Consider the following 72,089-nt stretch of genomic DNA (forward strand, 5'->3'; position numbering starts at 1 on the left):
TGGTACCAAATGGGTGTTTCGCAACAAGCAAGATGAAGATGGACAAGTGGTTCGCAACAAAGCACGTCTCGTCGCCCAAGGGTACACACAAGTCGAAGGTATGGACTATGGTGAGACATATGCTCCCGTTGCTAGACTTGAGTCCATTCGCATCTTACTTGCCTATGCTAATCACCATAATATCACCTTGTACCAAATGGACATTAAAAGTGCTTTTCTAAATGGTGAAATAGAGGAGGAAGTTTATGTCAAACAACCTCCCGGCTTTATCAATCCTAAGAAACCAAATCATGTTTACAAACTTCACAAAGCTCTTTATGGTCTTAAACAAGCTCCTAGAGCATGGTATAAATGCTTGACCAAGTTCCTTATTACAAGTGGTTTTGAAATTGGTAAAATTGATTCCACTCTTTTTACTAAAAGGGTTAATGGAGAACTATTTGTATGCCAAATTTATGTCGATGATATCATATTTGGTTCAACTAACCCTCTCTTTAGTGAAAAGTTTGGAAAGCTAATGTCAGAGAAGTTTGAGATGTCTATGATGAGTGAACTCAAATTCTTTCTCGGTTTGTAAATCAAGCAAACTAAGGAAGGTACATTTGTCTCTCAAACGAAGTACACCAAGGACTTATTCAAGAAGTTCAATATGCAAGAATGCAAAGGTATGTCTACACCCATGCCTACTAGTGGACATAATGATTTGACCAAAGATGGTGAACCGGTTGATCAAAAGGTTTATGCTATATGATTGGTTCATTGTTATACCTATGTGCTTCACGTCCCGATATTATGCTAAGTGTGTGCATGTGTGCACGATATCAAGCTGCTCCTAAAGAATGTCATCTTAAGACTGTGAAAAGGATAGTGAGATATTTAATCCATACACCAAATTTTGGCATTTGGTATCCTAAGAGGTCTTCTTTTGATCTTGTTGGCTATTCCGACTCGGATTATGCCGGAGACAAGGTTGATAGAAAGTCCACTTCGGGTACTTGTCAATTTCTTGGTAGATCTCTTGTGTCTTGGTCTTCCAAGAAACAAAACTCGGTATCCTTATCCACCGCCGAAGCAGAATACATTGCCGCTGGTTCATGTTGTGCTCAATTACTTTGGATGACCCAAACTCTTAAATATTATGGGATCTATGTGAAACATGTTCCACTACTTTGTGACAATGAAAGTGCTATCAAAATTGGTCATAATCCTGTACAACATTCTCGAACTAAGCATATTGAAGTTCGTCATCATTTCATTCGAGATCATGTTGCTAAGGATGACATTGATCTTAAGCATGTTCGCACCAATAAGCAATTAGCGGATATATTTACTAAACCTCATGATGAGAAAGTGTTTTGCAGGTTGAGAGGAGAATTGAACATCATTTATGCTTCGAACTTGGAGTAGAAACTCCATTGGATACATGCAAGACATGAGCTTATGACTAATCCATGATATATCTCTTATGATAACTATCTTATGTCTTGGATATATTTGCACCTTGCATGTTGTCTAACCCATGTAGGTGCTTGGTTGAATCTAATTCCATGAGATTGCGACTCACTCACATCTTGAGCAATCTCTACATCACCAAGACTCTACACAATGGTGGTTGAAGACAAGGAAGCACAAAACCATTCAAACATATCCTTTGACAAATTCTATGTTGAGCTTCATGATTGTCATTTTTGGATACACAAGTGCTCTTCCTTGCAAGAACTAACCCATGTAGGTAGATGAACTCAAACTCCAAGTGGTGCTCCCAACTCTTTATGAGCTACATCAACCTTGAGCACCCACACAAGTTCAACTACATGAGCAAGAACCACACCACCACCCAAGGTATGTTATTCCATCTTAGAGAAGCTTTACTCCAAGACATGAGTCAAAGCAACTCAACAAGATGTGAATACATCAAGATGCTTAAACGAAAAATGGTAACCCCATTTTGAGCTTAAACGATGAGTATGACCTATGATCAAGTGTTCTCACTTGACTCCTAAGTCAATATACTCTAACATAGGTGACTATGTCACCGCCCAACTCTAGATGAAGTTCTCTTGTGTTCTTTTCTGTGTTATTGCATTTGTCTCATGCATGTTTATTTTCTTTCTCTTTTTCAAAAAAAACTTCATCTAGATCTTTCAGTTTCTTCTCTTTTCTTTCTATTTATGTTCTGCATTTTCTGCATTTAATTCCTTGCAAATCCTTCAGGTAATTCATTGCAAATCTTCGTGAGATCCTACATGTCTAGTGAGCTGAGGTGACAAGTGTTTTTCTCTGTGTGAACTCGGTTTTACCGACTTGTAATTTTCGGTCCAACCGAATCTTTTCGGTGCCACCAAAACATACCATTCGGTGCCACCAACTTCGCAACAGGAAAAACAGTTTGCCACTTGTCCTATATTTCTTCTGATCCAGCTCTACTCAATGAATCTTGTCCTCTACAAGCATCACAGTTTTATCCATTGCTTTGTGCTGAGTCTCAAGGACCAAACCTATACGACGGATTCCAGAAAGCCCTTCTTGGAAATTGATGTCAAAGGGGGAGAGAGAGATCACATCAAAGCTTGTAGGAGAGAGAGATCACATCAAGGGAGAGAAAAAGTCTCAAGGACCAAACCTACAAGAGAGAAAGTATTAAGGGGGAGAGAGAGACTTCCAGGGGGAGAGAATACTCAAGGATCCCAGATGCTTGATGTTCAAGAGGAGAGATGTCACATGCCTTTTTGGGGGAAAGACATGTATTTGCATTAAGTTCTATCCATTTGTATCTTTCAGCTCTGATTTTCTGTTCCCTATCTTCTCCCAATATCCCATGTAAGATTCAGGGGGAGCAAGACACCTAAGGGAAAGAAATCAGTCAAATTCATTGCATATCTTTACTCTTGAGGACATGTTGAATCCAATGTGGTACCTTGTACTCACTCTCTACATGTCATCCCAGTCTTGGCATTCTTGTGGTTTCTTTTGTGTGCTCTGGCTAGTGGATGTACCTGTGTTATCTAACTTTGTTTGTGCAGGTTCATTCCATCCTAAGCCAACTCAAGACCACAAGGTAAGTATATGCATCAAAATCATGAGTATGAGGAGCTCTTGCTTATGTACATACTGTTTGCAAGAAGGACTCATGAGCATGAAGGTATTTTCCTTGATAATCTTTTGCTCTGATGCATATGGCCAAGATACATGTAACACATTGCCTACTCTGTCATGGTTATGCTCTCACATGCCTCTATATTTCATATTTACATGAGTGCATACATGTAGGGGGAGCCTATGCTTGTTGCATGTCCTTCCAAAGCTTTACTTGCTGTTCTTTATATCCTTATCTAAAGCTTTGATGTATGTTGCCATCAATTACCAAAAAGGGGGAGATTGAAAGCACAAGTGCTCCCTAGGTGGTTTTGATAATTCATGACAACATATCTCTTGTTGGACTAACATTTCTATCTAGCATGTTTCAGATAAGTTCAACAATGGAGTGGCATGGACTAAAGGTTGTGGGAACTCCTTCAAGATGCTAAGGACAAAGGATTGGCTAAAGCTTCAAGCTCAAGACTCTTCATTTTACATTTTAGTGATCCAAGATCACATTGAGTCCATAGGAAAAGCCAATACTATCAAGGAGGGATGAGGTGTTGCTTAATGAGCCTCTTGCTTCATGTGCTTAATGATATGCTCCAAAATCCTCAGCTACTTTCCCACTTCCACATATGACCTAAACCCAAAGCCAAACTCGGACCTACCGATTATTCCTATCCGGCGCCACCGAGTTTCACCTGTCATAGCCACTGCCAGAAACCCTAATCAGTTCGGTCTCACCGATGGGATCTCGGTCTCATCGAGATGGGCTTGCAAACTCTCTGTTACCTATTGCAATATTTTCGGTCCCACCGAGATATGCAATCGGCCCCACCAAGTTTGCTTGGCCAACTCTCTGTTTCACTTATTACCCAAATCGGTCCCACCGAGTTTGAGTAATTGGTCAAACCGAGTTTTGGATTTACCCTAACCCTAGCACATCGGTCCCACCGAGTTGATCCAGTCGGTCCCACCGAAAATCTCTAATGGTCACTAGGTTTACCTTTTCGGTCCGACCGAGTTTGTTGATTCGGTCCCACCGAGATTGGAAAACTATGTGTAACGGTTGGATTTTGTGTGGAGGCTATATATACCCCTCCACCTCCTCTTCATTCGTAGAGAGAGCCATCATACTAAGCCTACACTTCCAGCATCCTATTTCTGAGAGAGAACTACCTACTCATGTGTTGAGGCCAAGATATTCCATTCCTACCATATGAATCTTGATCTCTAGCTTTCCCCAAGTTGCTTTCCACTCAAACCTTCTTTCCACCAGATCCAAATCCTATGAGAGAGAGTTGAGTGTTGGGGAGACTATCATTTGAAGCACAAGAGCAAGGAGTTCATTACCTACACACCATTTGTTACTTCTTGGAGAGTGGTGTCTCCTAGATTGGCTAGGTGTCACTTGGGAGCCTCCGACAAGATTGTGGAGTTGAACCAAGGAGTTTGTAAGGGCAAGGAGATCGCCTACTTCGTGAAGATCTACCGCTAGTGAGGCAAGTCCTTCGTGGGCGATGGCCATGGTGGGATAGACAAGGTTGCTACTTCGTGGACCCTTCATGGGTGGTTGCTACTTCGTGGACCCATCGTGGGTGGTTGCTTCTTCGTGGACCCTTCGTGGGTGGAGCCCTCCGTGGACTCGCGCAACCGTTACCCTTCGTGGGTTGAAGTCTCCATCAACGTGGATGTAGGATAGCACCACCTATCCGAACCACGGGAAAAACATCCGTGTCTCCAATTGCGTTTGAATTCTCCAAACCCTTCCCTTTACATTCTTGCAAGTTGCATGCTTTATTTTCCACTGCCTATACACTCTTTGCATGCTTGCTTGATATGTATTGTGAATGTTGAAATTATGCCTAAACTCCACTTAAATCGAAAAAGCTTAAAAATTGCAACTTTAGCATTAAGTGTCTAATCACCCCCCCTCTAGACACATCTACTTCTAGATACTACAAGTGGTATCAGAGCTTTGGTCTCCATTGCCTTGGTTTAATCACCATTGGAGGAAGATGGATGTGTCTACCTTAGGGAGTCTTAGACATAGAGTGCCTATTCTTGATGGAGAGTATTTTCATGAGTGAAAAAATGAGATGCTTGTAATTTTCAATCAATATCATTTGAACAAGTATATTGCTAGCCCTTGTGCACCTCATATTGATCCTTTGCATCCTATCCTAGATGAAGATATTGACATGATTCGCAATCTTAGAACTATTGAGCTCATCATTAGAGGATTGCCCAAAAATTTGATTGCTAGTTTGCCAAATCTTAATTGTGCCTATACTATGGAAATTTCTTGAGGAACGATTTCCCGATAATTCCTTGAAAACTTTGGATGAAATTCTCCATAAATCTATTGCCTTGAGTAAGATGAACTCTAGTGATCCTTGTTTTGGTAATTGTCTATTTGAACTTACCAATCTTAAGCATGCTAAAGGAGATGTTGGAATCATTAGTGATATCATATTCGAAGCTATAAGAATTCATAAAAGTGACCACTTTGATGATCATTTATCTAATGGATTACCCTCTCTAGGAAATGATGAGTCACAAGATCATGATGAACATGGATACTATGATGATGATGATAGTGACTTCGATATTGATGATGCAATGAGACATTTTGGTCTTATGGCAAATCTTCGGGGATATGAATCAGGAGGAAAGGAATGGGTTCTTGATAGTGGATGTACTGATCATATGACCGGAGATGAAGAGATGTTTCGTGAGCTTGCTGAAAATGACAGCCCTCGAAAATATGTCACCTTTGGTGATAATTCAAAGGGTAAAGTGGTTGGCCTTGGTAAGGTGGCCATCTCACATGATAGTTCCATTCAAAATGTCATGCTCGTTGAATCTCTCGGCTACAACTTACTTTCAGTATCTAGACTTGTTGATTTCGGTTTGAATGTCCTATTTACTGAGGTAGATTGCCAAGTATTTCGTCGAGACAATCATAAAATGGTCTTTACCGGTATGCGTAGAGCTGATCTTTACATTGTCGATTTCTCTAAAAAGGCACAACCTAAAACTTGCTTTGTTGCTAAATCCTCAAAAGGTTGGTTGTGGCATAGACGACTAGGTCACGTTGGCATGAGAAACCTTGACAAGCTTATTAAAGGAAATCATATCCTTGGAGTTAACGATGTCATATTTGATAAGGATAGACTTTGCAGTGCTTGTCAAGCAGGTAAACAGGTTGGAGGAAGGCATCCCATGAAGAACATCATGACCACAAGAAGGCCACTCGAGCTACTTCATATGGATCTTTTTGGTCCCAACGCCTACAAGAGTCTCGGTGGAAATTCTTTTGGTCTAGTTATAGTTGATGATTTTTCAAGATTTACGTGGGTGTTCTTTCTTAATGACAAGTCGCAGGTCCAGAAGATCTTCAGAAACTTCGCTAGGAAGGCCCAAAATCAGTTTGACGTGAAGATCAAGAAGGTTCGGAGTGACAACGGAACGGAGTTCAAGAACGCAAATGTGGACACCTTTCTTGACGAAGAAGGGATTTCACACGAGTTCTCGGCTACGTACACACCTCAACAAAATGGAGTTGTTGAGAGGAAGAACCGGACGCTCATCGAAATGGCAAGAACGATGCTTGATGAATACAAGATGCCGAAGCACTTTTGGGCAGAAGCGGTTGAGACAGCTTGTCACGCAACAAATCGCTTATATCTTCACAAGCTACTCGGCAAGACGGCATACGAGCTTCTCACCGGTAACAAACCCCAAGTTGGATACTTTTGAGTATTCGGCTCAAAGTGCTACATTCTTGATAAGCATCGTCGTTCAAAGTTTGCTCCTAAATCTCATGAAGGTTTTCTACTTGGTTATGGCTCAAACTCTCACACTTACCGTGTCTACAACAATTTCACCCGAAAGGTTGAAGAGACGGTAGATGTGAAGTTTGATGAATCTAATGGCTCGCAAGTAGAGCAATTGCCAATTGATGTAGGAGACAAAGACCCTTCAGAAGCAATCCAAGACTTGTCCATTGGCAAAATTCGTCCAGCGGAGGTGAAGGAGAGTACTTCATCCGTCCAAGTGGAAGCTTCTACTTCACGACAAGGTGAACCAAGAATCGACACAGAAGCATCCACAAGTGGGACACACCAAGATGAAGAAGACAAGGAAATGCATCAAGACGAACATCAACAACCTCTTTCTCCACCACGACAAGAGAACGACGACGTCAACAATGAAGAAGGCCAAGAAGAAGAACAAGATGAAGAAGATGTTCAACAAAGACCCAAGCAAAAGCTCTCACGAGTTCGAGCAAGAATTGCCAAAGATCATCCCGTCGAGCAAATCCTCAATGATATACAAACCGGGAGAATCACTCGCTCAAAAACTCGTTTAGCTAACTTTTGTGAAAACTATTCATTCATCTCTAGCATTGAACCTATGAAGGTTGAAGAAGCATTGGAAGATCTGGATTGGATAAACGCTATGCATGAAGAGCTACACAATTTTGAGAGAAACCAAGTTTGGACATTGGTTGAGAAGCCCGACAATAACCACAACATCATTGGTATCAAATGGGTGTTTCGCAACAAGCAAGATGAAGATGGACAAGTGGTTCGCAACAAAGCACGTCTCGTCGCCCAAGGGTACACACAAGTCGAAGGTATGGACTATGGTGAGACATATGCTCCCGCTGCTAGACTTGAGTCCATTCGCATCTTACTTGCCTATGCTAATCACCATAATATCACCTTGTACCAAATGGACATTAAAAGTGCTAGGTATTAGAGAGGAAGGTATATGGTGGGTGGTATGATACCGGCGAAAGGTGCGCGGTATTAGAGAGGCTAGCAATGGTGGAAGGGTGAGAGTGCGTATAATCCATGGACTCAACATTAGTCATAAAGAACTCACATACTTATTGCAAAAATCTATTAGTTATCGAAACAAAGTACTACGCGCATGCTCCTAGGGGGATAGATTGGTAGGAAAAGACCATCGCTCGTCCCCGACCGCTACTCATAATGAAGACAATCAATAAATAAATCATGCTCCGACTTCATCACATAACGATTCACCATACGTGCATGCTACGGAATCACAAACTTTAGAACAAGTATTTCTCAAATTCACAACTACTCAACTAGCATGACTCTAATATCACCATCTTCATATCTCAAAACAATCATCAAGTATCAAACTTCTCATAGTATTCAATGCCCTTTTTATGATAGTTTTTATTGTACCCATCTTGGATGCCTATCATATTAGGACTAATTTTATAACCAAAGCAAATAACCATACTATTCTAAAAGACTCTCAAAATAATATAATTGAAGCATGCGAGATCAATAATTTATATAAAATAAAACCACCACCGTGCTCTTAAAAAGGTATAAGTGAAGCAGTAGAGCAAAATTATCTAGCTCAAAAGATATAAGTGAAGCACATAGAGTATTCTAATAAATTCCGATTCATGTGTGTCTCTCTAAAAGGCGTGTACAGCAAAAAGATGATTTTGGTAAACTAAAAAGCAAATACTCAAATCATACAAGACGCTCCAAGCAAAACACATATCATGTGGTGAATAAAAATATAGCCTCAAGTAAAGTTACCGATGGACGAAGACGAAAGAGGGGATGCCTTCTGGGGTATCCCCAAGCTTAGGCTTTTGGTTGTCCTTGAATTTTACCTTGGGGTGCCTTGTGCATCCCCAAGCTTAGGATCTTGCCACTCCTTATTCCAAAATTCATCAAATCTTTACCCAAAACTTGAAAACTTCACAACACAAAACTCAACAGAAAATCTCATGAGCTCCGTTAGTATAAGAAAACAAACCACCACTTCAAGGTACTGTAATGAACTCATTCTTTATTTATATAGGTGTTAAACCTACTGTATTCCAACTTCTATATGGTTCATACCCCCGATACTAGCCATAGATTCATCAGAATAAGCAAACAACACACGAAAAACAAAATCTGTCAAAAACAGAACAGTCTGTAGTAATCTGTAGGTTTCGAATACTTCTGTAACCCCCAAAATTCTGAAATAAATTGGTGGACGTGAGGAATTTGTCTATTAATCATCTGCAAAAATAATCAACCTAATCTCACTCTCCAGTAAAAAATGGCAGCAAATCTCGTGAGCGCTAAAGTTTCTGTTTTTTACAGCAAGATCGCAAAGACATCCCCCAAGTCTTCCCAAAGGTTCTACTTGGCACAAACACTAATTAAAAAGATAAAAACACATCTAAAAAGAAGCTAGATGAATTATTTATTACTAAACAGAAACAAAAAGCAAGAAACAAAAATAAAATTGGGTTGCCTCCCAACAAGCGCTATCGTTTAACGCCCCTAGCTAGGCAATGATAATTTCAATGATGCTCACATGAAAGACAAGAATTGAAGCATAAAAGAGAGCATCATAAAACACGTGACAAACACATATAAGTCTAACATACTTCCTATGCATAGGCATCTTATAGGCAAACAAATTATCATAGCAAGCAAAAACTAGCATATGCAAGGAAGCGGAAAGAAACAATAGCAATCTCAACATAACGAGAGGTAATTTAGTAACATGAAAATTTCTACAATCATATTTTCCTATATCATAATAACTACATGTGGGATCATAAGCAAACTCAACAAAATAGCTATCACATAAAATATTTTCAACACGATCCACATGCATGCAAACTTGACACTCTTCCAAAATTGTGGGATTAACATTAACTAAAGTCATGACCTCTCCAAACCCACTTAATTTTTTTCATAAGATTGAACATTCTCCAAATATGTGGGATCTAAAGTTGACACTCTTCCGAACCCACTTTCAACAATATTGCAAACACTATTATCAATCTCATATTCATCATGGGGCTTAAATAAATTTTCAAGATCAAAAGAAGAATCACCCCAATCATGATCATTGCAACAAGTAGTAGACATAGCAAAACTAGCATCCCCAAGCTTAGGGTTTTGCATATTATTAGCACAATTGACATCAATAGAATTTATAGTAAAATCATTGCAATCATGCTTTTGATTCAAGGAACTATCAAGTATGGGTGCAATAGCAATAATCTCGTGTTTAACATAAGGAACTATAGCAAATTCATCTTCGTAAATATTGGCATCATGGCTATAAGAATAGCAAGCATCATGTTCATCAAGGGATATTTCAATCAAGTCATCGGAATTATAATTATCTACAGATTCATCCATATCATTATTTTTTTCCAAAGCAACGGTTATTCTCTCAATAAATTCCTTAACATAGGCATTGTGAGCATAGTTTTCATAGCAATATTTAAGTATGTCGGAATTTTCAGATTTGTAGAGAGTAATATCATACTTTTCAATCAAAGAAGCAACTTCATGAGCACCCTTAAAAACGACAAATTCTTCAATTTGTTCGATATCATAGTAACTATAAACACCCTTTCCATAAGAAGATAAGATTTCATTATCATTAAACTCACATAGGCAGGGAAGGTGTTTTTTAGGGTTCTTAGAGCAAGAAGTAAAGTCATAAATTTCACAAAGATTACAAGCATAGCATAGCAAACTATTTATTTGATACCATAAGAGCTTCCCCTTTTCAGACAAACGATGACGCACAAAATGAGCATGCTCATCTAAAGATTTCCCATCAACTAGGCTAGTTGGGGTTTCAACACGAGCGCATAAGGATCAAAGATGATCCAAGTATAACACTTTAAGTGGATCCATATCAATAGATTTTTAGCAAGCAAAGATGCAAGAAAATAGAAGGCACATGGAAACACAAACAAAAAGACATACGGGAAGAAGGTGAAGAAAAGGCAAAGGTGAAGTGGGGGAGAGGAAAACGAGAGGCAAATGACAAATAATATAATGCGAGAGATAAGAGTTTGTGATGGGTACTTGGTATGTCTTGACTTGTGCGTAGATGTCCCTGGCAACGGCGCCAGAAATCCTTCTTGCTACTTCTTGAGCATGTGTTGGTTTTCCCATGAAGAGGAAAGGGTGACGCAGCAAAGTAGCATAAGTATTTCCCTTAGTTTTGAGAACCAAGGTATCAATCCAGTAGGAGATTACACGCAAGTCCCTCGTACCTGCACAAACAAACAAGAACCTCGCAACCAACGTGATAAAGGGGTTGTCAATCCCTTCACGATCACTTACGAAAGTGAGATCTGATAGAGATAATAAGATAAATATTTTGGTATTTTTGTTGTATAGATTGGAAAATAAAGATTGCAAAATAAATGGTGACAGAAATGCCTAGTTGACGAGAGATTAATATGATGGAGAATAGACCCGGGGCCATAGGTTTCACTAGTGGCTTCTCTCAAGATAGCAAATTCTACGATGGGTGAACAAATTACTGTCGAGAAATTGATAGAAAAGCGCATGGAGAATATCTAGGCATGATCATGTATATAGGCATCAGGTCCGTGACAAGTAGACCGAAACGATTCTGCATCTACTACTATTACTCCACATTTCGACCGCTATCCAGCATACATCTAGAGTATTAAGTTCACAAGAACAGAGTAACGTATTAGGCAAGATGACATGATGTAGAGGGATAAACTCAAGCAATATGATATAAACCCCATCTTTTTATCCTCGATGGCAACAATACAATACGTGCCTTGCTGCCCCTGCTGTCACTGGGAAAGGACACCGCAAGATTGAACCCAAAGCTAAGCACTTCTCCCATTGCAAGAAAGATCAATCTAGTAGGCCAAACCAAACTGATAATTCGAAGAGACTTGCAAAGATATTAAATCATGCATAAAAGAATTCAGAGAAGAATCAAATATTGTTCATAGATAATCTTGATCATAAACCCACAATTCATCGGATCTCGACAAACACACCGCAAAAAGAATTACGTCGAATAGATATCCAAGAGAATCGAGGAGAACTTTGTATTGAGATCCAAAGAGAGAGAAGAAGCCATCTAGCTAATAACTATGGACCCGAAGGTCTATGGTAAACTACTCATACATCATCGGAGAGGCTATGGTGTTGATGTAGAAGTCCTCCGTGATCGATTCCCCCTCCGGCGGAGCACTGGAATAGGCCCCAAGATGGGATCTCACGGGTACAGAAGGTTGCGGTGGTGGAAATAGGGTTCCGTGGTGCTCTCGGATGTTTTTGGGGTATATGAGTATATATAGGCGAAAGAAGTAGGCCATCAGAGCCACGACGGGCCCACGAGGGTGGGGGGCGCACCTACCCCCTGGGCGCGCCCTCCTGCCTTGTGGCCGCCTCGTTGCTTTCTTGACGTCCACCCCAAGTCTCCTGGATTGCGTTTGTTCCAAAAATAACTCTCCCGAAGGTTTCATTCCGTTTGGATTCCGTTTGATATTCCTTTTCTGCGACATACTGAAATAGGCAAAAAAAACAACAATTTGCACTGGGCCTTTGGTTAGTAGGTTAGTCCCCAAAATAATATAAAAAGGTATATTAAAGCCCATTAAACATTCAAAACCGATAATATAATAGCATGGAACAATCAAAAATTATAGATACGTTGGAGACGTATCAGTACAACACATGACATGAATGCAAGGAGGCATAAGCATGGTGAAGGACACAACTAAACCACCAAAACTAAAACTAGAGGAGCATACCAAATCAACACGAAGTCTAACATCTTTAAATCCAACACCGGGACACCACTAGCTAGCAATATAGAGCCTTCATGAAGGAGAACGATGCCATGCCGCCGCTGCCATCCGATCCGAAGAACCGGACCTAGGGTTTTCCCTAATGCTCGAAGAGGGGCACAAATAAAGGCCATGGCAGCACCTCCAGGAAGGGAAACGATACCCGCGAGTGTCGTTGTTGCCAGCATCGGCAAGCCAAGCATGGATTTCGCCTGACCTGAGTTTGAGCAACCCCGATGTTCAATAACTTCAACTTCAAATACTTAGATAGTTAAATAGCTTCATATGATATCCAACTAGATATTGGCGTGCCATACATTGGACCAACATGAAGTTGTCGTGAAGGGGTCGACCTCGCACAAGCGCGCTTTGGTGTACTCCCACCAAGCGAGGTAGCTCAACTGCCAGCCAACATGATAGAATATCTTGTCAAAAAATTTAACCGCGTCATGGACAAGAATGACGGGCCTAAAGTCCTTGATGTCCATGGCCCCTTCCAACTTATATTAGGTAGCAGAGAGACAAGGGCCTTATTGATCACAGGCAAACACACATGTTGCCTCGGTAAAACGCATCCAGGGCTCTCATGAAGTCGAATGCAATGACGTGCCAACAAAAAGCGTATAAACGCCCGGTGAACCCATCCGGTCCCAACACCTTATGTGGCGGCATGGCCTTAACCACCTTTAGAACCTCCTCCTTGGCGAACGGCTCGTCGAGGTGCAACAGATCAAAACTTGGTAGATCAAGTGCCTCCAAGTTCAGAGAGTGGACGTGGCATGAGGAGGAGCCGAACGGATTGGTGTAGTACTCGTCCACTCCTTTGACAATGCTCTCTTGCCCGGTTAGGATTTCTACTCGACTTTGATATGAGCCAAATGGTTGTCCTCCACAACAACAATCTCACTCCACAAACGACAAAGACATCCCGGCCATAGTGTTGTTCGTGGATGACTACGAGCTCCCTGGCACACTCGAGCTTTCGACCATGTGGGAGGAGACGGAGAAGAGAAAGAAAAGGGCAAAGAAGGAAACAAAAAGAGAGAAGATGAACTGAGGGCAATTAACTAAGCTATTATATACGTTAGGGGGAAAAGAGCAACCATTTTCGGCAGGAATCCTTCCGCCAAAACTGTGTCAACCTACATGGCATGGGTAGTCAACCGACCACCTGGCATGGCCAGACCAGCTTAGGACCCGCCATGGTTGTCTTAATCACATAATGGACCTAGATGGGTGTTTTTAAACTTATAGGACCTACCAGAAGCACCCAACAAACTTTTAAGGTCGCTCATGTGCCAACTTTGTCAATCTCAAGATCTGTTGTCTCACTCTCTCAAACGTGCTCATAGAGATAGGGAGTGCGTGGGTGTGTCCATAAAGTTAAGTGTGCATGATATATATATATATATATATATATATATATATATATATATATATATAGTGTTACTATTCATCACCCAGGGTGCAACATAAGTTATTCTTCACCCGAGGTAATCTTACGATCATTTCATAATTAAATTACGTTTGGAATTCAAATAGTTACATTCCTATTGATTCACTAGGTCAAATTTGACATAAGAAAATAAAAATATAGGTCATAAAACAAGAAAATTTGAAGTTTATGTATACTATAGACTATGTTTTTACGTTTGTAATTTTACATAACATAAAATATTTTTTACGGCGATTATATATTTTCTTACGATTCCTTTTTGCGTCGGAAGTAAGACAAAACTTACGGAACGTAAAATTACGGTGCATTGATAGTAAAATAGAGGGGGGGGTGAAGAATAACTATTCCTCATCCAGGGTGACGAATAGCGCGACCCTATATATATATATATATATATATATATATATATATATATATATATATATATATATATATAAACGCCTGCATTGGTACTGTGTTCCTCACAAAAAAAAGTTAAGGAAACATTTTATTCTTTAATGAAATTATCACTAGCACGGAGCATGTTACAAGGCATAATATTGGTCCCTCTACAAAGATATTATAGTTATTTTGGGGTGCAAAGATATTATAGTTCTAGGGTAGTTATCCACAGTGAACTTTTATTGTTGTCACGGTGCATTGCTCAAAAGGCTCAAATTAGATATGCCCCTCGTTTGATGCGAAAATTAGGGTGCCCTTTAATAAAGTGTATGCCTACATTAGGGAAACGTCTCTAATCCTTGACTGCTCTTAATTTGGTAAATTAATTTGGTCCAACTTCTCATTAATTTTGCATTTAGTATAGCATAAGTAATATCTCCAGACAAGATAAGCAAGAACATCCTACATAAAGCCGGCATAGCCAGCCATCTAGTTAGCACACACCGACAGGGCCGTACATGAGCATGTGCAACAGGAGCGATCGAATAGGGCCCCCAGCACTAGAGGGGCCTCATTTTTTGATTAATCACGGTGTTAAACTGAAGCATTAGGTACTAGAATAAACTGTTCACCAAACCAGCCTACGCATATCTCTCAGTCTCATAGCTCTTCCAAAATATCATGGTAACTAAAAAAAACAGATTATGTATGTGCTATGGAACCTTGTGCTTTCAATTGGTGTGTATGTAAAAAACTACACAGGCTGACAAAAATATGATGGTTTTTCTTTGTCACATAGGGCCTAATTTTGATTTGCCCAGGGCCTCCAATTTCCCCGGTACGGCCCTGCACACCGACATCTGATCATCTTCAGGAGCCATTAGCGCCATGATCACTACTGCAGAGGTACAAGAGGGACCACCCATTTTCCCAGCTATCTGGTTCCGACAACATCATCGCCTTCACCACTTCGAGGTACAAGGAGCAGCCGCTGATCGTGCGAGGGCCGGGTGCAGGCGCGGAGGTGACTGCCGGAGGCGTCTTCTGCGACATCCTGCGGCTGGCGTCCTACCTCGGCGCCCCCTCATAGACATCTGTGCCGAATATTGGTAGATTTTCTGGGGTAGATGGACGGCAACTTGTACTCTTCTTGCACAATATTGGACTTGGTAGCATTTTGTTCTGAATGCTTGCGAGGAAAGCAAATAAGGTGTTTTGTTTTGTTTGCCAGTGTGCTGTTCCTTGTTAGGGGGTGTAGGGATCAGGTGTTTTGTTTTGTTTTGTTTGCCACCCAGGCCATGCCACAACTGTTACTAAATTATCAATGCAATAATAAAGAAGGGAATGCCTCTTTCTACAACTGCCGGCCTTGGTGCTTTTGCTATTGTTGGCTTGGTATATATTTCAACTTATTGCAAGCCAGTGCTAGCTCTGAGACATCGAACTTGCACAAGTGTGCTTTGGTGTACTCCCACCAAGCGAGGTAGTTCAACTGCCAGCCAACATGATAGAATATCTTTTTGAAATTTTAACCGCGTCATGGACAAGACTGACGGGCCTAAAGTCCTTGATGTCCATGGCCCCTTCAGCTTATATTAGGTAGCAGAGAGACAAGGGTCATATTGATCACAGGCAAACCACACATGTCACCTCGGTAAGACGCATCCATGGGGCTCATGAAGTCGAATGCAATAACGTGCCAACAAGAAGCGTAGAAACGCTCGATGAACCCATCCGGTCCCAACACCTTATGTGGCAGCATGGCCTTAACCACCTTCAGAACCTCCTCCTTGGCGAATGGCTCGCCGAGGTGCAATAGATCAAAACTTGGCAGATCAAGTGCCTCCAAGTTTAGAGAGTGGACATGGCATGAGGAGCTGAACATAGTGGTGTAGTACTCGTTCACTCCTTTGGCAATGTTCTCCTGCCCGGTTAGGATCTTTACTCGACTTTGATATCAGCCAAATGGTTGTCCTTCACAACAGTATTCTCACTCCACGAACGACAAAAACATTCCGGCCATAGTGTTGCTCGTGGATGACTACAAGCTCCTTGGCACACTTGAGCTTTCGACCATTTGGGAGGAGACGGAGAAGAGAAAGAAAAGGGCAAAGAAGGAAACAAAAGGAGAGAAGATGAATTGAGGGCAATTAACTAAGCTATTATATACATTAGGGGGAAAAGTGCAACATTTTCGACAGGAATCCTCCCGCCAAAACTGTGTCAACCGACCACCTGGCATGGTCAGACCAGCTTAAGACCCGCCATGGTTGTCTTACTCACATAATGGACCTAGATGGGTGTTTTTAAATTTTTAGGACCTACCAGAAGCATCGAACAAACTTTTAAGATTGCTCATGTGCCAACTTTGTCAATCTCAAGATCTATTGTCCCACTCTTTTAAAGGTGCTCACAAAGATAGGGAGTGCATGGGTGTGTCCATAAAGATAAGTGTGCATGATATAAGCGTGTGTATTACTGTGTTCCTCACAAAAAAGTTAAGGAAACGTTTTACTCTTTAATGAAATCATCACTAGCACGGAGCATGTTACAAGGGCATAATATTGGTCCCTCTACAAAGATATTATATCTTTTTTTAGGGGTGCAAAGATATTACAGTTCTAGGGCAGTTATGCACAGTGAACTTTTATTGTTGTCACGGTACAGTGCTCAAAAGCCTCAAATTAGATATGCCCCTCGTTCGATGCGAAAATTAAAGTGTATGCCTACATTTCGGAAACGTCTCTAATCCTTGACTGCTCTTAATTTGGTAAATTAATTTGGTCCAACTTCTCATTAATTTTGCATTTAGTATAGCATAAGTAATATCTCCAGACAAGATAAGCAAGAACATCCTACATAAACCCGGCATAGCCAGCCATCTAGTTACCACACACCGACATCTGATCATCTTCACGAGCCATTAGTGCCGTGATCACTAGCCAAAATTTCTAACAAATCTAAGATGAGGACTCGCTGCTTGTTCTTCCTGGTCCTTGCCCTTGCGGTTCTATCTTTAGGCACGTACATTCCTCCTCCAAGCAAATTCTTTTCCATGTAGGAGTAATTCTTGTGCCTCCTCTATCTATACGATAAAATCGTGGCAAAGTTAACCTCGCAGCAGATCTTCTGATATTGATTTTCTCTTCGTTGTTTGCTCTGGGATTGATCCACAGGCGTGGCCATGAAGGTGACGGCGGAGGACTGCGAAACATTCCGGTACAAAGGGAATTGTAATTTGGAGGTGTGCCAATACCGTTGCAACAAAATATGGGGAGGCAATGCTGTTGCTAGCTGTGAGCATGACTTCGCGTGTATTTGCACGGTCTGTCCTCCCCCTCCAAAGATTTGAACCATCCGTGCTGTGAATGGTTTTCAAGTGATAAGTAACATAGGAATAATGTATTGGTCTACCTGGCTTTGAGCAGCCGTTTTTAAAGGAAAAATGATACTTATGGATGCGCTGTTGTTTTGCTTCCTGGGTTATTCTGAGAAGTATAATTTCTCAGTTTTGTAAAGCCGGTGCTAGGCTCACCTGTCGTGCTCCCACGTATCCCAGGACCCCCTCATTGCACGTCTCTCCCGTAGCGCCGGTTGCGCCCTCGCAACACCGGAGGTCCCCGCTCATAGCAACGACTCGCAACACGGCGCCCTTGTATTGCACATGTATATAAAAAGAATAATCTCTTGTCAGTAGATAGAGATCAGTTAAACGTCGAAAGAACGGTCCGTGCTTTGGATCATCGTCATTGTCTAGGTCAACGGCCCGTGCTTTGGATCATCGTCATTGTCATCTACTGGCAATGGCCGACGACTTCCCGGCTAGAGTTACAACAGTTATGGGCTCAAGGGGTGCGGAGTAGGTGCGGCAACGAGCTAGGCTTAGGGATTCAAAGGATTTTTATAAGAATTTTGGAGGATTAAATCCTTAGAAATTTTTTCTATGTTGGTTGTTTGATTTTCTATGATGGTTGTTTGATTCATACGATTGAATCCTATAGGAATTTTTCTCAAGGATTTTTTATACTATTTTCCATAGGATTTCTAGAATCCACTCAAACATTTTTGAAAAAATCTTTATTTTATTCTATGATGCATCAAACAACCCAAAATTCTGAAGTATTAAGATGAACATGATATTTCAATCATATGTTTTTCTATTGCATATTTTTTAGAATCTTGCGAATCAGAGAGGCCCTGAGGATGCACTACGATCGTGTGCGAGGCCATAAACCTTACTGATAAAACTTACCAAAAAGCATAAAATGGAGCTCGGAGCTCGGAGAATTGTTTAATACTATATGGCTTTTGACCTTTGAAAAGGAAGAAAACTTGTGACCAATCAGTGGTACAGAGGTAGTTGAGCTCGTTGTTTTTGCTAGTTATTTTTGAATGATTTGAATATTGCTCATCACACCTGCCGCGCCGTGGTGCTAGTTAATTTTTTTATACTTTTGCAATAGAGTGGTAGTGTTAATGTACACATGATCCGGCCGAGAAGGTTACATGCTTCATGGATGAATCATGCATGTCACGGTTTGTAAACGACCTATCAAAAAAGTAGCCCCATCCCCACGTGGCTCCCTCCCCAGGGGCGACATGGACGGCGACCCCACCGACCAAGCGCCCGGCCACCCCACGCCCTCCTTCCCTCGACGTTTCCGGTGCCTCCCACGGGGGTGGAGCTGGCGGCGGCGAGGCCGATTCTTTCTCTCCCACGGCAGCGTCCTTCATGAGTTGGAGAGTTCATGGCGGCGCCCAGCGCCCCGTCGGCCGTCGCCTCTCTTGCCTTAGCGTTATGGTGAGGTGGGCGATCTGGGATGTGTGAGCGTCTCGGCAGCTACAACGGTTGCCTGGGAGCAGGTTCGAAAACCCAGATCAGGGCGAAGATCTGTTCACTCCAACTATGGGGTTGGTTGTCGGAGCCTGCGATAGGTCAGCCGGCACAATGAGCTTCGAGTTGTCGTGCAGTTAGATTCATCGATGGCCCTATCGATCTTCAGAGATGATTCACTTGTTCGCTCTTCGTATGGTCATCTAACTTTGGAGATCAAGTCCATGAGAGGGAACTAGACGCTTATCTTTACCTAATAATAAAGCAAATTGGATTTCTTTCATCCGTCATGGCATTTTTTAGAAAAGTCCCTCTATTTCAGAGAATTCAACCCGCAGTTCTGTTTTAAGTTAAAACGAATCGTTATTTTCGTATTTTACACAAAAGTCCCTGTCTTTTCTTGAAATCAACCCGCCGTCCGGATTTAAGTCACACCCGAACCGTTATTTTACATTTTTCAAACCCCCCCTCCCCCGATGTTTTAGGTAATTCATCCGCGGATCATATTTAAGTCAAACAAATGCTTTTTAAAATCATCCATATTTTTTAAACCGTAACTCCGATTTCAACATGTTATATATGAAATTTGATTAGAAAAATATGTAGAATATGAATATGAGATTATTTTTACCTGTTAAGTATTTTTAAATATTATTTTGGAATATATTTGAGTCAAACCAAATGATTTTCTAAATTATCTGTATCTTTTAAACCGTAACTTCGATTTTAACATATTATATATAAAATTTTATTAGAAAAATGTGTGGAATCTAAATATAATGTTAATTTTACCTGTTAAATATTTTTAAAATATTGTTATGAAAGCAAACTTATAATTTATAGCGCAAGATTCATTTTTTTTTCATACCGGCGGCGATCCGGATTGCAAATAAACACCCCACTATAATCATATACGAAAAAGAAAACATCGATAACTACACATGCATACCTCTGAAAAATGTCGCAGAGGAAAACAACAGATTTCTCATCGCGAGAGTGAGAGAAAGCGAGCGAGAGAGAGAGGGAGAGAAGAGAGGGAGAGGGAGGAGAGAGGAAGAGAGAGACGCCTTAGGATTAACCATATTCAACACACGTTTTTTGTTGTTTTGTGTGAACACCGAGACCATCGCCGGCGAGAGTGAGAAGGAGGATAAGCGGCAACACAAATATGATGTCTCGCAAAAATAAAGGAGATGGACCTTTTTTTGCAGGAAAAACTTTCAATCTATTCATCTTCAATTATGGTAGTACAACGAACACTAGAAATAATAAAAATTACATCTAGATCCGTAGACCACTTAGCGACGACTACAAGCACTGAAGCGAGCCGAAGGCGCGCCGCTGTCATCACCCTTCCCTCGCCGGAGCCGGGCAAACGTTGTTGTAGTAGACAGTCGGAAAGTCGTCGTGCTAAGGCCCCATAGAACCAACGCACTAGAACAAGAACCGCCGCAGATGAAGAGTGTAGATCAAAAGGATCCAACCTGAAGACACACGAACGAACACGAACGACGAACAGATCCGAGCAAATCCACCAAAGACAGAGCCGCCGGAGACACACCTCCACACGCCCACCGATGATGCTAGACACATCACCGGAACGGGGGCTAGGCGGGGAGACCTTTATTCCATCTTCAGGGAGCCGCCGCCGTCTCGCCTTCCTGAGCAGGATACAAACCCTAACAAAGCTTGAAAAAAGATCTAAAAACGGAGCCCTCCCGCCGGCAAGGGCCGAGATCCACTCCGTCTCCATGGTCCTAAGGCCACCGGAGATGGGACGGACCGACGCCGGCGCCGGCGGGAGGCAGAAAACCTTAGTTTGGAGGCGGCGGCTGCCTAGGTCAAAGGTCTAGTTCTCATCTTTTTTACTGAACCTCTATAAGTCGACTTCTTGCTTTAAGGAGATGGATCTATTGTGGTCTTGAGTGATGGTTGTTGAGTTAAGAGTGTGTGTTATGTTTTCTCTCCCGTTGGAACGCACGGGCTCTTTTGCTAGTTCCACAAAAGCTTCATTGTAGTTAGAATAGAGTAGCAAATTGTTTGGCGAGATACAGCCGTACTGAGCGTAGCACAACTATGTAGCTATATAGGCGGCCTTCATGAACCGAGGATTTTTTGCCTTGTAACTCTATAATCCTCGGATAAAACACTTTTATCCTTGCAAAACAAACAAAAAAGAAAGCGAAGCCTTAATTATACTTTAGCTTATGCTAAGAACACGTGTAAGAGGACTCATCGTGCCGTACAGGTACAGCAAAAAGTTGTAGAGCCACGTTGCTGCATGGGCGCCGCTACAAGCACAAGCCCGGCCGGTTCGATCCTACGCGCGCGTCCGTAACGGCGCAATATTCGGATTGTCGAGCTCGAGCAGCTTGTCTCGGCATCCGATTCTCTTCCGTGCTCACCAGCTACGAAGGTGAAGAAAGAATCTCCCCTTTGCGGGCGGCTTTACATCACCCTACCGATCAGTGGATAATAATGCACAGATCTGAATATGTTCCTTTTTTACATGATAGGAATCGATCGATAGTCAAAAAGGTTTGCTGATCAAAAGCATAGATATCGGTAGGTGCTCGCGCGCTTGCTTCTCAAGATTGGCCCAGCTAGCCAAACACAGAATAAAAGAGAGAAATTCTGGAGAGCACCACGATCACATAGGATAGACCTTTAGACTTTCCGTCCAGAGAGTGTAGGAGAGTCTACTTTGCACTTGGAGCGTGTGCAATCGACGCCGGCTGATCGACAGAGCGGAGATGGGGAGGCCGTCTTCGACGGCGAAGCTGGTGTGCGTGGCCCTGGCGGCGCTGGCCGTGCTGTCGCCGCTGTACATGGACCGGGACCTCGAGGCGGAGGAGGAGGAGGAGGAGGAGGGCTGGGGCCTACTGCTGCCGTCGGCGCTGTGGCTGCCGGCGCTGCTGGTGGTGCTCATCCTGGCCATCAACGTGGCGTGCTTCGTGGACCGGAGGGTCGTCAGGTTCGACCCCTACTGGATCCACCGCGTCGGGGGCTCCTCCTGCGGCCTCATGGCCACGCTGCTGCTGCTCGGCTTCGTCCTCAAGTGCAAGGGCTAGGCTCCCCGAGCGAGCCACCCGGCCTGCTGTGGCTGTGGGTCGTCTCCGTCTCTCCATTTTCTTTCATCTCAGATGAGGAATCGATCTCATAGCAGCTCCTCTGATTGGCCAGTTCTCTCTCTGCTCCTTTATCTTGACTGAATCGTGTTCTTGAGCGCACCGCTATGCAGTGTATAGTGTTTCTGGTGCTAGCAAAAGGAATTCCGTAATGTCCATGGTTACAAAGAGGTCTGAGCTCTCTCTGACTGTCCATTTGTGCTGGATTTGTATATATTTTTCTCTCTCTCGGCAATACAGGCTTGTGCAGGCTTTGCCATGCTGCCTTCTACTACATGCTTATAGATAGTAGCTTTGATTTGGAACACATCATTAATTCCTCGCTAAAACACATCGCAACTCGGTTTATTTATATCATCAATATAAAAAGACCCAAATGGGTAGATCCAAACCATCTCGACCGTGAAACCATATTATCTAGCGGTTCAAATCGCTTCAATGTTGAGCACCAAACACGTTTAACGCTCTGATTACCCACCACTGCCATTGATTATAAACACGTTTTGACTCAACGCTATCCCTTGAAATCTGCCATGTAATTAATATCCTACTATTCCCACGAAAAAGTAATTGATATCTTACCAAATACCAACGTGCAACAGATATATCTTACCTAATATAACGTGCAATTAATATTCTACCTAATATAAACGTACATTGCATGTACATTATTACTAGTAGAAAAGAAAAAATAAACAGCTCGAGTCAAGATAATATTTGGTCACCTAAAAATTGAATTAGTTCTTGAAGTGTTTACGGTCTAGTTCAAACATTTCTCGGTAACCCCCTGATTTGAGCCCTTTTTGGTCATGCTGGCTTTATTTAGTTATTACTTAGTTTTGAGAAGAGGATTGTGTTGGATTTGTTAGTTCTACAGCTTGATTTCTCGAATAAACTTCTAACTGTTTTATTGCTTTGATTTTGGATATATTTTTCATCACTAATTCACCACACAAAAACTTTCCAGCCAAAAAGAATATCCCCTTTTGATCTTGTGTAAAAAAGTACTTTTTTCCCAGAGAGGCAAAAGAAAAGAACTGGTTGGTTATATTAACAACTAAGAATCCACAAAACAATGTCACGCCGGAATCTCTCTGGACACAATTAATCGGCTTACCAACTTGGTGGCACATGAGATTGCGAAGTTTAGCTTCAACGGTAGGTCCGATGGTGTTCTTCTAAATAGTTTTCCACCTACGTGGCGTATTTCGTAGCGAATGATTGTAATAACCTTTTAATTAATTAATATATGGGGTGTGTTTCAAAAAAAATCTCTTTGAACATTGACACTCAGTTGTGGAGCCAGCCACGAGTTACAATCTATCAATCGTCCATAGCCTGTTCTAAAGCACAAGATTAGCACCATTTATCTGTGTGTCGTGTTTTCTTATCGGACAATGGGGGTGATCGCCCACCTAAACAAACTTTTAACGATGCTCATGCGAGTGGGAAATTTGCAGGGGCGCCAACTTGGTTGGCCACACGATTGCTTTGTAATTCGGAAACTCGTATATGCGATTAGTCTTTAATTTGTGTTTGTGGGGTGCATGCATGCCAGCTTTTCGCAGCTCTGCCCATCCCACCTCTCATGCATTTCTTTTCACTTTGAACTTTAGATCTATTCTATCTTATGAACCAAAATTCCAGTGTATATATCGTTTGCATATTCGTGTTCCTTGCGATGAAGATTTTCAAACAACGCCACTCTTGATTAGAATTTTGCAAAATTTAAACTTTTACCAAGTTTCAAACAATAAAATTTGATAGTAGTAATATTAAGTTTTTTACCAACTTTCATCAACTTTTACTAAGATCCAATTGCTTTTAGGTTTTAGGGATTTGAGCTTTGATTTTAGGGTGCAGGGTTAAAGTTTTAGTATTTGAAACTTGCTGAATTTATCCTTCTTTTTATCCGGTTTTAATAGTCGAAACTTGGCAGGCTTAGGTTTTAGGGCTTAGGGCTTAGCGTGCAGGGTTCAATTTTTTGTATTCAAATTTGTTGAATTTATCCTTCGTCCTTGTCAAGTTTTAATAGATGAAACTTTGTGACTTTTTAGAACTTGTCATAACTTATTGAAGAGTGGTCTTGTTTCACCTTCTCGCAAGGAACACGATTATGCAAACAAAAAGGAATTAGACTTTCGATTCAAAAGATATAATAGATTCAAATTAAAAAGTCAAAAGGTAAGTCATGAGAGGTGGGATGGGTGGGGCAGCAAAAAGCTGTGCACATGGACCCCACCTAAGATAATTAAGAGCTAAAGCACATGCAAAAAGCAAACCAATTTCCGAATCGGAAGCCAATCGTGTGGCTAGAAAACTGCATGATCCTACACCTGCATGACACAATCCTCTCCCTCGTGTGAGTGCACAGTTTAGGAGATATACTGGGGCAAAGGGGCGATGCATCACTGCACAAAAGGTTGCAATCAACAGGATACAAGGCTCTCACAGAATACAAGCACAAGTTGCGACACTAGCTAGGATCGAGGCAAGTGATGTAAAAGCTATATGTGCATACATGTGGACAAACTATAGGTAAACACACACATGTGTGTGAGACTAATCCAAACTTTTGTTATGGCGCTTGACATCACAAACAACACACGGTGTCGCCACTGACAAACATAAATGGTCATTCATCATAAGGTACACCTCTGAATCATAAGACTGAGCACCATCGAAGACTATTCAATTTCGAGTTTTCCAGATGACCCATTGGAGAAAGAACAATGATGTGCTTCACAGAGTTGGCCCTGGGGAGGGGAGTGGGAGGACAAAGCACTCCATATATCCTCAAGAGAGAAATCAACTGATAAACTATGGCGTCGGACCACAAGCCGAAGGACGAAGTAGTCGAAGAAGAGAGTTATATTTTTTTCTAGGCCCCTAGGACAGAACAGATGGTTAACCTAATCAAGGAACCCAATTTGAGCAAGGAGGGCACATTCCTTTTCTTACTATGGCGTGATACTCCAAAGAACATCTTACCTTAAACAACATGGAACCAACCAATAGGCTCATTGCCTTGTGTGGAATTTGGCGCTAAACGGCCTTTACTCAAATCCTATGCCGCAATTACATGCACTAGACAAGCCTTCCGCCCATAGGAAATTACCGACACGATCATCCAAATGAACAAGGCTACCAGCCCTGGACCTGGTGGATTTGGGACGGGCTTCTATTGCACCTTTTGGCCCATCGCCAAACCATCTTTTCAAAGATTGTTCACCCACTTCTATGACCTCCAAATTGACACCACTTCACTAAAACACGCACTAATTGTCCTACTACCAAAAAAAGATACGACACAAACACCAGATGCCTCCCGCCCTATATCGCTGCAAAATTGCCCAATTGAAACAACCAACAAGGTTCTGAGGAACAGATTAAAGCCACTCATCCCTTTGTTGTCTACGACGATCAAACCGGATATCTCTCTTAGAGAATTTTCTCTATGACGCTAATCTACTCAACTGCTGCCATCATTCCAAAGCCCCACCACTTGTCATTAAATTAGACTTTCGCAAAGCTTGTGATTTCATGATTACCATCCTTGCAAAAAAAAGTTTTTGTGGAAAACGGTTCAACTAGATTAAAAACTTGTTGCATACAACCACGGTCCTGCTAAATGGATGCCCTGGCCCCATTGATTAACTATAAACAAGATCTGTGTCAGGGAGATCCTCTCTGTCCTATCTATTTATCGTTGTCTCTGGCATCCTTAAAAGGATTATTGATTAGGCATGATAAACTATATCACCCCCATTAAACAAGGAATGCCACCACTAGTTCTGCAGTATGCAGATGACACGCTCATCTTTCTAAAAGCCACTCCCACTGCGGCAACAAAGCTCAAAACAATATTGGATGATTTCGTTGCCACCATTAGCCTAGCTACATATTAATTCCCACCTTCCTAGCGCTTAATGTTGACCCAAAAACTACAGCTTCATTGGTTGTTCATCTATAGAAAACTTTGTCTTACTTTCCACAAACATACCTAGGTTGCCTCTTTCACCAACTAAAGTGTCGTCCACGGCGTTTCAGCCCTTAAATAGACACTTTTGATCATTGTCTATCCAGATGGATTGCACTTCTACTCACCAAAGGTGGTCGCCTAGTCCTACTCTTTGCAGTCCTTGACTCACTCCCCACATATTTCATGGGCTCCTTATTACTACACAAACTCCCCATTGAGCACCTAGACAAAAATGGAAGGTGTTTTTTCTAGTCTGGCAAAGAGACTTGTTCAGGATCACAATGCTTGGTAGCATGGGACAAGGTCTGCATACCCGAGATCACTATCCAATCAAAAACCAGACTTCCAAGATCCATCTCACTCAGTGCCGAGTAAATAGTAAGACTTCAAATCGCTATGGTCTATTTTCTTACTTGACTATCCCGCCTGACCTGACAAATAAAAAGAGAACCCCATTTTGCCCGGAATGGGAATTGTTTGTTTTTTGTAGGTGGTTTAGGTATTAAAACATTCAGACACAATTTTTTGTCTTATGATGAAATTTCCTTTCAAGTTCTAGAAGCCTACCATGGAAGGAGTGGATCATGCATGACTCACCATTCTCATTCTCACTTGGTGAAAAAAGCTTCCTACTTAGCTAAGTTAGTCCACAAAAACCTAGATGGCTTAAGAGACATCACCCAATGTTCTGTGCAAGATGGAAATCCACCTTCTTTTGGTTGGTGCTGAGCCGGATGAGGTCGCGGAGGTGTCCTCCCTTGCTCCATGATCGTAGACCGCTGCTCTAAGACGCGGCCACTCGCCACGGCCGCTTCATCTATCTTTGCTTAGGCTGTACCTGCCCTTATGACAATGTTTTATTTCCATCATCGCCTTCCTTCAGTTCTTGGTCCCAGTGGTGTTTCGGTGTCAGCTCCGTCGAACCTTTTGTAAGGCATCCACTATTTAAGCTATTATCAAATTTCCCTATCAACTACCCTAGGCGTTATTTTGTGCTCTATGACCAAGCTTAAGTTCAATTTTGGTTGTTGGAATGTGCATGGCCTTGGGCAGCCACAAAAGTGTGCCATGGCCACTACCAGTGCCCCTAGCCACTTCTTTTCGTGCCATCTACTCCCACCACCGAAACCAAAATGTAATCATTCATACTATCATGGATGATGAGATTGGATCTACCTTGCATAATAGAGTAACTGTTGGAAATATGCCCTAGAGGCAATAATAAATTGGTTATTATTATATTTCCTTGTTCATGATAATCGTTTATTATCCATGCTAGAATTGTATTAATAGGAAACTCAGATACATGTGTGGATACATAGACAACACCATGTCCCTAGTAAGCCTCTAGTTGACTAGCTCGTTGATCAATAGATGGTTACGGTTTCCTGACCATGGACATTGGATGTCGTTGATAACGGGATCACATCATTAGGAGAATGATGTGATGAACAAGACCCAATCCTAAGCCTAGCACAAGATCGTGTAGTTCGTATGCTAAAGCTTTTCTAATGTCAAGTATCACTTCCTTAGACCATGAGATTGTGCAACTCCCGGATACCGTAGGAGTGCTTTGGGTGTGCCAAACGTCACAACGTAAGTGTGTGGCTATAAAGGTACACTACAGGTATCTCCGAAAGTGTCTGTTGGGTTGGCACGAATCGAGACTGGGATTTGTCACTCCGTGTAAACGGAGAGGTATCTCTGGGCCCACTCGGTAGGACATCATCATAATGTGCACAATGTGATCAAGGAGTTGATCACGGGATGATGTGTTACGGAACGAGTAAAGAGACTTGCCGGTAACGAGATTGAACAAGGTATCGGGATACCGACGATCGAATCTCGGGCAAGTATCGTACCGCTAGACAAAGGGAATTGTATACGGGATTGATTAAGTCCTTGACATCGTGGTTCATCCGATGAGATCATCGTGGAACATGTGGGAGCCAACATGGGTATCCAGATCCCGTTGTTGGTTATTGACCGGAGAGTTATCTCGGTCATGTCTGCATGGTTCCCGAACCCGTAGGGTCTACACACTTAAGGTTCGATGACGCTAGGGTTATAAGGAATAGATATACGTGGTTACCGAATGTTGTTCGGAGTCCCGGATGAGATCCTGGACGTCACGTGGAGTTCCGGAATGGTCCGGAGGTAAAGATTTGTATATGGGAAGTCCTGTTTTGGTCACCGGAAAAGTTTCGGGTTTTATGGTAACGTACCGGGACCACCGGGAGGGTCCCGGGGGTCCACCAAGTGGGGCCACAAGCCCCGGAGGGCTGCATGGGCCAAGTGTGGGAGGGGACCAGCCCCAGGTGGGCTGGTGTGCCCCCCCACAAGGGCCCAAGGCGCCTAAGGGGAGGAAAGGGGGCAAACCCTAAGGGCAGATGGGCCTTAGGGCCCATGCCTGGTGCGCCTCCCTCTCCCCCTCCACCTGGCCGCCACCCAGATGGGATCTGGGGGCTGCCGCCACCCCTAGGGAGGGAACCCTAGGTGGGGGCGCAGCCCCTCCCCTCCTCCTATATATACTTGAGGTTTGGGCTGCCCAAGACACACGAGTTCCTCTCCTTCTTGGCGCAGCCCTACCCCGCTCCCTCCTCGTCTCTTGCGGTGCTTGGCGAAGCCCTGCTGGAGTACCACGCTCCTCCACCACCACCACGCCGTTGTGCTGCTGCTGGATGGAGTCTTGCTCAACCTCTCCCTCTCTCCTTGCTGGATCAAGGCATGTGAGACGTCACCGGGCTGTATGTGTGTTGAACGCGGAGGTGCCGTCCGTTCGGCACTAGGATCTCCGGTGATTTGGATCACGACGAGTACGACTCCTTCAATCCCGTTCTCTTGAACGCTTCCGCTTAGCGATCTACAAGGGTATGTAGATGCACTCTCCTTCCCCTCGTTGCTAGTTTCTCCATAGATAGATCTTGGTGACACGTAGGAAAATTTTAAATTTCTGCTACGTTCCCCAACAGTGGGATCAGAGCCAGGTCTATGCGTAGTTTCTATGCACGAGTAGAACACAAAGTAGTTGTGGGCGTTGATTTTGTTCAATATGCTTACCGTTACTAGTCCAATCTTGATTCGGCGGCATTGTGGGATGAAGCGGCCTGGACTGACTTTACACGTACTCTTACGTGAGACTGGTTCCACCGACTGACATGCACTAGTTGCATAAGGTGGCTAGCGGGTGTCTGTCTCTCCCACTTTAGTCGGATCGGATTCGATGAAAAGGGTCCTTATGAAGGGTAAATAGCAATTGCCATATCACGTTGTGGTTTTTGCGTAGGTAAGAAACGTTCTTGCTAGAAACCCATAGCAGCCACGTAAAACATGCAAACAACAATTAGAGGACGTCTAACTTGTTTTTGCAGGGTATGCTATGTGATGTGATATGGCCAAAAAGAATGTGATGTATGAGATTGATCATGTTCTTGTAATAGGAATCACGACTTGCATGTCGATGAGTATGACAACCGGCAGGAGCCATAGGAGTTGTCTTTATTTATTGTATGACCTGTGTGTCATTGAACAACGCCATGTAATTACTTTACTTTATTGCTAACCCGTAGCCATAGTAGTAGAAGTAATGGTTGGCGAGCAACTTCATGGAGACACGATGATGGAGATCATGATGATGGAGATCATGGTGTCATGCCGGTGACAAGATGATCATGGAGCCCCAAGATGGAGATCAAAGGAGCTATATGATATTGGCCATAACATGTCACTATTATTTGATTGCATGTGATGTTTATCATGTTTTGCATCTTGTTTACTTAGAACGACGGTAGTAAATAAGATGATCCCTCATAATAATTTCAAGAAAGTGTTCCCCCTAACTGTGCACCGTTGCGACAGTTCATTGTTTCGAAGCACCACGTGATGATCGGGTGTGATAGATTCTAACGTTCACATACAACGGGTGTAAGACAGATTTACACACGCGAAACACTTAGGTTCACTTGACGAGCCTAGCATGTACAGACATGACCTCGGAACACAAGAGACCGAAAGGTCGAGCATGAGTCATATGGTAGATACGATCAACATGAAGATGTTCACCGATGATGACTAGTCCGTCTCACATGATGATCGGACACGGCCTAGTTGACTCGGATCATGTAATCACTTAGATGACTAGAGGGATGTCTATCTGAGTGGGAGTTCAAAAGATGAACTTAATTATCCTGAACATAGTCAAAAGGTCTTCGAAAATTATGTCGTGGCTCGCGCTTCAGTTCTACTGTTTAGATATGTTCCTGGAGAAAATTTAGTTGAAAGTTGATAGTAGCAATTATGCGGACTAGGTCCGTAAACTGAGGATTGTCCTCATTGCTTCATAGAAGGCTTGTGTCCTTAATGCACCGCTCAGTGTGCTGAACCTCGAACGTCGTCTGTGGATGTTGCGAACATCTGACATACACATTTTGATAACTACGTGATAGTTCAGTTAAACGGTTTAGAATTGAGGCACCGAAGACATTTTGAAACGTCGCGAAACATATGAGATGTTTCGAGGGCTGAAATTGGGATTTCAGGCTCGTGCCCACGTCAAGAGGTATAAGACCTCCGACGATTTTCTTAGCCTGCAAACTAAGGGAGAAAAGCTCAATTGTTGAGCTTGTGCTCAGATTGTCTGAGTACAACAATCATTTGAATCGAGTGGGAGTTGATCTTCCAGATGAGATAGTGATGTTTCTCTGAACTCATTACCACCAAGCTGCTAGAGCTTCGTGATGAACTATAATATATCAGGGACATATATGATGATCCTTGAGATATTCGCGATGTTTGACACCACAAAAGTAGAAATCAAGAAGGAGCATCAATTGTTGATGGTTGGTGAAACCACTAGTTTCAAGTGTTGGGGAACGTAGTAATTTCAAAAAAATTCCTACGCACACGCAAGATCATGGTGATGCATAGCAACGAGGGAGAGTGTGATCTACGTACCCGGTAGATCGACAACGGAAGCGTTTGGTTGATGTAGTCGTACGTCTTCACGGCCCGACCGATCAAGCACCGAAACTACGGCACCTCCGAGTTTTAGCACACGTTCAGCTCGATGACGATCCCCGGACTCCGATCCAGCAAAGTGTCGGGGAAGAGTTCCGTCAGCATGACGGCGTGGTGACGATCTTGATGTACTACTGCTGCAGGGCTTCGCCTAAGCACCGCTACAATATTATCGAGGTCTATGGTGGCTGGGGGCGCCGCACACGGCTAAGAATAAGATCACGTGGATCAACTTGTGTTTCTCTGGGGTGCCCCTGCCTCCATATATAAAGGACTAAAGGGGGGGAGGCCGGCCGGCCACATAGCGCGCGCCAGGAGAGTCCTACTCCCTCTGGGAGTAGGATTCCCCCCCCCCCCCAATCCTAGTTGGAATAGGACTCGCGGAGGGGGGAAAAGAGAGAGAGGGGCCGGCCCCCTCTCCTTGTCCAATTCGGACCAAGGGAGGGGAGGGGCGCGCGGCCCACTATGGGCTGCCTCTTCTCTTTTCCACTAAGGCCCATTAAGGCCCATCTAGCTCCCCGGGGGGTTCCAGTAACCTCCCGGTACTCCGGTAAAATCTCGATTTTACCCGGAACACTTCCGATATCCAAACATAGGCTTCCAATATATCAATCTTTATGTCTCGACCATTTCGAGACTCCTCGTCATGTCCGTGATCACATCCGGGACTCCGAACAACCTTCGGTACATCAAAATGCATAAACTTATAATATAACTGTCATCGTAACCTTAAGCGTGCGGACCCTACGGGTTCGAGAACAATGTAGACATGACCGAGACACGTCTCCGGTCAATAACCAATAGCGGGACCTGGATGCCCATATTGGCTCCTACATATTCTACGAAGATCTTTATCGGTCAGACCGCATAACAGCATACGTTGTTCCCTTTGTCATCGGTATGTTACTTGCCCAAGATTCGATCGTCGGTATCCCATACCTAGTTCAATCTCGTTACTTGCAAGTCTCTTTACTCGTTTTGTAATACATCATCCCGCAACTAACTCATTAGTCGCAATGCTTGCAAGGCTTAAGTGATGTGCATTACCGAGAGGGCCCAGAGATACCTCTCCGACAATCAGAGTGACAAAACCTAATCTCGAAATACGCCAACCCAACATGTACCTTTGGAGACACCTGTAGTACTCCTTTATAATCACCCAGTTACGTTGTGACGTTTGGTAGCACCCAAAGTGTTCCTCCGATAAACGGGAGTTGCATAATCTCATAGTTACAGGAACATGTATAAGTCATGAAGAAAGCAATAGCAACATACTAAACGGTCAAGTGCTAAGCTAACGGAATGGGTCATGTCAATCAGATCATTCACTTAATGATGTGATCCCGTTAATCAAATAACAACTCCTTGTTCATGGTTAGGAAACATAACCATCTTTGATTAACGAGCTAGTCAAGTAGAGGCATACTAGTGACACTCTGTTTGTCTATGTATTCACACATGTATTATGTTTCCGGTTAATACAATTCTAGCATGAATAATAAACATTTATCATGATATAAGGAAATAAATAATAACTTTATTATTGCCTCTAGGGCATATTTCCTTCAGTCTCCCACTTGCACTAGAGTCAATAATCTAGATTACACAGTTGTGATTCTCACACCCATGGAGCTTTGGTGTTGATTATGTTTTGCTCATGGAAGAGCCTTAGTCAACGGGTCTGCAACATTCAGATCCGTATGTATCTTGCAAATCTCTATGTCTCCCACCTGGACAAGATCCCGGATGGAATTGAAGCATCTCTTGATGTTCTTGGTTCTCTTGTGAAATCTGGATTCCTTTGCCAAGGCAATTGCACCAGTATTATCACAAAAGATTTTCATTGGACCCGATGCACTAGGTATGACACCTAGATCGGATATGAACTCCTTCATCCAGACTCCTTCATTTGCTGCTTCCGGAGCAGCTATGTACTCCGCTTCACATGTAGATCCCGCTACAATGCTTTGTTTAGAACTGCACCAACTGACAGCTCCACCGTTTAATGTAAACACGTATCCGGTTTGCGATTTAGAATCGTCCAGATCAGTGTCAAAGCTTGCATCAATGTAACCGTTTACGATTAGCTCTTTGTCACCTCCATATACGAGAAACATATCCTTAGTCCTTTTCAGGTAGTTCAGGATGTTCTTGACCGTTGTCCAGTGATCCACTCCTGGATTACTTTGGTACCTCCCTGCTAGACTTATAGCAAGGCACACATCAGGTCTGGTACACAGCATTGCATACATGATAGAGCCTATGGCTGAAGCATAGGGAACATCTTTCATATTCTCTCTATCTTCTGCAGTGGTCGGGCATTGAGTCTTACTCAACTTCACACCTTGTAACACAGGCAAGAACCCTTTCTTTGCTTGATCCATTTTGAACTTCTTCAAAACTTTATCAAGGTATGTGCTTTGTGAAAGTCCAATTAAGCGTCTTGATCTATCTCTATAGATCTTAATGCCTAATATGTAAGCAGCTTCACCGAGGTCTTTCATTGAAAAACTCTTATTCAAGTATCCCTTGATGCTATCTAGAAATTCTATATCATTTCCAATTAGTAATATGTCATCTACATATAATATCAGAAATGCTATAGAGCTCCCACTCACTTTCTTGTAAATACAGGCTTCTCCAAAAGTCTGTATAAAACCAAATGCTTTGATCACACTATCAAAATGTTTATTCCAACTCCGAGAGGCTTGCACCAGTCCATAAATGGATCGCTGGAGCTTGCACACTTTGTTAGCTCCCTTTGGATCGAAAAAACCTTCTGGTTGCATCATATACAACTCTTCTTCCAGAAATCCATCCAGGAATGCAGTTTTGACATCCATCTGCCAAATTTAAAATGCGGCAATTGCTAACATGATTCGGACAGACTTAAGCATCGCTACAGGTGAGAAGGTCTCATCGTAGTCAATCCCTTGAACTTGTCGAAAACCTTTTGCGACAAGTCGAGCTTTGTAGATAGTAATATTACCGTCAGCGTCAGTCTTCTTCTTGAAGATCCATTTATTCTTAATTGCTTGCCGATCATCGGGCAAGTCAACCAAAGTCCATACTTTGTTCTCATACATGGATCCCATCTCAGATTTCATGGCTTCAAGCCACTTTGCGGAATCTGGGCTCACCATCGCTTCTTCATAGTTCGTAGGTTCATCATGATCTAGTATCATGACTTCCAGAACGGGACTACCGTACCACTCTGGGGCGGATCTTACTCTGGTTGATCTACGAGGTTCAGTAGTATCTTGTTCTGAAGTTTCATGATCATCATCATTAGCTTCCTCACTAACTGGTGTAGGTGTCACAGAAATAGTTTTCTATGATGTACTACTTTCCAATAGGGGAGCAGGTACAGTTACCTCGTCAAGTTCTACTTTCCTCCCACTCACTTCTTTCGAGAAAAACTCCTTCTCTAGAAAGTTTCCAAATTTAGCAACAAAAGTCTTGCCTTCGAATCTGTGATAGAAGGTGTATCCAATAGTCTCCTTTGGATATCCTATAAAGACACATTTCTCCGATTTGGGTTCGAGCTTATCAGGTTGAAGCTTTTTCACATAAGCATCGCAGCCCCAAACTTTCAGAAACGACAACTTTGGTTTCTTGCCAAACCACAGTTCATAAGGCGTCGTCTCAACGGATTTTGATGGTGCCCTATTTAACGTGAATGCGGCCGTCTCTAGAGCGTATCCCTAAAACGATAGCGGTAAATCAGTAAGAGACATCATAGATCGCACCATATCTAGTAAAGTACGATTACGACGTTCGGACACACCATTACGCTGTGGTGTTCCGGGTGGCGTGAGTTGCGAAACTATTCCACAATTTTTCAAATGTACACCAAACTCGTAACTCAAATATTCTCCTCCACGATCAGATCGTAGAAACTTTATTTTCTTGTTACGATGATTTTCAACTTCACTCTGAAATTCTTTGAACTTTTCAAACGTTTCAGACTTATGTTTCATTAAGTAGATATACCCATATCTGCTTATGTCATCTGTGAAGGTGAGAAAATAACGATATCCGCCACGAGCCTCAATATTCATCGGACCACATACATCTGTATGTATGATTTCCAACAAATCTTTTGCTCTCTCCATAGCACCGGAGAACGGTGTTTTGGTCATCTTGCCCATGAGGCACGATTCGCAAGTACCAAGTGATTCATAATCAAGTGGTTCCAAAAGTCCATCAGTATGGAGTTTCTTCATGCGCTTTACACCGATATGACCTAAACGGCAGTGCCACAAATATGTTGCACTATCATTATCAACTCTGCATCTTTTGGCTTCAACATTATGAATATGTGTGTTACTACTATCGAGATTTAATAAGAATAGACCACTCTTCAAGGGTGCATGACCATAAAAGATATTACTCATATAAATAGAACAACCATTATTCTCATATTTAAATGAATAACCGTCTCGCATCAAACAAGATCCAGATATAATGTTCATGCTTAACGCTGGCACCAAACAACAATTATTTAGGTCTAATATTAATCCCGAAGGTAGATGTAGAGGTAGCGTGCCGACTGCGATCACATCGACTTTGGAACCGTTTCCCACGCGCATCGTCACCTCGTCCTTAGCCAATCTTCGCTTAATCCGTAGTCCCTGTTTCGAGTTGCAAATATTAGCAACAGAACCAGTATCAAATACCCAGGTGCTACTGCGAGCATTAGTAAGGTACACATCAATAACATGTATATCACATATACCTTTGTTCACCTTGCCATCCTTCTTATCCGCCAAATACTTGGGGCAGTTCCGCTTTCAGTGACCAGTCTGCTTGTAGTAGAAGCACTCAGTTTCAGGCTTAGGTCCAGGTTTGGGTTTCTTCTCTTGAGTAGCAACTTGCTTGCTGTTCTTTTTGAAGTTTCCCTTCTTCTTCCCTTTGCCCCTTTTCTTGAAACTAGTGGTCTTGTTGACCATCAACACTTGGTTCTCCTTCTTGATTTCTACCTCCGCAGCTTTCAGCATTGCGAAGAGCTCGGGAATAGTCTTATTCATCCCTTGCATATTATAGTTCATCACGAAGCTCTTGTAGCTTGGTGGCAGTGATTGGAGAATTCTGTCAATGACGCAATCATCTGGAAGATTAACTCCCAATTGAATCAAGTGATTATTATACCCAGACATTTTGAGTATATGCTCAGTAACAGAACTGTTCTCCTCCATCTTACATCTATAGAACTTATTGGAGACTTCATATCTCTCAATCCGGGCATTTGCTTGAAATATTAACTTCAACTCCTGGAACATCTCATATGCTCCATGACGTTCAAAACGTCGTTGAAGTCCCGATTCTAAGCCGTAAAGCATGGCACACTGAACTATTGAGTAGTCATCAGCTTTGCTCTGCCAGACGTTCATAACATCTGGCGTTGCTCCACCAGCAGGCCTGGCACCCAGCAGTGCTTCCAGGACGTAATTCTTCTGTGCAACAATGAGGATAATCCTCAAGTTACGGACCCAGTCCGTGTAATTGCTACCATCATCTTTCAACTTTGCTTTCTCAAGGAACGCATTAAAATTCAACGGAACAACAGCACGAGCCATCTATCTACAATCAAGCATAAACAAGCAAGATACTTATCAGGTACTAAGTTTCATGATAAATTTAAGCTCGGTTAATTTACTTAAAGAACTCCCACTTAGATAGACATCCCTCTAATCCTCTAAGTGATTACGTGATCCAAATCAACTAAACCATGTCCGATCATCACGTGAGATGGAGTAGTTTCATTGGTGAACATCATTATGTTGATCATATCTACTATATGATTCACGCTCGACCTTTCGGTCTCCGTGTTCCGAGGCCATATCTGTATATGCTTGGCTCGTCAAGTATAACCTGAGTATTCCGCGTGTGCAACTGTTTTGCACCCGTTGTATTTGAACGTAGAGCCTATCACACCCGATCATCACGTGGTGTCTCAGCACGAAGAACTTTCGCAACGGTGCATACTCAGGGAGAACACTTCTTGATAATTAGTGAGAGATCATCTTATAATGCTACCGTCAATCAAAGCAAGATAAGATGCATAAAAGATAAACACCACATGCAATCAATATAAGTGATATGATATGGCCATCATCATCTTGTGCTTGTGATCTCCATCTCCGAAGCACCGTCGTGATCGCCATCGTCACCGGCGCGACACCTTGATCTCCATCGTAGCATCGTTGTCGTCTCGCCAAGCTTGTGCTTCCACGACTATCGCTACCGCTTAGTGATAAAGTAAAGCATTACATCGCGATTGCATTGCATACAATAAAGCGACAACCATATGGCTCCTGGCAGTTGCCGATAACTCGGTTACAAAACATGATCATCTCATACAATAAAATTCAGCATCATGTCTTGACCATATCACATCACAACATGCCCTGCAAAAACAAGTTAGACGTCCTCTACTTTGTTGTTGCAAGTTTTACGTGGCTGCTACGGGCTTAAGCAAGAACTAATCTTACCTACGCATCAAGACCACAACGATAGTTTGTCAAGTTGGTGCTGTTTTAACCTTCGCAAGGACCGGGCGTAGCCACACTTGGTTCAACTAAAATTGGAGAAACTGTCACCCGCAAGCCACCTCTGTGCAAAGCACGTCGGGAGAACCGGTCTCGCGTAAGCGTACGCATAATGTCGGTCTGGGCCGCTTCATCCAACAATACCACCGAACCAAAGTATGACATGCTGGTAAGCAGTATGACTTATATCGCCCACAACTCACTTGTGTTCTACTCGTGCATATAACATCAACATATAAAACCTAGGCTCGGATGCCACTGTTGAGGAACGTAGTAATTTCAAAAAATTTCCTACGCACACGCAAGATCATGGTGATGCATAACAACGAGGGGAGAGTGTGATCTACGTACCGGGTAGATCGACAACGGAAGCGTTTGGTTGATGTAGTCGTACGTCTTCACGGCCCGACCGATCAAGCACCGAAACTACGGCACCTCCGAGTTTTAGCACACGTTCAGCTCGATGACGATCCCCGGACTCCGATCCAGCAAAGTGTCGGGGAAGAGTTCCGTCAGCACGACGGCGTGGTGACGATCTTGATGTACTACTGCTGCAGGGCTTCGCCTAAGCACCGCTACAATATTATCAAGGTCTATGGTGGCTGGGGGCGCCGCACACGGATAAGAATAAGATCACGTGGATCAACTTGTGTTTCTCTGGGGTGCCCCTGCCTCCATATATAAAGGACTGAAGGGGGGAGGCCGGCCGGCCACATAGGGCGCGCCAGGAGAGTCCTACTCCCTCTGGGAGTAGGATTCCCCCCCCCCCCAATCCTAGTTGGAATAGGACTCGCGGAGGGGGGAAAAGAGAGAGAGGGGCCGGCCCCCTCTCCTTGTCCAATTCGGACCAAGGGAGGGGAGGGCCGCGCGGCCCACTATGGGCTGCCTCTTCTCTTTTCCACTAAGGCCCATTAAGGCCCATCTAGCTCCCCGGGGGGTTCCGGTAACCTCCCGGTACTCCGGTAAAATCCTTCCGATATCCAAAAATAGGCTTCCAATATATCAATCTTTATGTCTCGACCATTTCGAGACTCCTCGTCATGTCCGTGATCACATCCGGGACTCCGAACAACCTTCGGTACATCAAAATGCATAAACTTATAATATAACTGTCATCGTAACCTTAAGCGTGCGGACCCTACGGGTTCGAGAACAATGTAGACATGACCGAGACACGTCTCCGGTCAATAACCAATAGCGGGACCTGGATGCCCATATTGGCTCCTACATATTCTACGAAGATCTTTATCGGTCAGACCGCATAACAACATACGTTGTTCCATTTGTCATCGGTATGTTACTTGCCCGAGATTCGATCGTCGGTATCCCATACCTAGTTCAATCTCGTCACTTGCAAGTCTCTTTACTCGTTTTGTAATACATCATCCCGCAACTAACTCATTAGTCGCAATGCTTGCAAGGCTTAAGTGATGTGCATTACCGAGAGGGCCCAGAGATACCTCTCCGGCAATCGGAGTGACAAAACCTAATCTCGAAATACGCCAACCCAACATGTACCTTTGGAGACACCTGTAGTACTCCTTTATAATCACCTAGTTACATTGTGACGTTTGGTAGCACCCAAAGTGTTCCTCCGGTAAACGGGAGTTGCATAATCTCATAGTTACAGGAACATGTATAAGTCATGAAGAAAGCAATAGCAACATACTAAACGATCAAGTGCTAAGCTAACGGAATGGGTCATATCAATCAGATCATTCACTTAATGATGTGATCCCGTTAATCAAATAACAACTCCTTGTTCATGGTTAGGAAACATAACCATCTTTGATTAACGAGCTAGTCAAGTAGAGGCATACTAGTGACACTCTGTTTGTCTATGTATTCACACATGTATTATGTTTCCGGTTAATACAATTCTAGCATGAATAATAAACATTTATCATGATATAAGGAAATAAATAATAACTTTATTATTGCCTCTAGGGCATATTTCCTTCATCAAGAAGGACAAGGGCAAAAAGGGATACTTCATGAAACGGCAAATCAGCTGCTGCTCTAGTGAAGAAACCCAAGGTTGAACCCAAACCCGAGACTAAGTGCTTCTGTAATAAGGGGAACAGCCACTGGAGCAGAATTACCCTAGATACTTGGTAGATGAGAAGGCTGGCAAGGTCGATAGAAGTATATTGGATATACATTGTGTTAATGTGTACTTTACTAGTACTCCTAGTAGCACCATGGTATTAGATACCGGTTCGGTTGCTAAATGTTAGTAAACTCGAAATAAAAGGCTGCGGAGTAAACGGAGACTAGCTAAAGGTGAGCTGGCAATATGTGTTGGAAGTTTTTCCAAGCTTGATGTGATCAAGCATCGCACGCTCCCTCTACCATCGAGATTGGTGTTTGCGTTGAGCATAGACATGATTGGATTATGTCTATCGCAATACGGTTATTCATTTAAGGAGAATAATGGTTACTCTGTTTATTTGAATAATACCTGCAATGGTCTTGCACCTAAAATGAATGGTTTATTGAATCTTGATCGTAGTGATACACATGTTCATGCCAAAAGATATAAGATAGTAATGATAGTACCACCTACTTATGGCACTGCCACGTAAGTCATATCGGTATAAAACGCATGAAGAAGCTCCATGTTGATGGATCTTTGGGCTCACTCGTTTTGAAAAGTTTGAGACATGCGAACCATGTCTATTGGTGTATATGCATGAAGAAACTCCATGCAAATGGACCGTTTGGACTCACTTGATTTTGAATCACTTGAGACATGCAACATGGGCAAGATGACTGAAAGCCTCGTTTTCAGTGAAATGAAACTAGAAAGCAACTTGTTGGAAGTAATACATTTTGATGTGTGCAGTCCAATGAGTGCTGAGGCGTGTAGTGGATATCGTTATGTTCTTACTTCACAGATGATTTGAGTAGATGTTGAGTATATTTACTTGATGAATCACGAGTCTGAATTATTGAAAGGTTCAAGTAATTTCAGGGTGAAGTTGAAAGATCGTCGTGACAACAGGATAAAATATCTATGATATGATCATAGAGATGAATATCTGAATTACAAGTTTGGCACAGAATTAAGACATTGTGGAAATTGTTTCACAACTAATATAGCCTGAAACACCATAGTGTGATGGTGTGTCCGAACATCATAACTGCACCCTATAGGATATGATGCATACCATGATGTCTCTTATCGAATTACCACCATAGTTTATGGGTTAGGCATTAGAGACAACCGCATTCACTTTAAATAGGGCACCACGTAATTTCGATGAAATGACACCGTATGAACTATGGTTTAGAGAAACCTAAGCTATCATTTCTTAAAAGTTTGGGGCTGCGACGCTTATGTGAAAAAGTTTCAGGCTGATAAGCTCGAACCCAAAGCGGATAAATGCATCTTCATAGGACACCTAAAACAGTTGGGTATACCTCCTGTCTCAGATCCGAAAGCAATAAGGGATTGTTTCTAGAATCGGGTCCTTTCTCGAGGAAAAGTTTCTCTCGAAAGAATTGAGTGGGAGGATGGTGGAGACTTGATGAGGTTATTGAACCGTCTCTTCAACTAGTGTGTGGCAGGGCACAGGGAGTTGTTCCTGTGGCACCTACACCAATTGAAGTGGAAGCTTATGATAGTGATCATGAAACTTCAGATCAAATCACTACCAAACCTCGTGGGATGACAAGGATGCATACTACTTCAGAGTGGTACGTAATCCTGTCTTGGAAGTCATGTTGCTAGACAACAATGAACCTACGAGCTATGGAGAAGCGATGGTGGGCCTAGATTCCAAAATGGCTCGAGGCCATATAATCCGAGAGAGGATCCATATATGAAAACAAAGTGTAGACTTTGGAAGAACTACTTGATGGTCGTAAGGCTGTTAGGTACATATGGATTTTAGAAGGAAGACGAACAATGATGGTAAGTATCACCATTAAGAAAGCTCGACTTGTCGTTAAGATGTTTTCCGACAAGTTCAAGGAGTTGATTACGATGAGACTTTCTCACTCGTAGCGATGCTAAGAGTCTGTTGGAATTATATTAGCGATTACTGCATTATTCATGAAATCTTGCAGATAGGATGTCAAAACATTGTTTCCTCGATGATTTTCTTGAGGAAAGGTTGTATGTGATACAACCGGAAGGTTTTGTCAATCCTGAAAGATGCTAACAAGTATGCAAAGCTCCAGCAATCCTTCTAAGGACTGGAGTAAGCATCTCGGAGTTGGAATGTATGCTTTGATGAGATGATCAAAGTTTTTGGGTGTATACAAAGTTTATGAGAAACTTGTATTTCCAAAGAAGTGAGTGGGAGCACTATAGAATTTCTGATGAGTATATGTTGTTGATCAGAAATGACGTAGAATTTCTAGAAAGCATATAGGGTTATTTGGAAAGTGTTTTTCAATGGAAAGCCTGGATTAAGCTACTTGAACATTGAGCATCAAGATCTAGATAGATCAAAACGCTTAATGGTACTTTCAAATGAGCACATACCTTGACATGATCTTGAAGGTGTTCAAGATGGATCAGTCAAAGAAGGAGTTCTTGCCCGAGTTGTAAGGTATGAAGCTAAGACTTAAAGCTCGACCACGACAGAAGAAAGAGGAAGGACGAAGGTCGTCCCCTATGCTTTTGTCATAGGCTCCATACGGTATGCCATGCTGAGTACCACACCTGATGTGTGCCTTGCCACATATTTGGCAAGAGGGTACAAAGGTGATCTAGGAGTAGATCACCAGATAGCGGTCTAAATTATCCTTAGAGGAATAAGGATATGTTTCTCGGTTATGGAGGTGATAAAGAGTTCGACATAAAGAGTTACGTCGATGCAAGCTTAACACCTATCCGGATAGCTCTGAGTAGAGATACCGGATATGCATAATGGAGCAAAAATTTAGAAAAGCTCCAAGTAGAACAGTTATTTGAAATGGCTCCAAATGTAGCGTAGTAGTTGCATCTACAAGATGACATAGAAATTTGCGAAGTACATACGGATCTGAATGCTGCAGACCCGTTGACTGGAACCTCTCTCACAAGCATAACATGATCAAACCCAGAACTCTTTGGGTGTTAGTCACATGGGGATGTGACCTTGAGTGTTAATCACATATCGATGTGAACTGGATTATTGACTCTAGTGCAAGTGGGAGACTGTTGGAAATATGCCCTAGAGGCAATAATAAATTGGTTATTATTATATTTCCTTGTTCATGATAATCGTTTATTATCCATGCTAGAATTGTATTAATAGGAAACTCAGATACATGTGTGGATACATAGACAACACCATGTCCCTAGTAAGCCTCTAGTTGACTAGCTCGTTGATCAATAGATGGTTACGGTTTCCTGACCATGAACATTGGATGTCGTTGATAACGGGATCACATTATTAGGAGAATGATGTGATGGACAAGACCCAATCATAAGCCTAGCACAAGATCGTGTAGTTCGTATGCTAAAGCTTTTCTAATGTCAAGTATCATTTCCTTAGACCATGAGATTGTGCAACTCCTGGATACCGTAGGAGTGCTTTGGGTGTGCCAAACGTCACAACGTAAGTGTGTGGCTATAAAGGTACACTACAGGTATCTCCGAAAGTGTTTGTTGGGTTGGCACGAATTGAGACTGGGATTTGTCACTCCGTGTAAACGGAGAGGTATCTCTGGGCCCACTCGGTAGGACATCATCATAATGTGCACAATGTGATCAAGGAGTTGATCACGGGATGATGTGTTACGGAACGAGTAAAGAGACTTGCCGGTAACGAGATTGAACAAGGTATCGGGATACCGACGATCGAATCTCGGGCAAGTATCGTACTGCTAGACAAAGGGAATTGTATACGGGATTGATTAAGTCTTTGACATCGTGGTTCATCCGATGAGATCATCGTGGAACATGTGGGAGCCAAAATGGGTATCCAGATCCCGCTGTTGGTTATTGACCGGAGAGTTATCTCGGTCATGTCTGCATGGTTCCCGAACCCGTAGGGTCTACACACTTAAGGTTCGATGACGCTAGGGTTATAAGGAATAGATATACGTGGTTACCGAATGTTGTTCGGAGTCCCGGATGAGATCTCGGACGTCACGAGGAGTTCTGGAATGGTCCGGAGGTAATGATGGGCTTAACATACAAAAACCTTCATAGGAAAACCATTCTTCCTTCTGACAAGTCCCCCTATGTGCCTACAGGACACAAAAACTTACACACACACACACACACACTTGTTCCTCCTATGCCCCAAAACAAAAGCTATATGGCGCGCCCTTGGCATGAGGCCAAAAACTGCAACGACATCAAGCTCATCTGGAAGATCAATTTTTCACAACTTCTACCTTACTGCAACATTTCATGACATTGCTGATCCTTTGAAAGATTTGGGACGCCGGGAACTTAGCGCCGGTTGATGTACTCCCTAATGTAATCTTTGACCTAATCCTATGACCACATCACCTAAAAACACATGAGCAGAGAAGTGATGCAGGTCCGTGGCGGAAGTGGATCCTCTAACATCCTCAAGGGATGTCACGAAGCTACAGTGAAATATGTGTGCAAAACGAAGAAGGGATGTTAGGGTACCGTAGCATGTACAAAAATATGTGTACAGGATTTACTGTAGCATGTACAAAAATAAATCAAAAATAATTTTATTGCACCATGATTTTATTTGTACGTAATTTTTTTAAATATATACAGTATATTTGTAATTTGCAAATTAATTACAATCATTTTAGGCTTAACCATATGGATATGAAGGAGGGATGTCACGGTTACTGTAACTTATGTGACATCCCTTAAGGATGTTAGAGGATCCGGTTCCATCCGTGGCATGACTTTTCCTCACGATAAACGCTTGTTCTGTAAAAGAAACCTTTACTCTAAATGAAAAATCAGGTGGGAAACGCCCCACCCCCTCATGTGACGTTTAGAAAAAAACCACTTCAAAGGTCATGCAAAGGGTGCCCGCTTGAGAGATCTTGATTATCTGGCATACCAGATAAACCTTAAATTTTGTACAACAACCCTAGTTTAAGGTTTAAGGGAGGACTACGGAGAAAGCAATCCACGCCATGCCTATTCTCAAGCGAGCGACCCTCACCAAGTACTAATATTTGTTCATTGTTTATGTATAATAATTTTACTTCAGCAAATATATATATTCCTCGTATGCGCATGTAGTATATGCCTGTTTTCCGTTCCCGTACCACGTTCAAAATCCAAAATAAATCCGGGATTCGAACCCAAAAAGAACAATAGAATATTATACGATATGAGCATTGCCCATTCGGGTCCGACCTGGTTTCACCCTACCTCCATTTGCATATATATTATGTAACGCAGCTCGCATGGAGCGACATTTTCTTTCGCAAAAAATAAAATAAAATGGAGCGACATTTCCTTCCACACGCACCTCATGAAGCCAACCCGAACCCTTGAATTTGGTCGTTTCTACGTCGCCGGTGGCGATCTCTGCAGCCTTGAGCATCTCCAGCCGTTGGCCCATCAGACGGTGATTTTACGCGCCCCCTGAGGGCGAGCCGGCGCTAAAATCGGTGCTGGGGCGAGCGGGTTCCCAGCCGCTCGCCCCAAATCTGAATTCGGCAAAGTTCAACTAAATTCGGCAAATCTGACATTAATATTCAACATGTTCAGCGTTACATAAATTATTAAAAAAAGACATCTACGGGCGCGAAGAAGTCGCTGAGCGCGCCGAAGTCGCCGACGTCGCCGCCGTCCTCATCGTCGTCGCCAGCCTTCTCCTTCTTGACGGCGTGGCCCCCCTGCTGGACTCCTGCCCGGTGTCTCCAAGGTGGACCGGTGGTGGCGGCGGCGCGTCGTCGTCGTCGCTGTCGTCGAGGACGACGACGCCTCCCTCGTCCCGGCCACGACGCCGAGCTTCAAACCGCTCGTAGGCGGCGCGCTGGCGCTCCAGCTCCAGCTACGCCCAGTCATCGCACGCCCATTTGAGGGCCGCCGCGTCGTCGAGCTCCTCCTTGACGCCGCCGGCGAGCCCGGGCTCCGTCTTCATGACGGGGAGCTTCGGCTCCGTCTTGACGGCGGCGTGCCCCGACTCCATCTTTGGCTTGACGAAGCACGGAGGAGCCGAGGAGGGGACGCGCCTACCACCCTCGTTGATGATGATGTCGACGCTGCGAGTGCGCCGGCCGAGCGGCGTCTTCGCGGCGGGCTTGGCCTTGACGTCAAACAGCGGCGCGAGCGGGAAGAGTGGGAGGAGGAGCGGGACGACGAGGAAGAAGAGGAGCCGATCCCAAGGCCCGGCGCTCCAGCGGGGGGGGGGGGGGGGGCGGCCGTCGCGACAGGGTATGCCAGCAGCAGGTTATTGCCGCCCTCGAGGTACTACAGCACTTCGTGGAGCGTGCGGCCCGGGACGCCCCACTAGACACGGCGGTCGTCGCTGTTCTTGACACCGCCGACCACCGGCACCCCGTTCGTGGACGCCAGCTGCTGTGCTTGCCGTCGCTGGAAGTAGTCCGCCCACGCCGCGTGGTTGTCGGCGGCGTACTGGAAAAGGGCGCACTGTTCCTCTGTTAGGGACGCCCGCACGCGGTCGACCTCGGCAGCGAAGACGCCGGGGCGCGCGTCGACGTCAGGCACCGGGGGGATGGGGCCGCCGCCGTTGCTGAGCCTCCACCCCGTCGGCCCGGCGCGCATGTTCGACAGCGTCAGGATGTTGGCCTCGAAAAGCAGCCATGCCTCCCGCTTCTGGAGCGAGCGGTGGCCGAAGTCGTTGGCCGCCGCGGCGTCGCCTGGAAAGCGTTCGGCCATCGCCGGGGAAGGGGAGGACGGGGGAGCCCGGCGGCGCGGACGGGAGAGAGCAGAGACGAGGGAGCTCGACGGCTGGTTTGGGCTCGGGCCAGTGTGGTCAGCGGCGAGGGGGAGCGACGGATTTTATAGCCCGCGTTGTGTGTACGCGTGGCGGGAGGGGAGGCGTCGCCGCGCCACCCGTGAGGAATTAATGGCAAGGCTGACCGGCGGCAGCCTCGCCATTGATTCCTCGCGGGAAACCGAGGCGCTCTGAGGAAAACGAGGCGCCGTCTCACTGACGCGGCTAGCCGCGGTTCTTTCGCGCCAAAAACGCTCGCCCCGGTGTCCCGGACGCCCCCCAGCGCGTTGGGTTCGGCTTGAGTACGCCGACGTCAATTTCGGTTTAAGCCGGCGAAAACAGGCTCCTGAGAAGGCAACTTGACCGTTTTTTAGACGCCAATACGGGAAAAACGTCTGAAAAAAACCTGTTAGGAGTGCGGCTAGAGACACGACTGTTCCATCTGGGACCATCCCATACCGAAAGCTTCGTTCGGGACGGGAGGGGCATCCACCGAACGACTCGTTCGGGAGGAGAACGCCCCAGCACGAACGCCCCACCATCGGAACCTACAGGCCTTTTACCTGTGAAAAGGAAAACAAAAAGTAAAACCCATATTAAGTTACAACTAGTAAAAAAAGCCCAGTTTTTTCTGTGATTACTAATAAACAATGGTCTATTGCACCAAAAAATTGTCATGGAATTTTGCCATTCTATGAAAAAACTATCATGTTTAAGTTTATGTTTTCAAAAATAACAAGAAAAAAGGAATAAATCGTTGCATCTGTACAGTATGAAAAAATTGCCATCACTACAAAGTTTACAAAAAAATGCAAAAGTTGCCATGAAGTGATATGATGAAAAAAGCTATCTCTAGACACATAGAAAATTTTCGGAAAAAATGGAGAAAACATCTTAAGTTGTATTGATATTCTACCTGTAATCCCGATGGCAAAAACAAATTTGAAAGAACAAACTTGCCATGTTCTCAAACTAATTTGTAATGCCCATGACAAACATTCTTAAGATGGACATGGCAAAAAGACACAACGAACCATGGCAAAAAATGAATTTAGTTACCATGGAAAAAGACACATCTATAAACAATACTTATTTTAGTTGCCATGGCAAATTTGCCATGTTTTTAAACATCTACAAACATTGCCACGTTTTTGAACAACTTTAGTTGCAATGGCAAGTTGGAATGTTTGTGAACATGTTAATTTAAAGAAGTTTGTCATGTTTTTTTAACAAACTTAATTAAAAGAAATTACCATGTTTTTGCACATATTAAAGTTTGCCATGGCGAGTTTGCCATGTTTTTTAATATTTTAAAATGCCATGTCAAATTTGTCATATTTTTGAACATCTACAAAAGGTTGCCATGTTTTTGAACAACTATAAGTTTGCCATGGCAAGTTTACATGTTTTTGAACATGTTAATTATAGAAGTTTGCCATGGCATAAAATGGAGTTAAATTTGCCATGCCAAAAATGGTGTGAAATTTTCCATGGCAAAGAAGTAGTACTTTTGCCATGGAAAATAATTTAAGAAATGCCATGGCTACGCAAGTATATTTAAGATGCTACATAATAAAATTTGCCATGTTCTATAAATTTAGATTTTCCATAATATTTGAATTATAATTGCCATGCTCTTTACAATAAATTTGTCATGGCGACTTAAACTGAAAATTGCCATGGCAACTTAACCTAAAATTTACCATGCGAAAAATAAAAATATTTTTGTCATGCCAAAAAATGGAGTTAAATTTACCATGGCAAAAATGGAGTGAAACTGCCACGTCAATAAACAGATTAATTTTTTCCATGGCAAAAATGGAGTACTTTTGCCATGGAAACAAATTAAAAATGCCATGGCTACACAAGTATATTTCCGTGCTACGTAGTTAAATTTGCCATGTTCTGAAAATGTATATTTGCCATCATATTTCAAACAAAAATTGCCATGCTATTTACAATAAATTTGCCATGGCGACTTAAACTAAAAATTGTCATGGCAACTTAAACTAAAATTTGCCGTGTGACTATTACAAAGATTTCTAAAAATTGCCGTGATGACGTGTGAACTATTACACAGATTTGTGAAAATTGCCGTGATGATGTGAACTCAGTACTCGTAGCAACTTAATCCAATCACCAAAAGCAAAAACACTACATATGATCTAGAGGGAAGAAGAGAAGCAATCACAAAAAAGGAGATATCATGCATACCACGGGAGCAGCAAACTGCTCCTACTCACTCGACTGGCGGGGAAAATGGAAGAGGAAGCAGCCGACCTCCCCAGATCCTGTCCAAGCACGCGCCGTGGGAAAAATGGAAGAGGAAGCCCCCGACCTAAGCGAGCACCAGCGACTCCTCCGGCGGAGGGCATTGGCCCATGGACAACCGTCAGCTGTCGATGTAGGACGCGCCGCTTGAGGGCATCGCCGCCGCTTACCTCTACCCCCCTGCCGTTGCTCTGGCCCTGGGCATGAGGGCGTCATTGACCGACGGAGGCCACGGCGCGCATTCCCAGCGAGCCTATCTGTCGGCTGCTGCTCGTGCGCTCCCCGATGAGCGGCTCTTCCGGCGAGCCTCCCTGTGGCGGGACACCGCGCATGTTGCCGGGCCACCGCAAGGCTGCTCGGAGGCGGCTGGATGAGGCTGCCGAGCCCCAGCTCGAGGCTCAACGCCGGTGGAGTTTGGGAGGCGCAACGCCGACGAGGACAACGCAGCTCGCCCCATCTCGGCCGCACAATGTCCCGATGTTGGATCTGGTAGAGTTCCTCCCCGCCGCTGCCCACCTCGTCACCGGCGCATGGCCGCCTCGTCACCGACACTTGGTGCTCTTCCTCCGTGCTGCGTAGTGAGGAAAGGGGATGGGAATGGAGGTTTGCTTGGGAGTGTGTGGTGGGCGAGGAGAGAAAATGGATAAGGCAGCGGCGTGAGGACGATGGAAATGTTCGGGGCAGCCACCTCCTTTTCCGAACGAAAGGAATCGATGACATGGCTGCTTTGACATGCTTTAGGATCAGTGCTGACATCCTACGATCGAAAGGTCGTTCGGGGCGAGAGCGTAAAAGTTGGACGTTGGGAAGTTATTGATACCGTAAACAAAAACTTCCCTATCCGTTTCGTGGCACTGGTTTATCATCCTCGCCCATGCTTCTTCGGACGACGTCGCACTCATGCCATAACCAGCGATCGCAGTGCCGGCGACAAGGCAGAGCCCACGTACGTACAAGGAGGGTGGCGAGTGGCGACCAGTCACTCGGTCCCGGCCTCCTGGTGGCGACGGATAGCCCACGTAACGTGCAACATCACCGAGCGCGTCCACCAGTTGCCCGACCCGAACCGAACGATTTGCTCGTACGCAGCCCCGCCCGTGGGCACGCCGAGCCAACCACAGCCGCACCCCCTCCCTCCCCCGCCTCGCGTCCGTCGCGGCAGCCAGCAAAGAGCTCCCCCCAGTTCCCCGCCGAGAGCTCCCTGCCCCCAAAAATGCCCTCCGCCTCGCTCCTCCCCGCCACCTCCGCCGGGGCGCAGCTCTGCCCCACCCTAGCAACGCCCCGCGGCCGGCGCCGATGCTGCCGCGTCACGGCCGCCTCCGTCCCACCGCCTTCCGTCGGCCGCCGCGCCGTCTCCCTCGCCGGCGTCGCCGCCTGGCTCGCCACCACCGCCGGCCGTAAGCATTCTACAGTATTTCTTCGGGCACTTCGCGCGTGCTCGGTGTGCGATGTGAGTGACCAATTTGCCGTGTCACCGATGTTGCAGGGGCAGAAGCCAGTCCGTTCGACAACTACGTCAAGAAGTGCTAATCCGTCTCCCCATTTGGTTTGCGTTAACACCACCTTGAGGCTTCGTGCTGACATTCAATTGCTGCTGCTGCTAGGAAGAAGCTGGAGCCACTGGAGACGTACGTCCCGGCCGTGCTGCTGACCCAAGACCAGTTCAGGGATCTAGGTGAGGGTGATTTACAGTTGATAAATTTGGTACCCAAAGCACCGACTTGATCGGCACACTGGCTGTCCTGATTGAACATGTGCAAGAAAGTTATTCCAATTGCAAGTGCACGACTGTTTGAGCAACAATTAGCAGCTGGGTTCTTCATCTGCAACCGTACGGAATCAGTGTCAAATGTACAGTTTCGTTCAGAATTCTTTTGCAGGTCTACCACACATTATTCAATTATTATGTGCTTCTTCCAATGGAAATGGTCCTTTGAAACAAGCAGCATACAATTGCTAAGTACAACTCAATTATCTTAGATTCTACCTTTGTCAGATGGTTTTTAACCTTCATATGCTTCATTACAGAGAAATCCTTGGAATTCGAGAAGCCAAGGTTTGATGAGAGTAGATCATTGCTTCGCTCTGGTCCAGCATCATCTCTACGTATCAATATTCGGGCAGTAAGTCAATGATTTGGTGAATGTTAGCACATTACTAGCGCATTCATGTTTTTATGAATAGCTAGCCCTTCTACTTCTCAAGCTTCAGGTGTCCTAGGTCTTGAAATTTTATTGTTAGGCCATAGCATTATAGAGTATCCATATTTCGTAATTATGATTCCTTTATCTCTATCTATGGATACTGAAACTGTGTCGTAAACTTAATGTAGGTGGCACAATATGCTTCCAGTAATGGCCAAGGCAAAACTGCCTCTGATGCAGTGGATGAATGCTTACGGTAAATGACGCCCTTTTTAGAAGTACTTGCTTGTTTGACGAATGTATTGAGCTGTTATGCATGCTGTTTCCTAGAGCGTTGGAAGATCTCGACTCGCTGCTACTAAAGGCTTCACGGAAAGACTCGTCAGCATCTGTTGAAGTCATGAGGAGCAAAATCGCTGTAGCCCTTGGAGCACTGGACAAGTATTACCAAATGCAATATCTTTATCCATCTTGAAAGCAAAAGGAGTCATTACTCATACTTCTTTGTATTCCTGTCATTTCAGCCTCCTGCAAACCGTGCCGTCAGCCGTTATGGATAAAGGAAAGGCGATTGCTGATGCATACAGGACCCCTTCAGATGGTTATTATGAAGAGGGTAATGGCGCAGAGTTGGATCCCAGCCTGAAACAGCTGCAGGACATTCTATAATGCTGAATCTTGCTGAGGTTAACGCATCTTGTACTATTAAATTTCATCAGTATGATTAAATTGCAGAGTGGGACCAAGAATTTCGTAGCAGAACAATTACCTGTGGCAGTACTTCTAGAGTATATAGTATTACTTTTCATTATAGTAAACTGTACATCAGAACCCCTTTTTTCTAATGTTCTATACCTGACTGTCTGTATAAATTGAACGGAAGTTTGAGCATAATCCTAATTCTGGAGAACTGTATAGGCTCCTAGTATGAAACCATCACCCAAATATTGTAACGTGGAGATGACACTGCACAACAGTGCACTAGTGATCTGCACTCGCTGTAACTTGCATTCTCAAATTCCAAGCATTTATTTGCAATTTCCAATGGAGAGAACATAAGTGGATCTCAGAAGAAGGTTACATGCCATAGGGTCAACAAACTAATCTGATCATAACAGCTAATTTACAAGACCATATCGCACAGTTTGACCAACAGATCAATCGAAGTAACAAACACGAAAAAGCCCATTGTCAACTGCGTCAACACATAAACATTCTCCAAATTAAGCACACATTAACCAACAGAGAAACCAAGAGCAGGAGGGATAGAATTCCTGAGTAACCACATAAGAAAGAAGGAAGAACCACCGGTCTGTTGTCTATCGCCGCGTCGATGTACTTGGGGAAGGTGCATCGACAGTAGGTTGTGATGCAGCGGCGTCCTTGGTCGGAGAACGGCGCCACTGCCTCCACAGCCGCACGTTTAATGTCAATGGCGATGACGCAGGCCTTGTCATCTTCATCGTTCACCCTGGCCATCATGTAAACGAAGTCATCATCCTGCGTGCTCAGGGTTGGGCCGTAGTAAGCAAGCTTCTTCAGTTCCAATTGCTTGGTCTTGTCGTTCCACAGGTCTGGCAGCAAAGCCCGATAGCCAGGATCAACCGAGATGCCGGCGACATCGACCGTGAAGCGCCGGCGCCAATCGTCCCAAGACACCATCCTGGTAAACGTGGTGGCTATCCAGCCTTGGTCCCTCCCACCATCGCCGCCGTAGAAGTCGACGTCGACGAGCTTGATCAGGCCGTCGCAGCAGGTGACATCGCGGATATACTCGGGCAAATCTGCGCAGTAGAAAATGCCACCGTCCTCGTCGGTGGTGCGAACCCTTGGCTCAGGCAATGGGATGTACTGGATCACGGGATGCTCGTCGAACAGGTTGGTAACCAGAAGGATGCCCCAGATGATATTAACCCAGCCCAGCGAGTCTGCTCCCACGGTGATCTGCTTGCCGGTGTCGTGATCGTGATTACCCAGCAATAGCTTGTCACACTCCGATAGGCTCTGCGAGGCCCGCTTAGCAGTCCACGCCCGCGTCTCCGACGAGAAGAGGTGGGCGTCGAACTGCCATGAATCATCACCGGCGATGGGAACCCAGTTGAGATAGGCCACGGCGTAGTGCCCGCCGTGGGCGTCGCCACAGGGCAAGAGGCCGAACTCCTCGGCTACGAAGCCTCGGATACCGGGGTCCGGAAGTAGGTCCAGCGATGGCTTGCCCGGGCCAGGGCTCTTTTCACTATTTTAACCCTTTCAGGAAATTTTCGCATAAAATGACTTCCACACAAAACTATTTCGTGATCTAACCCTTTTGATAACGCCATAAGCCATGACGTTTCTTTTCTATTTAGAAACGCCGAACTAGCTAGTGTTGTTGACCTGATCAAGACGCTACGTGGCAGGGCAGAAACGCCAAAGTATACAGCGTTGCTAGAAACGCCAAGGGTGCTTGACGTTACTGCCCAAGCATGAAACGCCAAAGGGTTTGGCGTTTCAACTAGCTTATCCATATTGCCACTTATTTATGAAGTGAAGCAACGCTAGCTAGCTCGGCGTTTCTAAATAGAGAGGAAAAGCCACGGTCTATGGCGTTATCAAAAGGATTAGATTGTGAAATAGTTTTACTTGAAGTTTATTTTGTGCGAAAGTTTTCTGAAAAGGTCAAAATAGTGAAAAAGGCCCCGGGCCAGCTCGGTAGACAAAATACTCGTAGCGGCACCCAAGCGGAGCTTAAAGTTACGCTGAAGAGAACGAGGGCTTCCTCCGCGTTGATGACCGAGGCCTCTTAGTGGCTGTAGGAGTGATCATCGTCGTCGTCCTCCTTGACACCGGGGCAGTGGACGGTGAAGTAGGAGACGCCCGGCGGATCCACGAGCCAGAAGGACAGCGCCACGGCCTGGCCGTCACTCATCTTGGACTCGGCGGTGGTGGCGTTCCGGCGGTCGGAGATGTACGACAGTTGCTACAGTAAAACCCAGTCGCGGGAGCAGGGGCGCCGGGAGGTGGAGGTGGAGTCGGCGTGTGATGGTTCATGCTGAAGGAAATATGCCCTAGAGGCAATAATAAAGTTATTATTTATTTCCTTATAATCATGATAAATGTTTATTATTCATGCTAGAATTGTATTAACCGGAAACATAATACATGTGTGAATACATAGACAAACAAAGTGTCACTAGTATGCCTCTACTTGACTAGCTCGTTAATCAAAGATGGTTATGTTTCCTAACCATGAACAATGAGTTGTTATTTGATTAACGAGGTCACATCATTAGTTGAATGATCTGATTGACATGACCCATTCCATTAGCTTAGCACCTGATCGTTTAGTATGTTGCTATTGCTTTTCTTCATGACTTATACATGTTCCTATGACTATGAGATTATGCAACTCCCGTTTGCCGGAGGAACACTTTGGGTGCTACCAAACGTCACAACGTAACTGGGTGATTATAAAGGAGCATTACAGGTGTCTCCAAAGGTAGATGTTGGGTTGGCGTATTTCGAGATTAGGATTTGTCACTCCGATTGTCGGAGAGGTATCTCTGGGCCCTCTCGGTAATACACATCACATAAGCCTTGCAAGCATTACAACTAATATGTTAGTTGTGAGATGATGTATTACGGAACGAGTAAAGAGACTTGCCGGTAACGAGATTGAACTAGGTATTGGATACCGACGATCGAATCTCGGGCAAGTAACATACCGATGACAAAGGGAACAACGTATGTTGTTATGCGGTCTGACCGATAAAGATCTTCATAGAATATGTAGGAGCCAATATGGGCATCCAGGTCCCGCTATTGGTTATTGACCGGAGACATGTCTTGGTCATGTCTACATTGTTCTCAAACCCGTAGGGTCTGCACGCTTAAGGTTACGATGACAGTTACATTATGAGTTTATGCATTTTGATGTACCAAAGGTTGTTCAGAGTCCCGGATGTGATCACGGACATGACGAGGAGTCTCGAAATGATCGAGACGTAAAGATTGATATATTGGAAGCCTATGTTTGGACATCGGAAGTGTTCCGGGTGAAATCGGGATTTTACCGGGTTATCGGGAGGTTACCGGAACCCCCCGGGAGCCATATGGGCCTTCATGGGCCTTAGTGGAAAGGAGAAAGGGGCAGCCCAAGGGGGATGCGCACCTCCCCCCTCCCCTAGTCCTATTAGGACTAGGAGAGGTGGCCGGCCACCCCTCTCCCCCTTTCCCCCTTGGGAATCCTAGTTGGAATAGGATTGGGGGGGGGGAGTCCTACTCCCGGAAGGAGTAGGACTCCTCCTGCACCCTCTCCCTGGCCGGCGCCCCCCTCCCCCCTTGGCTCCTTTATATACTGAGGTATAGGCACCCTAGAACACACAAGTTGATCCACGTGATCTATTCCTTAGCCGTGTGCGGTGCCCCCTGCCACCATATACCTCGATAATACTGTAGCGGAGTTTAGACGAAGCCCTGCTGCTGTAGTTCATCAAGATCGTCACCACGCCGTCGTGCTGACGAAACTCTACCCCGACACTTTGCTGGATCGGAGTCCGGGGATCGTCATCGAGCTGAACGTGTGCTCGAACTCGGAGGTGCCGTAGTTTCGGTACTTGATCGGTTGGATCGTGAAGACGTACGACTACTTCCTCTACGTCGTGTCATCGCTTCCGCAATCGGTCTGCGTTGGGTACGTAGACAACACTCTCCCCCTCGTTGCTATGCATCACATGATCTTGCGTGTGCGTAGGAAATTTTTTGAAATTACTACGAAACCCAACAGTGGTATCAGAGCCTAGGTTATTTATGTTGATGTTATATGCACGAGTAGAACACAAGTGAGTTGTGGACGATACAAGTCATACTGCCTACCAGCATGTCATACTTTGGTTCGGCGGTATTGTTGGACGAGACGACCCGGACCAACCTTACGCGTACGCTTACGCGAGACCGGTTCCCTCGACGTGCTTTGCACAGAGATGGCTTGCGGGCGACTGTCTCTCCAACTTTAGTTGAACCAAGTATGGCTACGCCCGGTCCTTGCGAAGGTTAAAACGGAGTCTATTTGACAAACTATCGTTGTGGTTTTGATGCGTAGGTGAGATTGGTTCTTACTTAAGCCCGTAGCAGCCACGTAAAACTTGCAACAACAAAGTAGAGGACGTCTAACTTGTTTTTGCAGGGCATGTTGTGATGTGATATGGTCAAGGCATGATGCTGAATTTTATTGTATGAGATGATCGTGTTTTGTAACCGAGTTATCGGCAACTGGCAGGAGCCATATGGTTGTCGCTTTATTGTATGCAATGCAATCGCAATGTAATGCTTTACTTTATTACTAAACGGTAGTGATAGTCGTGGAAGCATAAGATTGGCGAGACGACAACGATGCTACGATGGAGATCAAGGTGTCGCGCCGGTGACGATGGTGATCATGACGGTGCTTCGGAGATGGAGATCACAAGCACAAGATGATGATGGCCATATCATATCACTTATATTGATTGCATGTGATGTTTATCTTTTTATGCATCTTATCTTGCTTTGATTGACGGTAGCATTATAAGATGATCTCTCACTAAAATTATCAAGAAGTGTTCTCCCTGAGTATGCACCGTTGCCAAAGTTCGTCGTGCCCAGACACCAGGTGATGATCGGGTGTGATAAGCTCTACGTCCATCTACAACGGGTGCAAGCCAGTTTTGCACACGCAGAATACTCAGGTTAAACTTGACGAGCCTAGCATATGCAGATATGGCCTCGGAACACGGAGACCGAAAGGTCGAGCGTGAATCATATAGTAGATATGATTAACATAAACGATGTTCACCATTGAAAACTACTCCATCTCACGTGATGATCGGTTATGGTTTAGTTGATTTGGATCACGTAATCACTTAGAAGATTAGAGGGATGTCTATCTAAGTGGGAGTTCTTAAGTAATATGATTAACTAAACCTAAATTTATCATGAACTTAGTACCTGATAGTATCTTGCTTGTTTATGTTGATTGTAGATAGATGGCTCGTGCTGTTGTTCCGTTGAATTTTAATGCGTTCCTTGAGAAAGCAAAGTTGAAAGATGATGGTAGCAATTACACGGACTGGGTCCGTAACTTGAGGATTATCCTCATTGCTGCACAGAAGAATTACGTCCTGGAAGCACCGCTGGGTGCTAGGCCTGCTGCTGGAGCAACACCAGACGTTATGAACGTCTGGCAGAGAAAAGCTGATGACTACTCGATAGTTCAGTGTGCCATGCTTTACGGCTTAGAATCGGGACTTCAACGACGTTTTGAACGTCATGGAGCATATGAGATGTTCCAGGAGTTGAAGTTAATATTTCAAGCAAATGCCCGAATTGAGAGATATGAATTCTCCAATAAGTTCTATAGCTGCAAGATGGAGGAGAACAGTTCTGTCAGTGAGCATATACTCAAAATGTCTGGGTATAATAATCACTTGATTCAATTGGGAGTTAATCTTCCGGATGATTGCGTCATTGACAGAATTCTCCAATCACTGCCACCAAGCTACAAGAGCTTCGTGATGAACTATAATATGCAAGGGATGAACAAGACTATTCCCGAGCTCTTCGCAATGCTGAAAGCTGCGGAGGTAGAAATCAAAAAGGAGCATCAAGTGTTGATGGTTAACAAAACCACTAGTTTCAAGAAAAAGGGCAAAGGGAAGAAGAAGGGGAACTTCAAGAAGAACGGCAAACAAGTTGCTGCTCAGGAGAAGAAACCCAAGTCTGGACCTAAGCCTGAAACTGAGTGCTTCTACTGCAAGCAGACTGGTCACTGGAAGCGGAACTGCCCCAAGTATTTGGCGGATAAGAAGGATGGCAAGGTGAACAAAGGTATATGTGATATACATGTTATTGATGTGTACCTTACTAGAGCTCGCAGTAGCACCTGGGTATTTGATACTGGTTCTGTTGCTAATATTTGCAACTCGAAACAGGGACTACAGAATAAGCGGGCACTGGCAAAGGACGAGGTGACGATGCGTGTGGGAAACGGTTCCAAAGTCGATGTGATCGCGGTCGGCACGCTACCTCTACATCTACCTTCGGGATTAATATTAGACCTAAATAATTGTTATTTGGTGCCAGCGTTGAGCATGAACATTATATCTGGATCTTGTTTAATGCGAGACGGTTATTCATTTAAATCAGTGAATAATGGTTGTTCTATTTATATGAGTAATATCTTTTATGGTCATGCACCCTTGAAGAGTGGTCTATTCTTATTGAATCTCGATAGTAGTAATACACATATTCATAATGTTGAAGCCAAAAGATGCAGAGTTGATAATGAAAGTGCAACTTATTTGTGGCACTGTCGTTTAGGTCATATCGGTATAAAGCGCATGAAGAAACTCCATACTGATGGACTTTTGGAACCACTTGATTATGAATCACTTGGTACTTGCGAACCGTGCCTCATGGGCAAGATGACTAAAACACCGTTCTCCGGTACTATGGAGAGAGCAACAGATTTGTAGGAAATCATACATACCGATGTATGTGGTCCGATGAATATTGAGGCTCGTGGCGGATATCGTTATTTTCTCACCTTCACAGACGATTTAAGCAGATATGGGTATATCTACTTAATGAAACATAAGTCTGAAACATTTGAAAAGTTCAAAGAATTTCAGAGTGAAGTTGAAAATCATCGTAACAAGAAAATAAAGTTTCTACGATCTGATCGTGGAGGAGAATATTTGAGTTACGAGTTTGGTGTACATTTGAAAAACTGTGGAATAGTTTCGCAACTCACGCCACCCGGAACACCAAAGCGTAATGGTGTGTCCGAACGTCGTAATCGTACTTTACTGGATATGGTGCGATCTATGATGTCTCTTACTGATTTACCGCTATCGTTTTGGGGTTATGCTCTAGAGACGGCCGCATTCACGTTAAATAGGGCACCATCAAAATCCGTTGAGACGACGCCTTATGAACAGTGGTTTGGCAAGAGACCAAAGTTGTCGTTTCTTAAAGTTTGGGGCTGCGATGCTTATGTGAAAAAGCTTCAACCTGATAAGCTCGAACCCAAATCGGAGAAATGTGTCTTCATAGGATACCCAAAGGAAACTGTTGGGTACACCTTCTATCACAGATCCAAAGGCAAGACATTCGTTGCCAAGAATGGATCCTTTTAGAGAAGGAGTTTCTCTCGAAAGAAGTGAGTGGGAGGAAAGTAGAACTTGACGAGGTAACTGTACCTGCTCCCTTACTAGAAAGTAGTTCATCACAGAAAACTGTTTCAGTGACACCTACACCAGTTAGTGAGGAAGCCAATGATAATGATCATGAAACTTCAGATCAAGATACTACTGAACCTCGTAGATCAACCAGAGTAAGATCCGCACCAGAGTGGTACGGTAATCCTGTTCTGGAAGTCATGATACTAGATCATGATGAACCTACAAACTATGAAGAAGCGATAGTGAGCCCAGATTTCGCAAAATGGCTTGAAGCCATGAAATCTGAGATGGGATCCATGTATGAGAACAAAGTATGGACTTTGGTTGACTTGCCCGATGATTGGCAAGCAGTTGATAATAAATGGATCTTCAAGAAGAAGACTGACGCTGATGGTAATGTTACTGTCTACAAAGCTCGACTTGTCGCGAAAGGTTTTCGACAAGTTCAAGGGGTTGACTACGATGAGACTTTCTCACCTGTAGCGATGCTTAAGTCTGTCCGAATCATGTTAGCGATTGCCGCATTTTATGATTATGAAATTTGGCAGATGGATGTCAAAACTGCATTCCTGAATGGATTTCTGGAAGAAGAGTTGTATATGATGCAACCGGAAGGTTTTGTCGATCCAAAGGGAGCTAACAAAGTGTGCAAGCTCCAGCGATCCATTTATGGACTGGTGCAAGCCTCTCGGAGTTGGAATAAACGCTTTGATAGTGTGATCAAAGCATTTGGTTTTATACAGACTTTCGGAGAAGCCTGTATTTACAAGAAAGTGAGTGGGAGCTCTGTACCATTTCTAATATTATATGTGGATGACATATTGCTGATTGGAAATGATATAGAATTTCTGGATAGCATAAAGGGATACTTGAATAAAAGTTTTTCAATGAAAGACCTCGGTGAAGCTGCTTACATATTAGGCATTAAGATCTATAGAGATAGATCAAGACGCTTAATTGGACTTTCACAAAGCACATACCTTGATAAAGTTTTGAAGAAGTTCAAAATGGATCAAGCAAAGAAAGGATTCTTGCCTGTGTTACAAGGTGTGAAGTTGAGTAAGACTCAATGCCCGACCACTGCAGAAGATAGAGAGAATATGAAAGATGTTCCCTATGCATCAGCCATAGGCTCTATCATGTATGCAATGCTGTGTACCAGACCTGATGTGTGCCTTGCTATAAGTTTAGCAGGGAGGTACCAAAGTAATCCAGGAGTGGATCACTGGACAGCGGTCAAGAACATCCTGAAATACCTGAAAAGGACTAAGGATATGTTTCTCATATATGGAGGTGACAAAGAGCTCACCGTAAAAGGTTACGTTGATGCAAGCTTTGACACAGATCCGGACGATTCTAAATCGCAAACCGGATACGTGTTTACATTAAACGGTGGAGCCGTCAGTTGGTGCAGTTCTAAACAAAGCGTCGTAGCAGGATCTACATGTGAAGCGGAGTACATAGCTGCTTCGGAAGCAGCGAACGAAGGAGTCTGGATGAAGGAGTTCATATCCGATCTAGGTGTCATACCTAATGCATTGGGTCCAATGAAAATCTTTTGTGACAATACTGGTGCAATTGCCTTGGCAAAAGAATCTAGATTTCACAAAAGGACCAAACACATCAAGAGACGCTTCAACTCCATCCGGGATCTGGTCCAGGTGGGAGACATAGAGATTTGCAAGATACATACGGATCTGAATGTTGCAGACCCGTTGACTAAGCCTCTTCCACGAGCAAAACATGATCAGCACCAAGGCTCCATGGGTGTTAGAATCATTACAGTGTAATCTAGATTATTGACTCTAGTGCAAGTGGGAGACTGAAGGAAATATGCCCTAGAGGCAATAATAAAGTTATTATTTATTTCCTTATAATCATGATAAATGTTTATTATTCATGCTAGAATTGTATTAACCGGAAACATAATACATGTGTGAATACATAGATAAACAAAGTGTCACTAGTATGCCTCTACTTGACTAGCTCGTTAATCAAAGATGGTTATGTTTCCTAACCATGAACAATGAGTTGTTATTTGATTAACGAGGTCTATGGCGTTATCAAAAGGATTAGATTGTGAAATAGTTTTACGTGAAGTTTATTTTGTGCGAAAGTTTTCTGAAAAGGTCAAAATAGTGAAAAAGGCCCCGGGCTAGCTCGGTAGACAAAATACTCGTAGCGGCACCCAAGCGGAGCTTAAAGTTACGCTGAAGAGAACGAGGGCTTCCTCCGCGTTGATGACCGAGGCCTCTTAGTGGCTGTAGGAGTGATCATCGTCGTCGTCCTCCTTGATACCGGGGCAGTGGAAGGTGAAGTAGGAGACGCCCGGCGGATCCACGAGCCAGAAGGACAGCGCCACGGCCTGGCCGTCACTCATCTTGGACTCGGCGGTGGTGGCGTTCCGGCGGTCGGAGATGTACGACAGTTGCTACAGTAAAACCCAGTCGCGGGAGCAGGGGCGCCGGGAGGTGGAGGTGGAGTCGGCGTGTGATGGTTCATGCTGAAGGAAATATGCCCTAGAGGCAATAATAAAGTTATTATTTATTTCCTTATAATCATGATAAATGTTTATTATTCATGCTAGAATTGTATTAACCGGAAACATAATACATGTGTGAATACATAGACAAACAAAGTGTCACTAGTATGCCTCTACTTGACTAGCTCGTTAATCAAAGATGGTTATGTTTCCTAACCATGAACAATGAGTTGTTATTTGATTAACGAGGTCACATCATTAGTTGAATGATCTGATTGACATGACCCATTCCATTAGCTTAGCACCCGATCGTTTAGTATGTTGCTATTGCTTTTCTTCATGACTTATACATGTTCCTATGACTATGAGATTATGCAACTCCCGTTTGCCGGAGGAACACTTTGGGTGCTACCAAACGTCACAACGTAACTGGGTGATTATAAAGGAGCATTACAGGTGTCTCCAAAGGTAGATGTTGGGTTGGCGTATTTCGAGATTAGGATTTGTCACTCCGATTGTCGGAGAGGTATCTCTGGGCCCTCTCGGTAATACACATCACATAAGCCTTGCAAGCATTACAACTAATATGTTAGTTGTGAGATGATGTATTACGGAACGAGTAAAGAGACTTGCCGGTAACGAGATTGAACTAGGTATTGGATACCGACGATCGAATCTCGGGCAAGTAACATACCGATGACAAAGGGAACAACGTATGTTGTTATGCGGTCTGACCGATAAAGATCTTCATAGAATATGTAGGAGCCAATATGGGCATCCAGGTCCCGCTATTGGTTATTGACCGGAGACATGTCTTGGTCATGTCTACATTGTTCTCGAACCCGTAGGGTCTGCACGCTTAAGGTTACGATGACAGTTACATTATGAGTTTATGCATTTTGATGTACCGAAGGTTGTTCAGAGTCCCGGATGTGATCACAGACATGACGAGGAGTCTCGAAATGATCGAGACGTAAAGATTGATATATTGGAAGCCTATGTTTGGACATCGGAAGTGTTCCGGGTGAAATCGGGATTTTACCGGGTTATCGGGAGGTTACCGGAACCCCCCGGGAGCCATATGGGCCTTCATGGGCCTTAGTGGAAAGGAGAAAGGGGAAGCCCAAGGGGGCTGTGCACCTCCCCCCTCCCCTAGTCCTATTAGGACTAGGATAGGTGGCCGGCCACCCCTCTCCCCCTTTCCCCCTTGGGAATCCTAGTTGGAATAGGATTGGGGGGGGGAGTCCTACTCCCGGAAGGAGTAGGACTCCTCCTGCACCCTCTCCCTGGCCGGCGCCCCCCTCCCCCCTTGGCTCCTTTATATACTGAGGTAGAGGCACCCTAGAACACACAAGTTGATCCACGTGATCTATTCCTTAGCCGTGTGCGGTGCCCCCTGCCACCATATACCTCGATAATACTGTAGCGGAGTTTAGACGAAGCCCTGCTGCTGTAGTTCATCAAGATCGTCACCACGCCGTCGTGCTGACGAAACTCTGCCCCGACACTTTGCTGGATCGGAGTCCGGGGATCGTCATCGAGCTGAACGTGTGCTCGAACTCGGAGGTGCCGTAGTTTCGGTACTTGATCGGTTGGATCGTGAAGACGTACGACTACTTCCTCTACGTCGTGTCATCGCTTCCGCAGTCGGTCTGCGTTGGGTACGTAGACAACACTCTCCCCCTCGTTGCTATGCATCACATGATCTTGCGTGTGCGTAGGAAAATTTTTGAAATTACTACGGAACCCAACACATGCAGGGTCAGGGGCCGGAAGGAAGCGGCGGGCCGGCGGAACGACATGGACCTGGATGCTGAACGATGCGGCGCCGCGTTGGGTGGACTGGACGCCTGGATGCCGGAATGGAGCGGACGAACTGTGTTGGCGCGTTTGCGAGTTGTGACGGCGGTGTACTATATGTGCTACGGACTACGGTACGTGCGTGCGCCTGTAGTGATCTGACCTCAATCGGTTAAATCTCTATGCATAAGTGTCATCTATGGATCGGTAATGCTGACACACACAGTGCTTGAGGGATTTATAACAAAGTGCAGTCACACACTTAATACATCGATAGTCTCAAAAAAGAACTTATTATAATAATATGGCTTAAGGCCATCTAAATATGATAACAACGGAAGGCTTTGAAGATATAGTGAGTCCATCAACTCCAACGGCATAGCTGAGTGCACGACAACGACCTACCACAGCTTACACTTCGTCAGTAAAGTCTGCAACATAATACATTGCAGCCCGAAAATGGGTCAGCACATGAAATATGCTGGCAAAATAACACTATAGAGCAATGAACAACATATATGCTAACACTACATGCATATATGGCTGGCGGAGGATCTATGATTATTATGTTTTTGCGAAAAGCCATTTTTTTCCTACAACAAAGAAATATTTTTTTAACTATCATGGTAGTTGATAAACATTGAGAAGGTTCCTCCAACTCAATCTCAACTAACCAATATTAAGAACCGAACAATTTACTTTAGAGTGATGAGATCAAAACAATAATTTAAGAACCAGATACTCAAGATGTCCATAACCGGGGACACGGCTAACCATGATTAGTTTGTACACTCTGAAGATGTTTGCTCACTTTTCCCCACAAGACTCGATCTCCTTCGTTGGATTTCTCGCACTACAAGGTGTTTGAGAAACGGATGACCGAGACACGGTCTTTCTGAAGCATTAACTCTTTACTCTGGGTAGACAATATCACCTACATCCCCTACATCTGCTAGCCTACCACTGAAAGAGGTCACACAACATACTCAACTATGCCAGAGCCCATAATGGCTTGTGGATGCACACGGAAGTTTCTAGCATGAATAATCTTATGATCCCATTGAGTCTAGATGGCGAACCGTAGGATGATCACACAGGTACTCCGGGATATCCTAGGACAACACTGGATTCTCCAGGTGCCCGCAACCAATCCACCCAGATGTGTATTAAAGTAGCCACCTTAAGTTAACCATTAACATCTCTCGCATCTGTCATGGATCAGTCAACCAAACCACGTCTACGAGCAAAGCATAGCAGTAATAGCATAACGTAGAAGTAACTCCCACGGTTTGATATAAAAGTCAATAGGTTCTACCTCATCATCTACTTCTCAAACCCACATATTAATCAGATCCTACTCATGCAATGTTTGAGGGTTGAGACTAATGCATAAAAACTGGGTAACAAAGGGATATGATCAAAGTGTTACTTGCCTTGCTAACGATCCGCAAACACTAGAGACTCGTAGTAGCACGCTTCGCACTCCGGAAATTCTATCGCAAACAAAAAATAGCATACATAAGCACTCAAGCATAGATGCAAGGGTAAAACTCAGATGAGAAATTCCAAACTGAAAGTTCAACTAAAGTGCTTTGATTTGCAAAAAGAATCAATCAAATTGAAGCTACGAAACTCAAACTACGATCGAAAAAAGTTCGAAAACAAATCTGCTTGAAACCAAATTTTAATTTGTCAAAACCATGTTCAAGTTGGTTAACTGGAAAGAGAGGTTCGAGATGAAGATTTTGGCATTGGTTTCACTGGATTTGGACGAACTGTTAAAAAGTTGCGAGGGTTTGAAGATCAGGGGTTAATCCGCGATAAAAATAATCACGGATAGGTCCTTGGCCGAAAATAAAATAAAAAGAAAAGACTAACGAACGGACGTTCATTCTCAGGGATAAACGAACGAACACGATCACGAACAGAAGCGTTCGGGCGAATGTCCACTAAATAAAACCACTCGGAGAAAAACCGGAAAAACCGAGAAAACCCTAATACTAAAAAAACGATTTAGACCTAAACCGAAAAAACCGGGGCGGTTTTTATACCGCTCAATGGCGGCGGGTCAACGACGGCGGCGGTGCGGCAACGGCGAGGCGGGGCAGCGACAACAGCGAGGCGGGATAGCGGCTCGGTGCGGCGGCGCGGTGGGGCACGACGCGAGGCGGCGGCAGCAGCGGCGGCGGCGGTAGCTTCTAGCGGCGGCGGCAACTAAAGGCGACGGCAGCACGGCTAGGTGGGAGGAGGCAGTGGGCCTCGGCCCTATTTAAAGGCCGGGGGGCGAGGCGGCTTGGGGCGGGGGTCGCCGGGAGGAGGAGTCCTCCCCGAACTCGGTTGCGGCGGCGTGTGCCGGACGGACTCCCGCCCGGAGTCGTCGGGGCGAGGGGGGTGGGCTGCGGCCGCTGCCTGGCTTGGCTGGTCCTTTGGCCCAGTCGGGCGCGTGATTTTTTTTATAAAAAAACAATCCGCCAAAGAAAAATCCTATATATATATATAATCTAAAAATGCAAAAAACAATTTTGACCGTCTAAATAAAATATTTAGAATAAAGTGAACATTTTTCTGGCCTAAAAATGCAATTTTGAAAATGCATATTTTTCTAATTCAAATAAATCTTGAATAAAATCCAAATAAAATATTTATTGGATTTTAACATTTTCCCTCCAATATTTATTTTATTTTGGAGAAGTCATTTTATCTCCTCTCATTTATTTTGATATTTGAAATATTCGGAGAGAAAAGTATTAGAACAATAACGATCCTCTTTTCAAATTTTGAGAAAAATTCAAATATGAAAATAATGAAATCCTCAACTCTCTCCGTGGGTCCTTGAGTTGCTTAGGATTTTCTAGGATTGCAAACGAACTGCAAATAAAATATGATATGCATATGATGACCTATGTATAACATCCAAATTGAAAAATTGGGATGTTACAAACCTACCCCACTTAAGATGAATCTCGCCATCGAGATTCGGGTTGGCTAGAAAATAGGTGTGTGTGGTCTTTCCGTAGGTCTTCCTCCCATTCCCAGGTGGCTTCATCCTCAGTATGGTGGCTCCACTGAACTTTGCAAAACTTAATAACTTTGCTGCGCATAACTCGGCTGGCAAACTCGAGAATCTTGATGGGTTTCTCCTCGTAGGTCAAATCACTATCCAACTGAATTGCTTCTAGGGGCACTGTATCTCTCAGAGGAATATCGGCCATCTCTGCATGACACTTCTTCAACTGGAAAACGTGAAACACATCATGAACTCTTGATAGTCCTTCGGGTAACTCCAACTTGTAGGTCACTTCTCCCATACGCTCCAAAACTTGGTATGGTCCTACAAATTTCGGGGCTAACTTTCCCTTAACTCCAAAGCGTTTAACTCCTTGCAGAGGTGACACGCGAAGATATGCTCTGTCTCCGATTTCATAGACTACCTCCTTGCGTTTTGAGTCTGCATAACTCTTCTGCCTAGACTGAGCTATCTTCAGTCTATCTCGAATCAACTTAACCTTCTCTTCTGACTCTTTGATCAAATCTGGTCCAAACAACTAACGGTCTCCAACTTCATCCCACATTAACGGTGTCCTACACCTTCTCCCATACAAAGCCTCAAAAGGTGCCATCTTCAAACTGGCTTGATAACTGTTGTTGTATGAGAACTCCACGTACGGCAAATTATCATCCCAACTGGATCCATAATCTAATGCACAGGCTCTCAACATGTCCTCCAAAATCTGATTGACTCTTTCAGTCTGTCCATTGATACGTCTCCAACGTATCTATAATTTTTGATTGTTCCATGCTATTATATTATCTGTTTTGGATGTTACTGGGCTTATTTACACACTTTTATATTATTTTTGGGACTAACCTACTAACCCAAGGCCCAGTGCAAATTGTTGTTTTTATTGCCTATTTCAGTGTTTCATAGAAAAGGAATATCAAACGGAATCCAAACGGAACAAAACCTTCGGGAGAGTTATTTTTGGAACAAACGTGATCCAGGGGACTTGGAGTGGACGTCAAGAAATCAACGAGGAGGCCACGAGGCAGGGAGGTGCGCTTGCTGAAGGAAATATGCACTAGAGGCAATAATAAAGTTATTATATATTTCCTTATTTCATGATAAATGTTTATTATTCATGCTAGAATTGTATTAACCGGAAACATAATACATGTGTGAATACATAGACAAACATAGTGTCACTAGTATGCCTCTACTTGACTAGCTCGTTGATCAAATATGGTTATGTTTCCTAACCATAGACATGAGTTATCATTTGATAAAAGGGATCACATCATTAGAAGAATGATGTTATTGACTTGACCCATTCCGTTAGCTTAGCACTTGATCGTTTTAGTTTACTGCTATTGCTTTCTTCATGACTTATACATGTTCCTATGACTATGAGATTATGCAACTCCCGATTACCGGAGGAACACTTTGTGTGCTACCAAACGTCACAACATAACTGGGTGATTATAAAGGTGCTCTACAGGTGTCTCCGATGGTACTTGTTGAGTTGGCATAGATCAAGATTAGGATTTGTCACTCCGATTGTCGGAGAGGTATCTCTGGGCCCTCTCGATAATGCACATCATTATAAGCCTTGCAAGCAATGTGACTAAGGAGTTAGTTGTGGGATGTTGCATTACGAAACGAGTAAAGAGACTTGCCGGTAACGAGATTGAACTTGGTATTGAGATACCGACGATCGAATCTCGGGCAAGTAACATACCGATGACAAAGGGAACAACCTATGTTGTTATGCGGTTTGACCGATGAAGATCTTCATAGAATATGTAGGAACCAATATGAGCATCCAGGTTCCGCTATTGGTTATTGACCGGAGACATGTCTCGGTCATGTCTACATAGTTCTCGAACCCGTATTGTCCGCACGCTTAAAGTTCTGTGACGATCGGTATTATGAGTTTTTGTGTTTTGATGTACCGAAGGTAGTTCGGAGTCCCGGATATGATCACGGACATGACGAGGAGTCTCGAAATGGTCGAGACGTAAAGATCGATATATTGGATGACTATGTTCAGACACCGGAAGTGTTTCGGGAGGTTTCGGACATTTACCAGAGTACTGGGGGGTTATCAAACCCCCCGGGGAGTATATTGGGCCTAATGGGCCTTAGTGGGATAAGAGGAAGGGCGGCCAAGGGCAGCCGCGCCCCCCCTCCCCCTCTAGTCCGAATTGGACAAGGAGGGGGGCGGCGCCCCCTTTCCTTCTCTTCCTCTCTCCCTTCCTTTCTCCTCCCCCCCTTGGCGCGCCCTCCTCCTTGGACGGCCGCCTCCCCCTAGCTCCTTTATATACGGGGGCAGGGGGCACCCCATAGACACAACAATTGATCTGTTGATCTCTTAGCCGTGTGCGGTGCCCCCCTCCACCATAATCCACCTCGGTTATATCGTAGCGGTGCTTAGGCGAAGCCTTGCGTCGGTAGCTTCATCAACATCGTCACCACGCCGTCGTGCTGACGAAACTCTTCCCGGAGCTCTACTGGATCGTGAGTTCGCGGGACGTCACCGAGCTGAACGTGTGCTGAACACGGAGGTGCCGTACGTTCCGTGCTGAGGATCGGTCGATCGTGAAGACGTACGACTACATCAATCGCGTTGTTGTAAACGCTTCTGCTTAATGGTCTACGAGGGTACGTGGACGACACACTCCCCTCTCGTGGCTATGCATCACCATGATATTGCGTGTGCGCAGGAATTTTTTTGAAATTACTACGTTCCCCAACAGTGGCATCCGAGCCAGGTTTATGCGTAGATGTAATATGCACGAGTAGAACACATGTGAGTTGTGGGCGATACAAGTCATACTGCTTACCAGCATGTCATACTTTGGTTCAGCGGTATTGTTGGATGAAGCGGCCCGGACCGACATTACGCGTACGCTTACACGAGACTGGTTCTACCGACGTGCTTTGCACACAGGTGGCTGGCGGGTGTCAGTTTCTCCAACTTTAGTTGAACCGAGTGTGGCTACGCCCGGTCCTTGAGAAGGTTAAAACATCACTAACTTGACAAACTATCGTTGTGGTTTTGATGCGTAGGTAAGAAGGTTCTTGCTCAGCCCGTAGCAGCCACGTAAAACTTGCAACAACAAAGTAGAGGACATATAACTTGTTTTTGCAGGGCATATTGTGATGTGATATGGTCAAGGCATGATGCTATACTTTATTGTATGAGATGATCATGTTTTGTAACGGAGTTATCGGCAACTGGCAGGAGCCATATGGTTGTCGCTTTATTGTATGCAATGCAATCACCCTGTAATTGCTTTACTTTATCACTAAGCGGTAGCGATAGTCGTAGAAGCAATAGTTGGAGAGACGACAACGATGCTATGATGGAGATCAAGGTGTCGCGCTGGTGACGATGGTTATCATGACGGTGCTTTGGAGATGGAGATCAAAGGCACAAGATGATGATGGCCATATCATATCACTTATATTGATTGCATGTGATGTTTATCCTTATTGCATCTTATTCTGTTTTGTTTGACGGTAGCATTATAAGATGATCTCTCACTAAATTTCAAGGTAAAAGTGTTCTCCCTGAGTATGCACCGTTGCCAAAGTTCGTCGTGCCGAGACACCACGTGATGATCGGGTGTGATAAGCTCAACGTTAATCTACAGCGGGTGTAAGACAGTTTTACACACGCAAAATACTCAGGTTAAACATGACGAGCCTAGCATATGCAGATATGGCCTCGGAACACTGAGACCAAAAGGTCGAGTGTGAATCATATAGTAGATATGATCAACAAAGTGATGTTCACCATTGAAAACTACTCCATTTCACGTGATGATCGGTTATAATTTAGTTGATATGGATCACGTGATTACTTAGATGATTAGAGGGATGTCTATCTAAGTGGCTCTGGGAGTTCTTAAGTAATTTGATTAATTGAACTTAAATTTATCATGAACTTAGTACCTGATAGTATTTTGCTTGTCTATGTTATTGTAGATAGATGGCCTGTGCTGTTGTTCCGTTGAATGTTAATGCGTTCCTTGAGAAAACAAAGTTGAAAGATGATGGAAGAAATTACATGGACTGGGTCCGTAACTTGAGGATTATCCTCATTGCTACACAAAAGAATTACGTCCTGGAAGCACCGCTGGGTGCCAAACCCGCTCCAGGAGCAACGCCAGATGTTATAAACGTCTGGCAGAGCAAAGCTAATGACTACTAGATAGTTCAGTGTGCCATGCTTTACGGCTTAGAACCGGGACTTCAACGATGTTTTAAACGTCATGGAGCATATGAGATGTTACAGGAGTTGAAGTTAATATTTCAAGCAAATGCCTGGATTGAGAGATATGAAGTCTCCAATAAGTTCTACAGCTGCAAGATGGAGGAGAATAGTTCTGTCAGTGAACATATACTCAGAATGTCAGGGTACCATAATCACTTGACTCAGCTGGGAGTTAATCTTCCGGTTGATAGTGTCATTGACAGAGTTCTTCAATCACTGCCACCAAGCTACAAGAGCTTCGCGATGAACTATAATATGCAAGGGATGGATAAGACGATTCCCAAGCTCTTCGTAATGCTAAAGGCTGCGGAGGTAGAAATCAAGAAAGAGCATCAAGTATTGATGGTTAACAAGACCACCAGTTTCAAGAAAAAGGGTAAAGGGAAGAAGAAAGTGAACTTTAAGAAGAACGGCAAACAAGTTGCTTCTCAAGAGAAGAAACCCAAGTCTGGACCAAAGCCTGAGACTGAGTGCTTTTACTACAAAGGGACTGGTCACTGGAAGCGGAACTGCCCCAAGTATTTGGCGGATAAGATGGATGGCAAGGTGAACAAAGGTATATGTGATATACATGTTATTGATGTGTACCTTACTAGAGCTCGCAGTAGCACTTGGTTATTTGATACTGGTTCTGTCGCTAATATTTGCAACTCGAAACAGGGACTACGGATTAAGTGAAGACTGGCTAAGGACGAGGTGACGATGCGCGTGGGAAATGGTTCCAAAGTCGATGTGATCGCCGTCGGCACGCTACCTCTACATATACCTTCTGGATTAGTTTTAGACCTAAATAATTGTTATTTGGTGCCAGCGTTAAGCATTAACATTATATCTGGATCTTGTTTGATGCGAGACGGTTATTCATTTAAATCTGAGAATAATGGTTGTTCTATTTATATGAATAATATCTTTTATGGTCATGCACCCTTGAAGAGTGGTCTATTTGTATTGAATCTCAATAGTAGTGACACACATATTCATAATGTTGAAGCCAAA

The 72,089-nt window shown here is 44.1% G+C and overlaps 3 protein-coding genes across 3 annotated transcripts; 2 read left to right on the forward strand and 1 right to left on the reverse strand.

The window, feature by feature from the left end:
• Window positions 1-21,946: 21,946 nt before the first annotated feature.
• Window positions 21,947-22,709, forward strand: LOC125554202 (uncharacterized). Its single transcript, XM_048717788.2, has one exon. The coding sequence runs from the start codon at window positions 22,152-22,154 to the stop codon at window positions 22,467-22,469; it is 318 nt and encodes a 105-aa protein (XP_048573745.1). The 5' UTR covers window positions 21,947-22,151; the 3' UTR covers window positions 22,470-22,709.
• Window positions 22,710-42,559: 19,850 nt separating this feature from the next.
• Window positions 42,560-49,724, reverse strand: LOC125552806 (uncharacterized). The gene is made up of 2 exons (XM_048716491.2): window positions 49,136-49,724; window positions 42,560-47,484 (listed from the first exon to the last, which is right to left on the reverse strand). The coding sequence occupies exon 2, from the start codon at window positions 46,861-46,863 to the stop codon at window positions 46,474-46,476; it is 390 nt and encodes a 129-aa protein (XP_048572448.2). The 5' UTR covers window positions 46,864-47,484; window positions 49,136-49,724; the 3' UTR covers window positions 42,560-46,473.
• A 553-nt stretch (window positions 49,725-50,277) lies between these two features.
• Window positions 50,278-52,251, forward strand: LOC125552805 (uncharacterized). The gene is made up of 7 exons (XM_048716490.2): window positions 50,278-50,589; window positions 50,679-50,715; window positions 50,797-50,867; window positions 51,221-51,315; window positions 51,525-51,592; window positions 51,667-51,777; window positions 51,861-52,251. The coding sequence occupies exons 1-7, from the start codon at window positions 50,406-50,408 to the stop codon at window positions 52,003-52,005; spliced, it is 711 nt and encodes a 236-aa protein (XP_048572447.1). The 5' UTR covers window positions 50,278-50,405; the 3' UTR covers window positions 52,006-52,251.
• Window positions 52,252-72,089: the final 19,838 nt, after the last annotated feature.

Source organism: Triticum urartu, chromosome 4A (genome assembly GCF_056163025.1).
Source record: "Triticum urartu cultivar PI428250 chromosome 4A, HENAU_Tu73, whole genome shotgun sequence".
Taxonomy (NCBI): domain Eukaryota; kingdom Viridiplantae; phylum Streptophyta; class Magnoliopsida; order Poales; family Poaceae; genus Triticum; species Triticum urartu.

Bases quoted from the DNA above. Each gene is read 5' to 3' on its own strand.
- LOC125554202 (XM_048717788.2), top strand. From the start codon at position 22,152: ATGGGGAGGCCGTCTTCGACGGCGAAGCTGGTGTGCGTGGCCCTGGCG.
- LOC125552806 (XM_048716491.2), bottom strand. From the start codon at position 46,863: ATGGCCGAACGCTTTCCAGGCGACGCCGCGGCGGCCAACGACTTCGGC.
- LOC125552805 (XM_048716490.2), top strand. From the start codon at position 50,406: ATGCCCTCCGCCTCGCTCCTCCCCGCCACCTCCGCCGGGGCGCAGCTC. The intron at 50,716-50,796 runs GTGCTAATCCGT...TGCTGCTGCTAG, and splicing joins TTCGACAACTACGTCAAGAA to GAAGAAGCTGGAGCCACTGG. The intron at 51,593-51,666 runs GTAAATGACGCC...GCTGTTTCCTAG, and splicing joins GCAGTGGATGAATGCTTACG to AGCGTTGGAAGATCTCGACT.